Below are 72089 nucleotides of genomic sequence, written 5' to 3'. Positions count from 1 at the left end.
ATTGCATAGATCTGACCGTGTTACCTTAAAGTGTACGACGCCCACAACCGGTCTACTAAGCAAAAGACTTAGACTTTGTTTACTTCTTATGCATTTAAAGGTTTGTAAAACATCTTATAAATGCACAAGCAAACACAATGTAATAATAATAGTGATTCTATTCGTGCGAGACTGCTCGAATAATACTGAATCGGGTTAAAAGTGGATTGTAGAGTTTTACGTATACAAGCAAGATTCTATTCGCGCGAAACTTGCTCGAAACATGCTTTTCAGTATACCAAACCTAACACTTTAGGCTTTTGTGGTTTGTAAAGATTTCACATCGAACTCCGTAGAGATGAAGTCTCCAAATCTTTAAGCCGTGTGCTACTGCTGCTAACTCTATGTCGTGGGTTGGATAGTTCGACTTGTCGGGATACGTAGGCAATCACTTTGTTATTCTGCATAAATACACATCCAAGTCTCACCTTTGAAGCTTCCGTGTATACCACATAGTTTACTCTAGGCTCTGGCACGGCTAGAATCAGTGCACTAGTTAGCTTCTCCTTCAAAAGTTGGAAACTCGCCTCACACTCCGGTTAAATTTTACTCCCTTCTTGAGTTGTTTGTTCATTGGTCTCGCTATTTTTGATAATCCCTCTAAGAACCTTCGGTAGTATCCTGCCAAACCTAGGAAACTCCGAATCTCGTTCGGTGTTGTAGGAGCTTTCCATTGTTGTACCGCCTCGACCTTGGCGGGATCCACTCGGATTCCTTCTGAGGACACAATGTGGCCAAAAAGTTTACTTCTTTTAGCCAGAACTCACACTTGCTGAATTTGGCGTACAGTTTCTCGGTCCTCAACGTATCCAAAGTGATTCGCAGATGTTCCTTGAAAGCGCAGGTTTTCTCTCGGTCAACGTATATTTTGAAAGTGTATCCAACTGATCAGGATGAGATTCCCGACCTAGCTGAGTCGTTGGCACGATAACCGGAACCTGGTATCAAACAAATATTCCTCAACCCACTTCTACTGATTAATATAATGGAGGTAAGGGTCGAATCCCACAAGGATGGACACATTCGGATACTGCGGTGACATTCCTGGGTGTTTTTGGTTAGCTACCACGCTTGGGTTGAGATTTTACCTAGGCAAGAAATAAAGGTGGTACTCTACTGACTAGTAGGCGTGAAAATAACAGGCATGTGGTTGTGTTCGTGAAATTAGGGGACAAGGTGTTGTTAGAGTTTGTATACTAGAAATCACCTTTCGAGTGATTGAATACTGTTAAAACTCTCATTTTATTTTCCAAATGAATAAACAGATTATTTTTGTCATAATGTTGTTATATTTTACATTTAATGGATGTTTATTGCATATTTAAATGTATAAGTAATTTAACAAAGTCTAAGTCTTTGTTTTAGTAGACCGGTTGTGGGCGTCGTCCACTTTAAGGTAACACGGTCAGTTCTAAACAAAGAAAAAGAATGATTTCACAACCTAGATAGGCTTAGACTACCTATCGTGAAAGGTTGCAATGTCAGTCCGATTATTTCTAAGCCTTACTGAAATAAGATGACGTTGGTGTGGTATAGCACTGAATGGATCTAACAGCGAGACAGTCTTTATGCTATCTACTGAAAGACGAGGTCTCGTAAATTATTTCTCAATCAATGTACGTTAGCATTGAGCATACGGTATTGATTATGCACTACTTTGACTTACCAAATGGTGCGGATTTTTCGCAACCCAATAAGCCTGGTATATTGGGTAGTGGTGATTAATATCTAGCGGTGCTAGGATTGCTATTATGTTGAATCGTGCGCGAGGTGAGTCTCGTTTGATAACATCCTCAAGAGAAGCTTGAAATAAGGTTTTATTATTCGAAACCTAGCTAGTTGGAGTTTAATTACTCTATGAATAATAAATAAGAGTTTCTTGCTGAGTCCTCTCTTGGAATAAATAAGATATTAATTAATTAAGTCCATAGCATGCAATAATTAATTAATGGATGTTTCTATCTTAAGCGCGGGAAATAAATATAATTTATTGGAAACCCGAAGTACTTATAATTTCGGATTTGGATGGGGAGTGCAGTATTACTTCTGTAGTGGCTGCTCGTAATATTCCAATTTTAAGCTTATATTAAATTGAGTTTAATTTAATTAGTAAAAAGCTAATTGGAGGAGCCCATATCCAAAGCCTTCCATAGATCCCTGTCTGGGCCCAATATGTGACTTATTATAAATAGGAGAATAAAGGAGACAGAAAATACACTAATTATTTTCTCAAAATTTTCGGCCCCTACTCCTAGTAGTAGTCGAAATTTTCTCTCCTCCGAGGGAAAGGATTTCTGTCTTCTCTATTTAAGTCCTAGTGCGCTGGTGAGATCAGCCCACCCTGATATCAGTTCACAGTCCGGGAACCAGTCAGAAGATCCGTGGTTTTGTACTGAAAATCTTCACGAGGAGAAGGTGCTAGCCATCTTCGATTCTTTGGAGAATCATCAAGGTATAATGGTTGAACCTTAGAACAGCATGTTTTAGGTTTCTATTAATTTAAAGCATGTTATTATTTGAGTTATCAGCATGATACGTGAGATAATTACGCGAATAGAATTTTTCTAAATAATCCGCTAAATAGATCTGATTATTATGTAATTGATTTGTGAATGCGCTTCCGCTGCCAACCCCTTCAATTGGTATCAGAGCCAGTCTTTGGCTCTGATTATTTGGATTTAAATTTCGCGAAATTCATGCATGCATGCGTTTTTTTTTTCGAAGCATGTTCTTGTTTTTAGTTGTTATTTTTATGCATGATGATCTCAAGAACTATCGAAACAAAGAACTCAAATCTTGGAACCCTAGAGACGTGCGATTCGTCGGCGCTTGCGCCCAGACGAATCGCGCGACGAGCGATCCGATTAGGGTTGTCGAGCGAGTGGGAGATCGCGCAGCGATCGACCGGCGACGCACAGACGAGAGTAGACTCGTGTGCGCCGCCGGCGTGACCACTGGAATCGGCGGTCTCCGAGCACTCACAGCCAATCGAGTGGGAGCTAGGGCGCGATCATGCGGCGACGCGAATACGAGCATGGGCTCGTCCGCGTCGCCGGGAAGACCGCGACGGCTGCTCCTCAACTCAGGCGGCGATCGACTATGCCGGTGGTTTACAAGAGCCGCTGCTCGTCCGAGAGCAGCGACTGTTTTCCTCCGACAAGAAAAACCCTAACCCTAACCCTAGACCTAACCCTAGTCGAACCCAGCCCTAGCGTCGCCGGACCGGGAAGCAGCGACGCCGTTCGCGGCTGCTGCTGGCCTGAGCGAGAACGTCGGGGTGGAGGGAGATCGCCGGTGCTGCGCGGCGTCAGCCGCGCGCTAGGCGACGTCGACGGAGGGAGTCTCGCGGCGCATCAGCGCCGCAGTGGGAGAATTGGAAGCAGCCGCGCCTAGCGCGGGCTGCCGGAGATGGCTGGGCGGCGAACTCGCCGGCCTGGCGGTCGAACTCCGGCAGGTCATCATCGACGTGGATCGTGCGAACCTCGACCACGAGATAACGATGAAATATTATTTTATTGATTATTTAATTCCTAAATTAATAGAAATCGTTAAAATATTATTATTTAATTGAAATAAAATATTTTGGGAAGATTTCCCTAGATTTTAGGAATAATTTGATTATTTTCTATATCTATGAATATTTCATATCCTAGATGATATAGATGACAATAATTAAATAGTTTCCTAAATTATATTATATATCTAGAATCCTAATAAGGATAGATATGTAGGATTTCATTAAATAATAAAATATATTCTCTTCCCAATCTTAATAAGGAATTAATTTAAGTTTATTTATTCATGTCCGTAAAAGATATAAATAATTATTTATGTTAGAAAATCTTATAGAAGACATGAATATGGATTAAACTTTAGTAATTAATAAATTATCCTTTAATAAGATGTTTAAAAGATTATAAAAGATTTAATTATCCAGTAAATTAAATACCAACAGAATTTAATTAAGCCTTTAATCTGCACTAAGGCTAAGGATAATTAATGAAAAACCATAACTTAAATATCTAATCGATAATTACGAACTAAGTTTGTATATGGTCTCCATCGATTGGTCCACAACTTATGAAGCTGATTTCTAATATTATCGCCACCCATGCTGTGGGGACAATAATCCTAAGAAATAGCGAGTTCATATAGGTGGACTTCTCAAATGTAAATAGTATGAACTAGAAAGTAATTTCCAATATTATCGCCACCCATGCTGTGGGGACAATAATCCTAAGAAATTACAAGTTTCAGAAGTTCAAACAGAATTTACGAGATAGCTTGGTCTTGATATCAACACATGAGCATTGTTATGGGAATGTGTTGTAGAAACGAGATTCTGTAATGCTAAATCTGATGGTCGTGCTTAGGCAACATTTGGCGGCCATGCCGTGCTGCGGTCTCTGGACTATTCGTCGGTGTTGTGACCAGTAAAAATGTTAAAATTTTAATGCGTGCTTGAGGGTACAAAATTTTAATTTTACAGTTGTGAGAATTTGAAAATTTTTATGGTTTAATCTACTCAATTTCTTCACATAAGTTTATGACAAATAGTAAATATTCTGTTTTGTAGTGCAACTAAAATCGTCAACATGTCACTCAATCCTCTTTCTGCAATTCTTAAAGAAAACAAACTCGAGGGCCAAAATTACATAGAATGGAAACAAAATTTGGACATCGTTCTCACGGCTGATGAGTACAAATTTGTGCTCACTACTCCTCGGCCCCCAGTGCCGGTGGCTAATGCCGCGCAGGCTGCGCGAGATGCCCATAGACGGTGGCACAAGGCGAATGAGATGGCTAAGTGTTATATGTTGGCCTCCATGTCAACAGTGTCAGACATCAGCATGCCGCCATGGCAACTGCCACCGAGATTATAGAAAATCTCACGAATCTTTTTGGTACTCAGAATCGAACGGCTAAGTCTCAAGCCTTTCGGAGTATCATGTGCAAGTCTATGAAGGAAGGCTCGTCTGTGAGGGACCATGTCCTCGAGATGATGAGCCACCTCAATCAAATTGAGGTTTTGGGAGGCGTCATTGATGCCGAGTCCCAAGTTACTATTATCCTTCAGAGTTTTCCCCCTAGCTTCCAGCAGTTCAAGCTCAACTTTGAGATGAACAAAAGGAATTACACCTTTGCTGAGTTGTTGACAGAACTTCAGTCGGCGGAAGATCTCATGAACCAAGCTAAGGCTGCGATGGTTAGTTCGTCACATCGTTCCTCTGGGCCTAGGCCTGGCACAGGAAAGAAGAAAGTGACAAACCAGGTCGCACCTAAAGATGCTAAGGGAAAGAAAAAGAGGAGGTCGGGAAAGAAGCAAACCGGAAAGTGTTTCAAGTGTGGAGAGAAGGGGCATTGGAAGCCAGATTGCCCTAAAAGGAGCAAGGCTACAGGTATGCACCAAGCTCTAGTTGTTGAGTCATGTTTGGCTTCGACTTCTTCTCATACTTGGGTTATTGACACTGGAGCTACTGATCATATTTGTTTTGATCCTGACTTAATGCAGGTGACAAGATGGCTATATGATGGAGAGATCGAAGTCCAGCTAGGCGACGCTACTAAAGTGGCGGCCGTTGCAGTGGGAGACGTTTATTTGCGTTTTAGTAGTGATAGATTTTTTATTATGAAGAATGTTTTGTTGATACCTTCTTTTAGAAGAAATTTAATTTCAGTTTCTAAATTGGTTTTTGATGGATATTCGATTTCTTTTAATGACAGTTGTGTTATTAAGAAAGATGGTTCTTATATCTGTCGTGGTATCATGGAAAACAATCTGTACACGATCGTATCTACACAATATAATGATTGCAAATTAGAACTCAATAATGCATCGAAAATTTCAAAGAAAAGAAAAGAACCTTCAAGTTCAATGAACGAAACGTACTTATGGCATCTTAGACTTGGTCATGCCAACCAAAAGAGGATTCAAACACTCGTGGATCAAGACCTTCTTAAAGGGCTAGATACTGAATCGTTTTCCACGTGCGAATCCTGTTTGGAAGGCAAGATGACCAAGAGACCTTTTAGAGTGAAAGGTAATAGGGCCAAGGAAGAACTAGAACTCGTTCATACTGATGTGTGTGGACCAATGTCAACCGAGGCAAGAGGCGGCTTTCGCTATTTCATCACTTTTATTGATGATTACTCGAAAGTTGGATATGTTTATTTGATGCGTTTTAAGTCTGAAGCTTTTGACAAGTTCAAGGAGTTTAAGGCTTATGCTGAGATGCATCATGGAAAACGTATCAAGAGCCTGCGATCTGATCGCGGAGGCGAGTACCTCAGTGCCGAGTTTTTGGACTACTTATCAGTGGAGGGAATTCAATCCCAAACGACTGCGCCGGGCACACCTCAGCAGAATGGCGTAGCTGAAAGAAGGAATAGGACCTTGTTAAACATGGTCCGATCGATGATGAGTTATGCACGACTGCCCATTTCGTTTTGGGGACATGCCTTGCTTTCCGCAAGTCATATCTTAGACAATTTACCGTCAAAATCTGTACCTGCTACTCCATATGAGTTGTGGACTGGGCGTAAGCCCAATCTAGAACATCTCAAGATATGGGGGTGTCCAGCTCATGTTTTGGAAAAGGATCCAACTAAGCTGGGCTCAAGGACAGAGGTATGTTTGTTTATAGGGTACCCCAAAGGTTCGAAAGCTTATGAATTCTATAGTCTCCGAGACAAGAAAGTCATTGTGAGTACTCACGCGACATTCTTAGAGGAAGACTTTTTTATGAATCATAAACCCAGCAGTGAGGTAGCTCTTGAAGAGCTTACTTCAGTCACAAGTTCCATTAACCAAGAACAAGTACCTGTAGTACAACCAATTCCCGAACCTTCAACTTCTACACCTAATATTGTAGTGCCGCGCCGCAGTGGGAGGGTCTTTCATGAGCCCGAAAGGTACATTGGTTTGGGAGAATCTATGGATCACTCCTCGGACAATAGTGTACCAGATCCCTGGAATTTTGCAGAGGCGCAGGCGGATATCGATCATTGCGAATGGGTGAAAGCAATGGATTCGGAACTACAATCTATGATAGACAAAGACGTCTATGATTTTTCCGTCCTACCCGAAGGCTGTACTGCCATTGGGAGTGCAGTATTACTTCTGTAGTGGCTGCTCGTAATATTCCAATTTTAAGCTTATATTAAATTGAGTTTAATTTAATTAGTAAAAAGCTAATTGGAGGAGCCCATATCCAAAGCCTTCCATAGATCCCTGTCTGGGCCCAATATGTGGCTTATTATAAATAGGAGAATAAAGGAGACAGAAAATACACTAATTATTTTCTCAAAATTTTCGGCCCCTACTCCAAGTAGTAGTCGAAATTTTCTCTCCTCCGAGGGAAAGGATTTCTGTCTTCTCTATTTAAGTCCTAGTGCGCTGGTGAGATCAGCCCACCCTGATATCAGTTCACAGTCCGGAAACCAGTTAGAAGATCCGTGGTTTTGTACTGAAAATCTTCACGAGGAGAAGGCGCTAGCCATCTTCGATTCTTTGGAGAATAATCAAGGTATAATGGCTGAACCTTAGAACAACATGTTTTAGGTTTCTATTAATTTAAAGCATGTTATTATTTGTGTTATCAGCATGATACGTGAGATAATTACGCGAATAGAATTTGTCTAAATAATCCGCTAAATAGATCTGATTATTATGTAATTGATTTGTGAATGCGCTTCCGCTGCCAACCCCTTCAGGTGTCTCAGAGGTATATGAAAAGTAGACAGTTACTAAAAGAGGAAATTTAGACAACAAGGTATATCTAGTGGCTGGTTGGCTCTCTGACAGGTCTGGATGGTACAACTGAAAAGTAGGGAACGAAAGCAAAAGTAACTTAAAAGTAAAGTGGTCCAAACTAAAGTTGATTTTGACGTTTTCTTCTTCACCAAGCATTAACAGAAATCATATGAACACAAACACCATGACTAAACTCAGATTCATGACTTCAAACTCAAGATCTATTGATTTAAAATACTCAAACTTAAGATGGACAGCGGACTGCAGTTTTACCTCTACTAACTGACATGCAAGGTGGTGATTACAGTGCGATTCGAAAGACTCATGCATGAAAACTCAGACTAAAACATAACTATAAAATTCGATCAACAACCACAGATCTAGCTTACTCGAAGAAAATACATACACACATTTAAAAGTTAAAAGCGATAACTAAATCTAACTTTCCTAGGCAGAATGAAGCAAACTCAAACCAAAGAGACATTCGGAATAGAAATTTCATAGCTTAAACGTTGGATCTTCACTAAGTACTTCAAAAGGCAACCAAGATAAATGTTTGCAACAAATCCAACGAAGAAAGCAGGCAAAGATTAAACTAAAAAGCAAATAACGATTGTTTTGCCACTCCGGGCGGTGATACTGCTATACTACTCCGACAAACTGGCTGGAACGGTGGAGCGATGACTTCTCCGGCAGACTCTTGGACGTCAAGTGACCATAGCTGTGGCGAGGAACGAGAGATTGGACAATGCTGAAGGACTGATCTTCTAGAGAGAATTCTACTAAGTGTGTATGAGAACCGAACTTGCGAACTCCCAACCGAACTCCCTTTTCTCTCTCCAAGTGGCTTCTTTTATAGGGAGCTTGCCCTTGCTTTTAGGGTAGACTTCCTTCACGATTTGACTTTTCTACCCTTGTTAATGATCACCCCAGCTATCCTTCTTCTCCATCTCGAGCCTTTTCTCTGGCATGCATCTTGGTCAGTATTGCACCCTTCTAGCGCTCTTTTCACTTGCGTCACCTGAATCGTCTCCTACTGACTTGCAGATAATACATGCATTTCACGACATACTGACCAGTAACCAAGGCTTAGAATACGACTTATCATTCCTCGTGCACCTTCTCATTCTTCGAGTAGACTAGTACATCATCTATGAACACCAAACAAATTTATCCAAGTGTTGGTGAAATACTCGGTTCATCGAATCCAAGAACACTACAGGTGCATTCGTTAACCCGAACAACATTACAACGAACTCATAATGACCATATCTTGTGCGGAAAGCAGTGTTCGGTATGTCCCCCCTTCAAATCCTCAATTGGTGATATTCAGACCTCAAGTCCATCTTTGAGAACACACCGGCTCCTCGGAGTTGATCGAACAGGTCATCTATCCTCGGCAGTGGATACTTGTTCTTGAGAGTCATTTTGTTCAACTCTCTATAGTCGATACACATCCTCATCGATCCATCCTTCTTCTTGACAAAAAGCACAGGAGCACGTCAAGGTGAGATACTAGGTCTAATGAAACCCAGGTCCATAAGCTCTTGAAGTTGTACCTTGAGTTCTTCAGGCGCCATTCGATATGGTGACTTAGACACAAGTGCTGACCCTGGCTCTAGGTCGATTGTAAAACTCCAATTGTCGATCTGGCGGTGGTCCAGGCAAAGATTCTGGGAAAACATCTGGAAATTCTCGTACAACGACAACATCTTCCACTTTTCTTTCTCCCTTCTCTTCTCCTTGTAGCTAGACAAGATAAGCAGGATGCCCTTTTCTCACCATCGTACTAGCTTGAAATGCAGAGATTATAGATGTTCGCCGGTTCATCGAGATTCCATAGTATACTGTCGGTTCCTTCCCCCGGGCTTGTAAGGCTACTTGTCTCTCTTTACACCGAATAGTTGTAAAATTCGTAGCTAACCAGTCCATTCCTAAATTTATATCGATATCCTCCATTTCCATGACTTGTAAGTTTTGAGCGACTAACTTAAGTTCTCCCATAGAAATTTCTACGTTCGAGCAAGTTCGAGAAAACACGACATTCAATTTCTTAGCAGCTTGTTACAAGCAGTTCGTAAATGCGAAATATTTCTCGTCTCGTTCTATGGGTCATGCCTATACTTCTTGTCGGTGTATCATTTCAGCGCGTATCTGTCTGTAAAACTTATTTCCCACGTGTATCTTAAAAGATCAAGCTTTCGCCTTCCTTTGCAATGTCGCATCAAGAACTGAGATTATGTATTAAGAACTCAAAATTGAATCAAACAGTCTTAACTTGGATATGGACCGATTTCAAATTATAACAACACCGTTAAAACGTCTTTAAATTGGAAGAGTTCCAAAATCACTCAAGGAAACAAGAATTACAATTTCAGCTCGACTTTTATTTTGAATCTCAGCACTAACTTATAACAATTGGTTTGGGTCATCCCAACAGAGCTTGAAAGATCATAAGATAGGTCATGAATATAGGATGAAATCGAATTAAATCTCAGCTCCCACAATAGGCTACCAAATAAGATATTTCAGTTGTAAGACCAAATTTGAAAGGTCTAGATATCAATGAATGATGGTTAAAATATGTCAGGGCCAGAAATGATCAGTTGCATGAGGATTTAGAAATGTAGGCAGTTGTCACACAGCGATGATCATGGTTCAACGACATCATAATATGGAATAGTGAAATCACATCAATGAGTTCATAAGTTTGTGAAAACAACCAACATCAAGGAAACTTTTGAAAAGAATCAAGTAGATTTAATCCGTTAAGAGAAAGTACAAAATGTAGGCCTTAACTTCGTTTTGTAGAATGAAAAGTTCTAATACGGAAACGATACATGTAGTGGACTGGATCAAAAAGAATTTCACTTCCATAAGAAAGAACATCCCACATACATGGTTACAAAATGAAAACTGAATAAAAGTTCAAAGAAAAATATTCTATTGAAAACATATCTGTAAGCAACTTTAGGAATGAAGTTCAATGGTGAAGGCTCACAGGGTCACAATATTTTTCTTATGAACGACGAATCTAGGAAGATTACAACCAATCAAAGTTTCCGAAGTTATAAGGGCAAACCAAAAACTAAAGTGAGTCATGACTCGATGTAGGAAAAGAAATAATGGGCATCAATTACAAAGTATGAGTCAGTCAAGGTGTTAAATAGACAAGAGCTCATAGTGATTCGAAAGGTCCAAAAAAGAACTTCTTAGAATCCAAGTAAGTACTGTTGATTAAAATCGTTCGTTCTAGCTATTAAGGTCGCACTCCCTCGTTCATCTTTCGCAAACCGAAACATGGTAACATCGTTCTAAGAAACTGTGGATTTCCAAGTTGAGATTCTTGTGTAGTTACGACTAATAACTATTTTTGATGGTTGTATCTTCAAAGTGTTCTTGGCATGCCGTATCGTCATTTTCGAAATACATTGCAATTATCCACATCATCTTAATGTGTCATAAGAATCGTCGTATTTGTGTCGCGTCACCGCTTTGGCATGTTATGCAAGACCGTATAATTTTATTAGATCTTAGGTATGATCTCGCCATTGTAAAGATACACCATACTTTGAAATATATGTTTTCGTTGGTTCTATCACCTTGGAAAGTGATATTGCAATTGTCAACTTACCACTGAGTTCTAGTACATTCAGTCTAGCCTACCTCTTAGGCGCTCTATATTTTCAAGCATAGCTTGAAGTCTCGTACTTTAACGTATATTCGATCATTACGTAAATGTTATTAAAGCTTCACATAGCTTATACGTTTGCAACAAAGTTCGAAGAATTTCACATTTTCACTTTCATAGTGATTCTAGACGATATTGATCATGAATTATCACCACATAACACGTCATTCACATATCGCATAATTAAACATGTTTATCCACATACCCCATTTGGTGTCTCATTGCATAACACAAGCAATATATTAAATCATGTCAATAGTAACATTCAGTCAATCCATCATCTATCGAATCAAATTTCATAAATCATGCAGTTCATGTCCATCTGTATCACCAATTACAAAATTGCAACTACACACGTATTCATACTTTGCATTTCACAGTTTCATAATCATGCAATTTCAACCACATAGGCATAAAAATTTTTATCGTTCATAGAAGCAACATGTATGTTCTTCAGGTAAATTTCGCAGTTCGAACATGTAATAACAAATTTCAACATCAAGTAATACGAATTCACATCCGTACTTCAATATCCGTAGCATTTAACGCCATCAAGTTTCATTTTAAACAAAAGCAATTACAATTTCACATAGTGTTTCCCGGTTCGTATCTTCACAACATTTTCCAAAAGCCATAGTATTTACTTCACATTTCCAATAGGCAAAACTTCCATTTTCACAAGGATAAAATTTTCCGATCGCAAATTCTAGAAATTCAATAATTCATTTCAGAAGTCACCAAAATATATTCTTACCTCTTCTTTCGTGGTTGGGCGTGACGATTTGTGGTGTTGAGCCTTCGACGTTTAACACTTTAGTCTATCGATACAAGGGTAGAATATAAATCAAAAAGAGTCTTGTGTCCAGAGCGGAAAGAACTGAGGCTCTGATACCAAACTGTCACGACCGCCCTTTAGGGTTAATAAATACAGGCGATCGAGATTAAAAGAACTTAAAAACGGACGAAGAAAAGGTCTAGGGTTTCATTTAAAGAGTGTGACAAGCAATTAATATTTAAAAAGAATAACTACGGTTTGACATTATCCAAAACATCTCAAGTCTCAATTTCCAAAATATAAATAGATTCAAGGTCAAACCAACAACGAAATATATGACATTATACCGAAAACCAGTTATAAAAAATATATATTTATCATGCCATCAATAAGTAACCATCGGGGTTTAACTTTAGAAAGGTCCGAGGCACTCAAAATTCATTTCCACTTTTAAAGAGTCGGCTGATCTGTCATTTTTCCATAGACGTTTACCACATCTACTCATACATGACATGGACTATGTCCACAATCCAAGTCACTAGACCGGCCAACCCGTACGCTGACACAGGGTCTACCATAGGTGTACACTAATCTTAGTAGGGTTTGTGGCCCTACAAGGATCCGAATTCGATGTAAATATTAATGGCATTTAGCCATTTCAGATAGGCACGTTAAAACAAAAACGGCATGACAAACATTTTCTCATTTCATTCCCATCGATAAATAGTTAGGACATTGTCCTTATTTAAAAGAAAGCCCACCTTGATTGCTTAATTCTCGATTAAATTTTTTCCCTTACGATCTCGGCTCGTTTGCAAGGATTCACCTTTAGAAATTAAAATCACCCATAGATCAACACAAGGAATCAAGCAATAAATAAGATGCATGCATCCTATGTCTCCAATTATTTTCTCGATTAAGGTTACAAGTTCTTATAGGTATTTCGATTATTTCCAGCCGCTCACGTTCCAACAATTTATATCAAAACAAACACAAACCAATTAAATTAAGTGGACTAAAGAAAGAAATGCATACTCCTCTTTCAAAAGTAAAACACGTACACTCCCAATCCCATTTGTAAACAAGTAGAGTAATAAAATAATACTTGAGGAACAAAATATACTCCCCACAAAATATACACGTACTGTATACTCCCTCTGTAACATATACCTCCTTCCAATTCCACTATTAAAGTAAAAAAAAATTCAATAAATAAAAGAGTATAACAAAAGAATTCAAATACTCCCTTTTCTTCCCAAAACAAATGAACAGATCGAACAAAAAGGAGTTCCAAAACCCATCAGACTCATCCCCTTTCTGAAACACATTTGAACAGGAACTAGAACTCCCGAAACAACCCTGATTAACCCCGCAGGCATGTTCTAAATTTCTGAATTAAAGTTTGATCTTTTAATGGGTTTGCTTCAATTACTTGATTTATTAGATGGGTTTCAGATTGTGGGAAAAAGACAGTGACAAATGTAGTAGTATGGCATTAGAATTTGTTGGAAGAGTTGTATATCTTCAACGAATAAATCGGCTTAGGAAAAAAGATCGAAGCTTCTGTTTTTCTCCCTTCCAAATTTGGTTCCCAGTTTTCGTGGTGAAAAAAAAAAGGATTTGGAAGAGAATTGAGGCCTTTGCACCGCCGGAGAAGCCTCTGCCGTCTTCTTCCTCAATTGGGAGTGGTTTGAGAGTTTTCAACTATGGAGAGATTGTGTTTTGGTGTGAAAGTGTCGGTGAGAAAGTAGAGTATATAAAACCGTTTCTAGGGTGAGCAATTGAGGCAATTGATTCTCAATCAATTAGAATTAAGTGATAATTGGAGGTTTATTTTCGGAGCAGATTGAAGAGTGGAAGGACGGTTAGTAGCGTGAGGAAGTGAAAAAAAAGTACTCCCTCCGTCCCAAGGTATTAGACCAACTTTCCTTTTTGGGATGTCCCAACATATTATACTCATTTCCTTTTTTAGCAAAAAGTATCTATCTTATTTTATTCCCCACCTACTTTTTTCTCTCTTCTCTCCCCTACTTTTTCCCTCTCTCATACTTTACTCTCTCCACTTTAACTATTTAAATATCAATTCCTTAAATCATGTATCCAAAAGAAGTGAGTCTAATACTCCGGGATGGAGGGAGTAATTGATTTCACAATTAATTTGACTTTGACTGATTTTGAATTGAATTTTATTTTGGAAATATTGGGGGTAAAATCACGGTAAAAGGTAGAAGATATCAGCGCTCAAGATCCTTTATATTCTTAGAATTATTTAGTGTAGGAGTTATTCTATTTTGGTCTCAATATCCTTTAGTATTTTAATTAAATTGTGTAGCCCACAATTTATACTTCACAAGATTGGATTTGTTTTATTTATTTAATTTATCGGAATCAATACGAAAATGAGTCCAATAAATATTCCTCAAGGAAATGATTTAATTAAAATCACACTGTGATTTTCCAACACAATTTCGAGCTCATAAACAAGCTATCACTTATTCCAAAACAAATAAATGCGCCCCGCATCAATTATTCAAACAACCACGTCACAAAGTCAACGAAGTTGACTCAGTCAACACACATTCAGAACTCCAACTCAAATTAGGTCACAGAAACCAAATAACAATTCATAATAAATTCACAGACTTCACAACATTAAAGCATTAAATGCATAAGTTTTAGGGTTCGAAAATTAGGGTTCAAAAAGTGGGGCGTTACAAGCATCCTCCTCCAGGTCCACCAGCAAACGGCCGAGGTCAGTAGCCTTATCCGACGGCGCATCTGATGAGGTGGCTACCCAGCTTGCCAGAACTAACTTGGGTAGCCTCGACGCTGGCCCGAACAGTTCCTGCCGGCCGCAAGGAAGGAAGAAGGCAATGGCCAACCCTTGCAAAACAGAAATAAACTATACAAAATATTACACTCTAAATTAGTATTATCAACTATTTTATAATATCAACTTAAACAATCCAGCAACAACACCAAAAACTTGATGCACTATTTATTAGCACTAAAAATATCTGCAAGCATACATGGTAGATCTGGTATAGCTAAAGGTCAGTACCGGAATATCGAACACAAATAATAAGATTGCAACTGACTACCATATACTAAGCATCATATACTATCTAGAGACACGAGATTTTTTGTTTGGATTTATAAACTACACAGAAATAAGTAAACAAATAACATAAAGCATAAAACCATATAATACAAAGTAGGCGAATGAATGTAGAATTTTAGGATCCAAAAACACAATCACGAGTTATTCTCCAATCGACTTCCTTGAATGACGGTCTTCAAAGTTATTAAGTCGGTCACAGTACTAGATTAAACCCCTCACGAGGTGAGAAAACCGTAGAATAGTTGTTAAGATCAAAGTCTCCTTTAAATTACTAACATGTATTCAAGAGGTAGCTAATCAATTGAACATAGAAAGCACAAGGATAAATGAAATAATTGCAAGTGCTAACAAGGAAAATCAATTGAATATATTCACCAAAAATTCAACAAAAGATATTCTACTCATAGACAAGTAAGAACTACAATTAAAGTACGAGACATGAAAGAATTTGATAGAACCCAAAGTTGAGTTTTCAATCTTCAGTATTCTCTTGCCTAGATCTGCAGAGCTCCGCTCCAATGGGAGATGGAGGAATATATGTGTGGAATATGGGATGGAAGAATATGTAGAGAAGGATTGGAGGCTCTGAGATGAATTCTATGAATTAGGTTATGGTATTTATAGGCTGGAAAAAAGTTTAGAATGGTAAAGAGTATCCTTCAAGTAATTGAAAATATATTATTTTCGAATCCTTCAATTATAAGGAAAGATTTGGGCAATAATTTATTCATTCCTTGAATTTCCGCTTAATTTTCGCCAGCTTTGACTGTATGTGCAATGTTCGTAAAATAGTCATAACTTTCTCCACAGAACTCGATCAAGTCATGCGAGGTATCCACGCGAAGATCTTTCGAAGACGAAGAGAATGATATTAATTAATTAGTGATTGGACTTCCACATAGCTGGGAAAATCGGCTTGAACTGAGGTTGCTTTACCTTAGCCCTTTCGCACATTTTTCTGTCTTATTCTATCATTTATAAACATACACGTCAAAAATACCAAATGTATAACATATGCAATTTAAGAACATAATCTAGTTCTTAAAAACCCGCAAAATTCGTGTTTGTCAATGGCTTGAAATTAACCGCCGACGAGTATCCCCTCCAGTGAATTGGGGTGAGATTGCCGGCCAGCACATAGTGAGTAACCTACCAAGTAACGTGAGAGTGATGGAAAGGAAGACCGCCATGCTTGTCGCCGCTCTCTCTCCAATTAATATACTCAACCGCCACTTTTTTCTCACTCCAATTAAATTTTCAACTATTTTTCTCATTCAATTTAATACTTACACCCACTCTTTTTCATTTCAGTTAAACACATAACCAACAACTCCTAAAATCCCGTGGTGACTAAGAAATGTATCATCTTATCTAGGACAGAGGAGTAGTATCTTTTATCTATAACAGATTATTAAAATTTTGTACTCCATCGCTGATATCAAATCTTATTTATAAACTTCAAACGATAAAATCCAAAATTTTAATAAAAAATTAGATATACTACTAAATTATGATATCTTATTTGATTCTTAAATCAAATATATACCGATTATATGATTATCATCTTGAATTTTGTAAATTATAGATCACACGATTGTGCAATTGTTAACCATTTGAAAAACAAGTAGGCGACACACGTAGATCATGGAGCGGATTCTGTCACCAAATATAGATAGATAGATATATTGGAATAATTACAAACATATGACAAATCATATTCTTAGCTCTCGGCCTTAAAAAAAAACAAAGAAAGAAAGAAAAGAAACTGAGGTTGGCAAAGATGATAATTTAAATACATATGATAGGGAAGTGCATCCCAGATGCAAGAAATTGCAGCAGAAGCCATAGTGATATAAAAGTTTTAAAGATAGTTAACAAGGGAGGTATAAGTTGCACCAGCACGCCAACCAATTGGAATGACATTTTTAGCAACAAGAGTCTGGAGTGAATGTTGAGAAATGAGGCGAATAGAAAGCGGAGGATGGAGCTCGAATCCCGGGTCGAGCTTCCATACTGCTCCCCATGAATGCTTCATTTCTAGCCATTCGCTACTCGATGCTTGCTTTAGATCCACCCGTCCAAGGTCTCCGTCCCCTTCTTCATACTCGACCACTACCGCCATGTAGTTTGGGTTCGACCCTGAGTCCACCTTGAACGCTACTTTTTTCCCCGAATAGTCACACGGAACCCTACCAGTACCACAATCACAATCAGTTGAGAACTAAGAACCATATCAGTTCGTTGATTTTTTACTGCCAGTTAACTTCACAAAACATATCAGTTGATGACTTTTAATATTACAAAACCCTACTTATATTCATAAATAACCAAACTGATATTGAGTCATGACCTGATATATTTTGTGATACCAACTGATGTTAATGAATCAACGAATTGATATTGGTCTCGGTTCTGAAGTAATCTAATTGCCTACCTAGCATAACGGATTTGTAACATGCCAGCATCACGAAGTTTGTCTTGTTGGCTGGGGACCGCCATGGCGCCAAATGCAGTTCCACTAAGGTCGAAATGTGCAGCATCAGATAGACAAGCTCCTCCCGGGCAAAAGTCCGTTATCACCACCCGCACCATTTTACGCGAACATAATGGGTGCTTCCTACATTTAATCTGATATCCATACCAAATAGTATTAATTATACAGTAACCATAACAAAAAGTACTCCCTCCGTTTCTTCATAGTTGAGTCATTTTACCATTTCGGGTAGTTTCTTCATAGTTGAGTCGTTTCCTTATATGGTAACTTTTTCCTCTTTCATACTTTACTCTCTCTTACTTTATTCTCTCTACTTTATTCACTTTATACTTTATTCTCTCTACCTTTCCTCTCTCTTACTTTTTTTATCTATTTATTTAACACACCCAACATTCATTTCTAAAACTCCGTGCCGAAAAGTTCCGCCTCAACTATGAAGAAACGAAGGGAGTATATATTTATGTTTCAAGTTATTATGTACCATGTAGCAAGCTCCACATTCCTTGCCAGACTTGTAGAGGGATGGCCCAATTCCAGTCACCATGGAAGCAAATGGAGCTTCCGAAACAAGGCTCTCGTAACCACATGATCCTCCTGCAATCAATTCAATCATCGTATTCAAATTCATTCACACACCATTTTCTACGATATATACGTACCGTCACTTCCTGCCCCGTTTGGGCTTCCATACCACGTCGCCGCCGCAGAGGACCAGTGCAAAAGTTTCTGAGACGAGTTGCGTTTCGAGCTTTCGCATATTTTGCACATGAAAAACAATACAATTATACTAATATATGTTACTAGCTTAGATAATTCACCACCTAAACTCGCTGCCATTTCACGGATATATTTGGAAGTGTAAGATTTATTTATTTTAGTGTATGTATGAGTGGATCGATGATGATATTTATAGCTGAATATATAGCACCAACTTTTGCATTAGAAAAAGTTAAGGCTATAAATTATGCATACGTACATCACATTTTGTCACAGATCAATGGCCGTTTCCAATTGACATCTTTGTTTTGTATTTTCTTCCACATATTCATTATGAGGATCGACCTAAGTTGACGATAAATAACAATGAAACCTAAGGTAGAATATAACTTTAATACATTGAATACAAAAAATTCTGTGTATATAAATAAATTTAGTTTTGTAATCATGCTGTATTCTGATGGTATTGAAATATATACGGGCAACTTTATCTACAAAATATCATGGTATTAATTTCTCAAGTTGTTGATATTTACAATAATATTCAGAAATATTTTTCTAAATCTCAAGCAGTTACAAATTGTGCTATTTTAATCCTTTATGACGTATATTTAAAATATATACTGATGTAAGCCTCTTCATGTCTATATACAAAACAATTATTGAATCATGAATTACGGGGCTATATCAGCTTCTAAATAATACTCCCTCCGTCCATGAAAATTCGTCCCGGTTTGACCGGGCACGGGTTTTAAGAAATGTAATAGAAAGTGAGTTGAAAAGGTTAGTGGGTTGTGGGTCCTACTTTTAAAGTATTAGTTTTATAATAAAATGTGAGTAGGAATGAGTTAGTGGAATATGGGGTCCACTACCAAAAATGGTAAAAGTGAAGTGGGACAAATTTTGGGGGACGGACGGAAATGGAAAACTGGGACAAATTTTCGTGGACGGAGGGAGTAATATATTAACCCTCCCTTTGTCTCATTAGTGACACTTTTCTATTTTGGCTCTGTCTAAAACTCTTTATATTTTTTTTAGTTTAAATAAATATTATTATTTAATTATTATATTGGAGTTAATTAATTATTCTTTTATTAAGTGATCTCGCATTATATTTAAAATATAAAATCAATTTCGGAATTATGAACTAAAATGAAAAGCACTTGATACAATATTAATCAAGAGATTATGTAATTTGTCGGCAGGAATAGCCCTTTTTATAATCTTCCAAAGCTTTCCTCTCAAAATAAATTAAAAGATGAGAGATTCCAACAAAACTGCTGTTGATGGTGGTTAATTGGTCGTTGAAATTCCTTTTTCCACATTGTTCATTTAACGGCCCAAATTCAATCTATGATAACAGAGAAAACACATGACGTATATTTGCATTATTTAATCGTTTATGATTTTGGTGTATTGTGTGTTTTGAAAATTGTTTTAGATATCAATTATAATTAACATACTGATGGGATTTTTTGGCTTTGCTTAACTAACATCGATCAGTCAATTGGATACAATTAATATATCTTTGTGACGGGGAAATCCCACCGGCCGAATCTTGCCTTTATAATTTATTTTCTTTAATAGATATTTAAGTAATATATATAATGATTTTTTGGCACTTACTAAATGAAAACAAATTAGTTTACTATTAAAGGTATACGAAATCCTAACCACCATAATCACAAGCTTTAGTCAAGCCAGTTTTGCACATTATCATCAAAGTCCACATTATTTTTCTTCGAGGATTATGAAATAAAATTACCTTTCTTGAGATAAGAAAATTAATTTCTCTTATTTAAGAGACTATACCCACAACCCTCTATGTTTCAACCATCACTTCTTTTAACTATTCATCTCCTTTTAACTATTCATGAAACTCCACCACTTTATTTCTTCAATTTAAAAATGCAATTAATTAAAACACATTTTATTTAAATACTTAATTACAAAACCAAAATTTACATAATTGAAAATAAAAAATTTAAAAATTAAACAATAAAAGTTTTTTAAAAATCATTTTAAAAATTATTGCGGCGGCGCCTAAGGACAAACCCATATCATGCTCTAGATTCTCAATAAAGAGCATATTTGACCTGGATGCCAATCCAACCCGCAGATCGGCATGGATAATCTGATAAAATTATAGGATTGAGGCTATTATTTTGCAACCCGAGTATAAAACGGGCTCTATGGGCCAGCCCGAATGGGTTGATGGGTTGACTAGGTAGGGTTGCGAGATAGTCTGACGTGTTGCACTTTCCAATTAAAATAATACTCCCTCTGTCTCTGAAAAGTAAAAACATTTGGTTTGTCACAAGTTTTAATACTCACTCCGTCCCTATAAATATGAAACATTTACTTTTCGGCACGAGATTTTATGCATGTGTTGTCTGTGAGTTAAAGAAGAGAGAGTAAAGTAAAAAAGAGAAAAGTAGAGATAAAGTTATTTGTATTTTAGGAAATGTTTCATTTTTAATGGGACAACCTAAATGGAAAAAACGTTTCATTTTTAATGGGACAGGTGTAGTATATAATTGGTAAAGTAATAGAGAGTGATAAAGGGTAGAGTAAGTAGAGTTAGTCGAGAGTGGTTCCACACTATTATCAGTGTAGTGTAATGGTGTAAGTTGTAAATAAAATAATATATAAAGGTAATGTGTTGTCTTGCTCGTGCCTCGTCCAGCGGAGACGAGACCGAGCCACACAAGAGGGATTCACCTGAAATTAACCAAAACCAATATGACTGACGTGTAAATAATTAGAGTAATAGTCCCTAAATAGGAAGTTAGAATTGAGATGGAGCCAATATGAAAATTGTTCTTATACCTATATTTGAAAACGTATATTGGTAAAAGAAATATGAACTTTCACAAAAATTTGGTATTTACCATAATCTTTAGTTGTCTTAAAAATCATCAACTTTTCAAATTTCCCACACTAAAATTTCCGGCATAAATTTTGCCTATGTGAATTTCACTTTTCTATTTGCTATAATTTGACCGAGAATCTTTTGATATTTTGAACTGCGCTATATGTAATATTTATTTTAATATCAAGACTAAAAATCATAATATTAAATGGAAAATGTGATAAATTAGTTATATTATACACCATTACTGTCACGACCGCACTTTGCTAAGGATAGCAAAGCCGGGAAACCGTGACTAGGGATGGGGAATAAGAAGAAGGGAACAGAAAGGGGATAAACAATGACTAATATTCACTTAGAAATAAACGGGAAAACAACTCAAACAAACTCTTAATCACCAAAACTTGAATGAAAATCTTACTTTTCAATAAATAATTATCAGAGTAGAGAAGAACAATCGAGATTAACTAGAATCTTAGTACGCAGCGGAATGAACACGGTCACATGTATGGAGACATGCACCGCCGAGAGCCTCTACTTAAAATAAAAGGAAAATTATAACTCTGCTCAGTATTCTCTACCGTCACTGCTCAACCTGCACATTTAGAAATATATGCAGGGCTGAGTATAAAAATACTCAGTGAACACATTGCCGAAATATACATACATAAAATGAAAATATTGTCATGCCATCACAGTAACACTCGAGAGTTTTCTCTTAAAAGGCCCGAGCTTACTAAATTCTTTGTGAGCTAAAGTTTGACTGATCAGTCTAAGTTCTTTATATACTTTTGCCATATCTGAACACCAAGCACCGTGGAGATGGTGTTCTCCCACGGTCACCTACATCTTTCTCCAGCCGGGGAGGTGGCCACCTCCCAACGGCCTCCACTATATCATCTTTGTGCCGTGGAAGGTGGCCACCTTCCAACGGTCACCTGTGTACACTAATCCGAGTAGGGACACCACCCTCACTTAAACCCGAATTCGATTCTTACGTTCCAACCAAACAGATAGACTTCATACACATAAAACAAATTATTTATGGCAAGACAATAACATTTGCTTAAATAACAACATAAGTTCACATTTTCATCCACATTAGTATGTAGGATAAAAAAGTTCACCTCGTGCGTTTTAACTCGAGTTTCTATACTCTGACCTTGACTTGCTCGTAGATATAGCCTATATACGCGAGTTCTGATGAGCTTTTCCTTTCCTTTCCTCTCAATTTCTTTTTTTCATTATTTTCTCATCTATTCAACTGAAGTTTCCTCTACGTTTTTCTTTTATCTTTTTCTCTCCCCCCTCTTCTCTTCCTTTTTTTTTTTTTTTTATGCTTTCATGTGTATGTATATAATTGACCATACTCATACGTGGGCTAACTAAACTACTTACATATGGTTTCAAATAAACACTAGGTGCAAGACATGCACTGTTTTATCACTACACGTGTCCTCTCATTTTCAAAAAAATGCACTTATTATTTTAAAGTATAAATTAAGTATAAATAAAGCCAATTTATAAATTCACATCTATCTACTTGGTACACATATTATATACATGTAGTTTAATGAAATTGTACACGCATTTCACTCATCTTTCTTTTCTTTCTTTTTTTTTTCCTTTTTGATTTACATTCTCAAAAGAAAATGAAACAGTACAGATATCAAAAGTAGTACTCCTATTTTTATTGTTGGAAAAATCGACGCCACGCATTTACATGCGTATATATGTGTAGCCATTTAAAACTTGGCTCTCATGACTTTCATTTAATTATAAAGTCTATAAATAACTATATTTATATGCTTTACTAATACTAATCTGACATGTGTGTATATATATACTCCCTTAATTTAAGCCCACTATGCTCTGTTTCTTGCATTTAAATTATTTTCATAAAATTTGACGAGTAAAATTTTAATGCATAAATTAAGATTCCTTTTGATCGATTGTGCACATTCTATTCTTTCAATCGGCTACCCATTCAATATCCTTTCAAGGTCAAAAATAAAATAGGAAAAGTCGGGGTTTTACATTCCACCCACCTTAAAAAAATTTCGTCCCGAAATTTGATGTGCTCCTTAAATGAGTAACTCAGGTAGCACAAAGAGATAATGTTATTGTTCTCGCTTCTTCGATGATTTTAGGAGCTCCAATAAATCGTGGCCTTAACGTACCTTCGAACAAGTACCTTATCTCCAATTTTATTTTTCAATCAGATCGGCACTCATCACTTAAGATTTGGTGTCTATTTGAGCTTCTTTAATCCTAACACGTATTCGCTTTACGACATTAATATTTTGTTTATCGCGTTTGGAGTTAACACGTATTCACTTAATATTTTTTTCTCTCTCTCAAGAAGCATGGATACTATAATGGCCTCGTCACCTCCACTCAAGATGAGAAAAAACAAGAAAGGCTGCAAGGGTCTTCTTAACCATAATCTTAGAGTTAGAAAATTCTGATTAGGAGGTTCCCGTAAATGGTACCAAAATAATCCAGAGGATTAGTCAATTTGAAAAGTTCCAATTATCACTGGATGATAACTTCAATATGGTAGGGTTCAGAATAATTAGACACGATGGAATTTGAATACAAGCAAAATGCCCTAAGTTGCAATGACTGCAATGACTTTTGGTTTAAAACATTGTGATATGAGATCATGCCAATAAAATTTCAAGGTTTATGGATAATCCAAGGATACGTACTCATAGCGAGGAGGGGGGGGGGGGTTCATAACAACTAGTTAATAAAGAAAATAAACTGAAAGACTTAAATGTGGAGATACTTTAAAATCGAAAGATGGGGACAATAATTGCAGGGTGACTCAGAAAAAAAAAAAAGAGACTTTCATTCATAAGAAAGAACTTATCAACAACCAGGTGTGAAAAATATGAATGGTTAATGAAAGGTGTAGGAAGAGTATATTCTTCTTGTAAGAGTATAATTGCCTAAGCGGCATAAGATTATAAAAAAAGTATATAATTCAAGTACTCTTCGATATGAGAATTGGTGATAGGAGTATCCTGGAGTTGATAAATTGCTTTCACTCTTGACTAATTAGCCAAGGGGACTGTAGTCAATCAAGGATGCCCAAAATATGAGGATAAGTTAAATTTAAGTAAACTGAAGGTGAGTCACAACTATACATATGATAAAGGGAAATTGTTGTGACTACTTACAAAATGAATTGTTTCAAGATCTTAATCAAACAAATAATTGTTCAAAGACAAGATGATATCCTGGAATAATTTTGAGCAAGGTGCGAACAGGTGATCAAAAGGGCTTTAGGGAGAAAGCTAGTAATACCCTCACCTTCGAAAGGAAATCATGTGTGCTGGACTACGACGTACTTAGGAACAAAATCATAAACGAGACACCCGATAACCCTTACACCACCCACCTTGGAAGCACCAAGATGTACCAATAACATAAAAGAAAATATGGTGGAATGGTACGAAAAGAAGCATCTTTGCATTCATGGAAAAGATGTAACAATAACTTATTGTTAAGAAATGTAAAGAAAAGTGGATTGAATAAGTTTATGAGTCCAACTTATATATATTAGTTTTATAATAAAATGTGAGTGAAATTGATTGGTGGAATGTGGGGTCTACTTACCATTTATGGTAAAAGTAAAATGTGACTTTAATTGTGGGACGGACCGAAATGAAAAAATATGACACTTATTGTGGAATGGTGGTAGTAACATTTCAGGATAATTTTGCTGGCAGCAACTGATGCAAAGATCGTTTAGGATAAAAAGAAACACTGCAAGATCTAATTAGTTCTTATAGAAAAAGTGGATGGGCGGAGCTGATGGGGTTTGGTGCCCCTTGCACATATAAATCAGACGTAGGATTTATTTGACCTATTATGCGATTAATCAATTCACATATTAAACAAATAATTGCATACTAGAACCCAAATAATTCATGCTTAAAGAAAGTAAATCATAAACATGAATACTAGGGTTTAGAGTTACCGATTTTGATTCTCCAAAGAATCATCGATTGCTCGCGCCTTCTCCACGATGATCTTCAATACTAGACTAGGGATCTTCTGACTGGTTCTCGAACTGTATCTCGATATCAGCGTGGACTGATCTTATCAAAATACTAGGACTCGAAAAGAAGACAAAACTTTCTCATGGCAGAAAATAATTTAGAAAAATCGCCCCCTTCAGTAGAGAGAGGGATGTGATTTTCATGTAGAGAAAAATAATAATAATGATTATGTTCCTCCTTTATTCTCCTATTTATATTAAGTTCATATTGGGCCCATTCAGGGATCTATGGAAGGTTTTGGATATGAGCTCACCTTAATTAGCTTTTTTACTAATTAAATTGAACCCACAATTTAATACAAGCTTATGTTGGAATATTACGTGCAGCCACTACAAAAGTAATATTGACCTCCCATCCAAATCCGAAATTACAAGTAATCCGGATTTCCATTTTGTTTATTATTTATTTCATGCGCTTAAAATACAAATGTCTATTAATTAATTAATATTTTCTATAGACTTAATTAATTAACATCTTATTAATTCCAATAGTGGGCTTAGCAAGAAACACTTATTTATTATTCATGGAATAATTTGTTCAAGCTCCTCTTGAAGACATTATCAAACGAGACCCACCTCGCGCGCGATTCAACATAATAGCAATCCTAGCAACGCTATATATTAATCACCACTATCCAATATATCAGGATTATTGGGTTGCGAAAAACCTGCACCATTTGATAAGTCAAAGTAGTGCATAATCAATAACATATGTTCAATGCTAACGTATGTAGATTAAGAAATAGTTATTTATCAAAACCTAGTCTTCAGTGGATAGCATAAAGACACATCAGTGCTATACCACACCAACGTCATCTTATTTCTGAAAGGCTTAGAAATAATCGGACTGACATCTTCTAAATGCACAAGCAAACAAAACGTAATAATATACTGATCCTATTCGTGCGATACTGCTCGAATAATACTGAATCGGGTTAAAAGTGGATTGTAGAGTTTTTCGTATAAAAACAAGATTCTATTCGCGCGAACTTGCTCGAAACATGCTTTTCAGTATATTAAACCTAATAAACTACCACTTATACTCAAAACATGCTTTCGAGTATACCCACTGCCAAAAACTCTCCCACTTATAATATCGAACCATCATTTCACATTATGTTTTAGAAATGTTGCCACAAAGGCATTTTCTGTGAAAAATCTGCTTGGTTGTTCTCTGATCATCTCTTTTCCACCATAATGTCTTGCTGTGTACTTGATCTTTAATTAATTTCATCTCTACGTGATTGCTTAACTTTATTAGCTCATGTGTCCCTTGAGTTAGCCTTCACTAGAGTAATCATAACAAAAAATAATACTCATAGGCATACTCAAACTTACGATTAAAGCTATTAGGAGGATACTCTTAAGGTAAACATATATTCAGAGGATGACTTACTTGATCACTGATTAGTCATAAAACTAAGTTAGTATAACCCCAAGGACATTACATGAATGACTGGTAAACTAGAATATAGCGATTAGTCTTTCTCAAGCACTATGGTATACTCTTTACCTCAATCAAAGTCCTGTGCCATGGTTAATATGATATACGCTTTTCATGTATAGGCACGACTAATATCAAACTTAGTACACATTATAGCATACATGAGACAACTATCTCCGAAACCAGTCTCATAATTCTTGATCTCACTAAGCGTCAAACGACACTTGACTAGAGACAAGACTTCCATCTTGAAAGGTATAAACCTTTTCATGGAATTTCTAATGCTAAAATTTTCCAAGCAATGTATAGATATAGGATTCCCAGGAGAATCTCAACATTATTTCTAGCAATCTTAAAAGGACTTAGATGCTAAGAATGTAATTAGTTTCTCTTCAATCCTTTGTCTTAAACTGGGTAGACAAACAGTTTCCTACGCCATATGTCAATCTTAGATGTTTGCAACTTTTGTAGATTTCATCATCGTAGAGTACCAATCATACCATATATAATGCTCTTTCAACTTGTGCTTACAGCACTGTTAAGGACACAAGTAAAATTACAAATACTTACAATTTTGGTAAAACACATATACTGTGATTTAGATGCTTGCCTAAGACCACGAAGGTCTTTATAAGCTTCCAATCATGCGTTTCTTGCCCTTAATTACATAACCATTAGGATGTTCTAGTAGATGATTGATATGCTCGGATTTTGCACTATTTTAGGACTCTTATTTGGTTTGTTTTTAGTGTCTAAACCATGATTCATGTCTATATTTCGTATATTTTATCTATTATGTTATTTTGCCATATTTTGTGAGAATTGTGCATATTTGAGCCAAAAAGATAGAAAAAAGTCGAAGATGGAATTCTGGAGCGTTCAAGACGCCCAGCGGCCCGCTACGTGTATCGCAGCGACCGCTGGCCCACAGCGACCGCAATGATTGAAGCGGTCCGCTCCGGAAAAGTTGTGCTGAAAAGTCTGAAGATGCCCAGTGACTGCTGGGGCATGTGCAGCGACCGCTCGAGTGAATCTCGTAGCCACTGGACTAATTTGCAGCGACCGTTGCAGGATGTGCAGCGACCGCTACCCAAATCCGCAGAGGCTTAGGACAATCCACAGCGACCGCTGGCCAAGGCGCAGCGATCCGCTGCGAGAAGGCGGTGCACGAGTTTAATTGGATTTTCTCCAGATTTTACCAAGATTAGCCAATCTTTTCCTATCCTCAATAGGATTCGACTTACTCCCTATATATACTCCCTTAAACCTCTTCATTCAACAACAACTATTTATATTCTTTGCTTCACAATTCTAGAGCAAAAATATTTGAGAGTTCATCACTGTGCAAGAGGTTGAAGACGAAGTCAAGTGAAGATCAAGGCTACAGGATTCTACCTTTGGGTTTTATCACTTTAGTTCTTATGTTTACATTGTTTTCCCTTCAAACTATGTTTTTAGAATATTCTATCATGTGTAACAAAATTCATAGGATTCTAGGGATGTGTTAGTAACATACTTTTGGTTTATACAATTTCGTTTTCTGTTTAATATCCGTTTTGTTTATACTTCGTTTCTTCCTTAAGTTGTTCCGTAATACTACATGTTTGAGTGACACATTCGATGTTAATCCCCTATAACTTGCTACATAATCGTGAGAGGAGGTTGGCGAGTTAGATCCACTTAATAGACACTACAATTAGCTTCCCTTAAAATGGCACTGTTAATTAAGAGTGAGGACTTTTCAAGGGTCTTAGGAGTTTTAGGAGTTACGAATCTAGGATTGACACCCCTAGTGTTAGTAATCTACACTTGTACCGCATGGGCAGAACTTATGTGACTCGTCCTATCGAAGTATAGACTGTGCTAGGGTATTGTAGAGGGAATTTATATAACCATAGCTGTGAACGCACATCCCTGGAATTCTCTTATCTCATTTATTCGATCTCTAGTTTGTGCTGCATCCATTCGCTTTCTATTTTTAACTTAATTGATTTCGCAAAATTCTCTGGTTCTCCAAATAGTAAAAGAAGCTTAGTAGAAGATAGTCAATTGGTGATCTTATTCCACGTGTTCGACAACCCGGGACTGACCTTTAGCTATACTAGATCTACACTGTATACTTGCATGTATATTTAGTGCTAATAAATAGTGCATCAATGATTTCCTCAAGATTTCTATTTATAGAAGGCTGTCTTGACAATCATAATACATACATTCTAATTTATGTAAGTTCTAATAGATACTTGCTCCCACTGACTCACACAGCCTGAAGGTAGTATTCCAAGTCTGGTAAAACATGATGTCTATCTTAGATTGTAATATGGAATCTATCACATTTTCTAAGATGATTATCCAAATGAACCAATGCTACATTGTAGTTAAATGGATTATGTTCAAGTTAATCTAAGACTGAGTCTTACGACACTCTTAGACCCATGAACTTGTTGTGTTCCACAGGAACGCTCCCACCACGACATGGTTACAATCTTAGGTACTGAAGTTGATTTTATTAGTGTAAAAGTTTCTAATGGTATGACTTCTTGGTAATGTGGAAAATCTGATATCTCTCTCTTTATCTTTAGAGTTATCACGTTGTTAGGCTTGTAGTTCATCTCTTGATCTTCATATGATTCACTTGGATTTTACATGATTTTAGAGGGTAGTTTTACTTGCTTTTGATCATATATTGTGTACTTTGAGACATGGTTATAGCTACTTCTCTATTATGTTGGTATTTTGACCATTTTTGTGAAGAATGTGAAGAAAATGTACAAAATATGTGGATGTGCATTTGCTCAAAGTTCGAGACAGATTTTCTGGATATTTGGAAGTCCTATTCGCATGTAATGCATACCATTCTATTCGTCTTCGAAAGAGCTTCGCGTGGATATCTTAAACGTCTCAATCGGAGTTCGGTAGAAAAAGTTATGGCCGTTTTACCAAGACTGCGCAGAGTAGTGATATAGCTGGCGACCTGCCAGGTTCGCATGCAAACTAACCTGGCGACCCGCCAGCTTCGTCCGACAGTTCATTTCGGCCCAAAGTCAACCCTAGGTATATATATGCCTAGGAAACGCCTCCAAACACAACTTACACGCCTCCTACCCCAAAAATACAACTTTTTCACCTAGAAAGAAGAGAAGAACGAGCAGAGGACGAATATTCATCGCAAGATTGAAGACAAGGCCTCCAATCCGCCCAATCTGATTCTAGGAGTTTCTAATTTTAGTTTTATTTTTGTTCAAACAATGTTTTTGAATATTTCTTTGAATATTTCTTTGACTTTTGTGTTGAACATGAGTAGCTAAATCCTTCATAGAGTTCTACGGGGGAGATACAATGATTCTTATGTTTAATTGATTTTCGTTTTCTATGCCTTGGCTCATGTGGTTATTTTGAGTTCTCTTGTGCTTATACATTTATTTGACTGATCACCTTATAAATGCATGTGGATTTTACTACATTACTAGGGAGATGAGTAGTTTAATTTGAAAGAAGAGAAGTTGACGTCTTTGCCAATATAATCGACAGATTTGAGCCTTTGAATGAAGCTAAGTATCTTAGGAGCTTTTAGGAGTTGTTACCTTAGTTCTAGGAAGAACACTTCGGTTCTAGGTAGCAATCTACAAATTATATACTTTGAGAAAAAATATAGTTTTACCTTGGTGATAGCTTAATAACCCTTGAGACCCTTTGTTGGCATAGTTAGGAAGTTAGTTGAGCATAGGATAGTTGTTATCGATCCCGTAGGATTCTACTCTTCTCATCCTTGATCTGCATCCGCTTTCTTATTTGCTTTCAGTTCTCTAGTTGATTTTAATTGTTTTTACCTTGCTTTTAAGTAGATTTAGAAAAACCAAAACTTTCCGATTCATTTAGATAGTAGTTGAGGTTGGTTCGTGATAATTAGGTTGACACTCATTGTCTCTGTGGATACGATACTCTTTGCTTACTATTTGCTACATTAGCCCCGTACACTTGCGGGTATACTTTTGTTAAAAATAAGTTGAGTCAAGTTTTTGGCGCTGTTACCGGGGACAATTTTGTGTTACTATAGCCTAATATCGTGATAAAAATTAAGAATACTAATTTAGATTTTACTTGCTTTATTTTTCTTTTCTTTTTGAGTTATTCTCACTTTTGTGTTTTTCTTTTCAGGTTATATGCTCACTCGCTCTAAGGGGCAACCATTAGAGTTTTGAGTCTATGGTTTTAGCTTTTTCTTTCATGTGTAACTAAATTCATAGGATTTTAGGGATGTGTTAGTAACTCTTCTTGGTTTATACAAATTCCGTTTTCTATTTAATATCCGTTTTGTTTATACTTCGTTTCTTCCTTAAGTTGTTCGGTAATACTGCATGCTTGAGTGACACATTCGATGCTGATTTAATATAACTTGCTACATAATCATGAGAGGAGGTTGCCGAGTTAGATCCACTTAATAGAACTACAATTAGCTTCCCTTAAAACGGCACTGTTAATTGAAAGTGAGGATTTTTCAAGGGTCTTAGGAGCTTTTAGGAGTTACGAATCTAGGATTGACAACCCTAGTGTTAGTAATCTACGCTTTTACCTCATGGGCATAACTTGTGTGACTCGTTCTATCGAAGTATAAACTGTGCTAGGGTATTGTAGTAGGAATTTGTATAACCATGATTGTGAACGCACATCCCTAGAATTCTCTTATCTCTCATATTTTATCTTTGTGATTTAATTGCATTTAGTTGATTGCTTGCTTTTAATTGTTTTTATTTTCAAACATCTAAAATTCTCTTGATTCTCTAGATAGTATTTAACGCTTAGTACATAATAGCCAGTTGCAATTATATTCCCTGTGTTCGACAACCCGATACTGATCTTTAGCTATACTAGATCTACCATGTATACTTGCAGGTATTTTTAGTGCTAATAAATAGTGCATCAATCGGGTACCCGCTACCCAAAGATAACGGGTAACGGAGCGGGATCGGGTAGTGTGTTTTAGAGTTTTGCGGGTAGCGGGTATACCCATTACCCGCGCGGGTATACCCGTTAGTCCCGATAATACCCGTTATTATTAGTATTAGCTATATACCATTTTTAAATACTCCCTCCATTCCATATTAATAGAGTCGTTTCAAATAGTTAAAGTGGAGAAAAAAAAAAGTAAATAGTTAAATAATAATACTCCCTCCATTCCATATTAATAGAGTCATTTTGCCATTTTGGTACGTTCCATAGTAATGGAGTCATTTCCTTTTTTAGTAAAAGTCAACACATTTTTTCACACCTAATTTATTCTCTCTTACTTTATTCTCTCTTCATCTTTTTACCTTTTTTCATTATCCACTTTACTCTCACTTTACTTAACTCACCTAACACAATTTTTCTTAATTTCCGTGCCGAAAAGAAACGCATCCATTACTATGGAACGGAGGGAGTAGTTAGAATAGAGAACAAATAAAGTTAGAGAAATAATAATGTGTAGAAGAGTAATTGTATTATTATTTTTCCAAAATGAGTGAAGAAAATTAAATGCCTCTATTAAGGCAGAACAGTGGGAGTACTTTATAATCTAAGAGTTCTTTTGAAACATTTTTATATTCCAATGAACATACAATAGAAAACTCACCGGAACTAGCAATAGAGTGTCCCTTCACGTTTATTGTCAATCTATTCAAAGTTTACCATCGATATTAATAAAGTAAATTAAGGAACATTGATGGTTATTATGGTTTTCGAATTTTTTATTAGGATTTCGGGTCGGGTACGGGTACCCGCAATGTCGGGTACGAGATACCCGTCACGGGTATCGGGTAATCCCGGTATGTCGCGGGGCGGGTATTGGGACAATAAATTTTGCTAAAATCGGGTACGGGTACCCAACTTGTCGGGTGCGTGTACCCACCCGCGGGTAACCCGTTTCGCCACCCCTATGGATAATAAATATCCAAATTCATTTAGGATTTATTAAGTTCATACTATCTAAATCCACTTAGGATTGTTCTAGATTTTATTTTATCATTATTTCGATAAAATAAAATCCTACAATTCAAGATTACATTGATTTAGGATTATCATTATTTAAATCGTACTAGGATATTACTAGATAGAAACAGTTCCATCATAATCCATAAGATAAAAATAAAATCCTATCAAAGAAGATTTATACAAATCTTAATTCTATTTAGAATAGACATCCAGAATATATCAAACGTTACTTAGGATTTCTTAGATAAATAAATTTATCTAAATCCAATTAAATAAGGATTTTATTAAATATCATTAACATCCTAATCTATCTAGGATATAAATGCAAAAGATAAGGATAACTTGGATTAATACTTATTTTAATCCATCTAAGATTTTTCTTAATAGAATTAAATATATTTAAATCTATAGGATAAAATTAATTAATATAAATGTTTATCCTAATTCATTTAGGATATATCTTGGAATAAATCCATATAAATCCATAGAATAAGATAATATTATATTATTATTATTCAAATGTATCCAAGATTTATCTAGGAACAAATCCATATAAATATATAAGATAAGAATAAAATATCATATTATTACTATCCAAATCCATCTAGAATTTATCTATGAATAAAATTCAAATAAACTCATAGGATAAAAATAAAATAATATTATCATTATCTAAATTCAACTAGAATTTGTCTAGGAATAAATCCATACAAATCCATAGGATATAGATAAAAATTAGATTGTCATTTACCAAATATAACTAGAATTCATCTAGGAATTAAATTCATATAAATCCATAAACAAGGAAAAAATCTAATTAATTCATGATTTAATTCATAATTTAATTCATAATTAAATCTCATAAATCCATAAAATATATTCAAATTTAATTTCTAAATTAATTTTGAATACTTTTAAAAATTAATTCCAAGGATTAGAAAATCTGAATCTGAATTTGGGAAAAATCCTGACCGAATCCCACTCGGATGGACATCTTGTACAGTTTACGATTCATATATCACGAAGACACAAAATCTCCAAAATTCATGAACCTAGCCAACAACTTTAGTGCGACTACAATGAAACAAATACTTGATGGAGACATTTATAATGATTTGCAATCATTACGTGGTACACACAAATTTGATCAATTGATTAACGCAATCATTGACGAAAAACTCGTCACACACATACAGAGATGTCAATGGGCCGGGCCGACCCAGCCCAGCCCGGCCTGGTGTGGGTCGGCCTAGGCCCGGCACACCAATGTAACGAAGCGGGTCTAGACTGGGCTCATTAGTTGAAATGGGCTCGAATTGGGTTGTTTTGTAAATCCAGGACCGGCCCAGGCCCAGGACCATTTGAAGCCCGGCCCAGGCCCAGGACCAGCCCAGGCCCGAGCCAGACCCGGTAGATGCTAACTTATGTACTTTGTTTTATACTTTACTATATTTTTAATTCTTTCAATAGTCTTATTTATGCATAACTTAAGTAAAATACAAATAATATATTCATATCTCTTAGTATTAATTTATTGTTAGACACATGGTTATATTATATTTGAATATTTTGAAGATACGTTATCAGTATAACTTAACTTAAATTAAAACTTATACTAATAAATTTGAATTTTCATAATTAAAGAGATTAGTTATTGACTTTTTTTTCAAAAATAGAGGATCCTACAATTGATTGTGTTATAATAATTTTGATTTGCATAATTGTAGAGATTATTTGTTAATAATTTATCTCTACCAAATATAATCCATAAATATAGGAGTAATTGATTAGTATTCCATGTCTATGCAAAATGTAATATGTATATATAATATATTCCCTTGCGTGTGTATAAACATATATATATAGACTATGAAGTTTGGATATTATTTTCATACATATCCATTTTATTAATATAGTAATAGATGCATGATTATTTTATATTTGTATATTTTCAAAATAATTCTAAATTTTATTAATGACATTACTAAAAAAATAATTAATTAATTCAATTACTCAACCTAAATCATTTGATTTCCATTATTACATTTAATTTGCATAAATATAGATATTATTTGTTAATTGATTTATCTCAATTGAAAATAGTTCTATAATTATAGTATACTATAATTCCTAATTTTGTGGGATTGAATAACATATGCGTGTATGTGAAATACACAAATCAATTATTACATATTCCTATATAAAACTCATGTCTACAAAATCTTACCTTATTTAGTGGTAATATATATAAAGATTAATCAATAGTTATAGCACAGTAAAAATTTTGAACTTGGCCCAGCCCAGAACCTGCCTAGCCCGGCCCACATATCTACTGGGCCCAGGCCTGAGCCTGGGCCCATTATGTATACCAAAACCCAGGCCCGGCTCGGCCCGGCACCGACATGGGCCTGAGCCGGGCCAGGCTGAAATGTTGTTGGGCCTCACCGGGCCTGGGCCGGCCCAGCCCACTTGACACCTCTACACACATAACACAAACAAATAACTACACATAGTAATCATTATGTCATGATATTTTCAAAAAAAAGGTGAACCCAAGTGCGGTACTTCCGAGACGTCCCAACGCCGAGGCTGAATTCACAACCATGAGCAGCTCTAGCGCGAGGTCCAACTGTTCGTGCCGGCCGAGTACTCCCTCGTCATTGCTTCTCATTCTTCGTCGTTCGTTCAAACAAAATTTACCATTCACGCAACGAATATAATCATGCATTCAAGCAATTCACATAACATGAAATTAATCCACATAATCAGAGCCAAACATTGGCTCTGATACCAATTGTTGGGGTTTGGTGTCCCTTGCACAGCGGAAGACTTGTACAAAACAAATAAATCAGACGTAAGATCTATTTGACCGATTATGCGATTAATCAATTCACATGTTAAACAAATAATTGCATACTAGAACGCAAATAATTCATGCTTAAAGAAAGTAAATCCTAAACATGAATACTACGGTTTAGAGTTACCGATTTTGATTCTCCAAAGAATCGTCGATTGCACGCGCCTTCTCCACGATGATCTTCAATACTAGACCAGGGATCTTCTGACTTGATTCCGGACTATATCTCGATATCAGGGTGGACTGATCTATCAAAATACTAGGACTCGAATAAAGAAAACAGAACTTTCTCACGGAGGAAAATAATTTAGAAAAATCGTCCCCTTCAGTAGAGAGAGAGGGACGTGATTTTCATGTAAAGAAAAATAATAATAATGATATTGTCTCTCCTTTATTCTTCTATTTATATTAAGTTCATATTAGGCCCAGTCAGGGATCTATGGAAGGTTTTGGATATGGGCACACCCCAATTAGCTTTTTACTAATTAAATTGAACTCACAATTTAATACAAGCTTGTATTGGAATATTACAAGCAGCTACTACAGAAGTAATATTGACCTCCCAATCCAAATCCGAAATTACAAGCAATCCGGATTTCCATTTTGTTTATTATTTATTTTCCGCACTTACGATATAAATGTCCATTAATTAATTAATGTCTGCTATGGATTTAATTAATTAACATCTTATTAATTCCAAGAGTTGACTTAGCAAGAAACACTTATCTATTATTCATGGAATAATTAAATTCTAACTGGTCAGTTTTCGAATAATAAAACCTTGTTCAAGCTCCTCCCGAGGACATTATCAAACGAGACTCACCTTGCACGCGATTCAACATAATGGCAATCCTAACACCGCTAGATATTAATCATCACTACCCAATATATCAAGATTATTGGAAAAACCCGCACCATTTGATAAGTCAAAGTAGTGCATAATCAATTGCTAACGCATGTAGATTAAGAAATACTCCTTCCGTCCGAGAATAAGAGTCCCGTTTTTCCATTTTAGTCTGTCCGCGAATAAGAGTCCCGTTTCACTTTTACCATAAATGGTAATAGAGTCCCACCTTCCACTAACTCATTTCACTCATATTTCATTTAAAACTAATATATACAACCGAGACCCTTATTCCACTAATTTTTTTCCACCCAATTTTCTTAACATTTCTTAAAACCCGTGCCACCAATAAATGAGATTCCTAATGGCGGACGGAAGGAGTAGTTATTTATCAAGACCTAGTTTTTCAGTAGATAGCATAAAGACACGTCTTGGTGTTAGATCCATTCAGTGCTATTCCACACCAACGTTATCTTATTTCAGAAAGGCTTAGAAATAATCAGACTGACACTGCAACCTTTCATGATAGGTAGTCTAAGCCTATATGGTTTGTGAAATTCTTCTTTTTCTTTTGCAAAGCATTGCATAGAACCGACTGTGTTACCTTAAAGTGGACGACGCCCACAATCAGTCTACTAAGCAATTGACTTAGACTTGGTTTGCTTCTTATACATTCAAATGTTTATAAAACATCTTCTAAATGCACAAGCAAACACAATATAATAATATACTGATCCTATTCATGCGATACTGTTCGAATAATACTGAATCGGGAATCGGGTTAAAAGTAGATTGTAGAATTTTTCGTATACAAGCAAGATTCTATTCGCACGAACTTGCTCGAAACATGCTTTTCAGTATACTAAACCTAACAGAAACATCCTATACTCTTAAATTTAATTAAATTAAAATAATTCATCATTAACAAAATACTAAGAGCTTAATCATTTGGGCTCCTCGATCCTCTGGGATAGATCAGTTCAACAACTAATTGGGCCAACATAAAAAGAAAAATTATCATTTGTTCATCACGTCAATATATTGAGTTCGATCCTAAAACTCATCTGTAACAAAATCTTGTTAAAGTAATTAAAAAGACTATAAATTTAAAAATAATATTGAGTAGTGGAATTAATTCAAATAGAAGCATCTAATTTAGTATTCAACTTTTCATAGTCCAATTATTGACGAATCCAATCTTAAATACCAAATTAGGACCATTAGATTTTGTTTTTTATGGATTAGATGGGCTGATGTTATGTTATTTTTCGCATTCATCATATACAGAATTTACTTCAACTGAAAGATAATTATGTCATAACACATTATGAAGTAATAAACTAATGGAACGAAGTAATAGCATGACTGAATGAAGTAATAAGTTCATTACTGCTGCTTGATGATTAACACAGTTAACATTGTATTTCAATAAAATGTCATATTTACTTCATTACTAACATTCATTTGGTTCATTATTTATTGAATATAATTCATTACTACCAGTGGTCTACCACTTAACGTTTAACACAGTTAATTTGTTGTATCATTAATGTATTTCAATAACATGTCAAAATTACTTCATAACATACGCTCATTTAGTTCATTATTTAGTGAATATAGTTTCATTACTATATTCATGATTAATTAATGGTAATAGTCCTTCGTCATATCAATACATGTAAAGGTCCCGTCATGATAGTTTTAAACCTGAGGCCTTTGATCTTAGACATTACTTTACTATTAGGTCAACACACAAACACAAGTTAATGAAAATATTCCAAATTATCCTATTTCTTCCAGCTTAGATTATATACATATTAGTTGTTGTCTGCGAGCAGAAACTGGACTCTCAAACATTGAGATGTTAGTTTGTAGGTTATCCTCCAGGGTCTAGAGGTTGTAACATGAAACTTTTTTCTATGATCCCCAAAATCTCCTCCGCCAGCTTCCCCAGCCGGCACCCCCTCAGATCGTGCGCCGCCTCCCGCACATCCACCAGCTGCCGCACCTTGAGCTTGTGTTCCGAACGCATCAGCATCGCCTCGTCGCTGTGGTTCCAGAGCCCCACGAGGATGACGTCGGGGTTTAGGAGTAAGCGCCGGGGCAGCGGTGGGCGTGGTAGAGCTAGAAGATGAGACAGTTGTGCCTCACGTAGAGCTGGAGTGTGGCAGCGTAGGCGGAGTCGGAGACCCACTGGACGCCCAGGCCCGCCACAAGAGAGGCGTTGCGACATGGTTGGCCATGGAAGTAGGTACACCTCAGTTGCTGCTCTTCGAGAAGCTTCAGTTGTGGGAGTTGGGTTGTTTATATCATCCAATGAAGGAGAAGCAACTACAGGTGTGGGGTGGTTAAATCCTCCATGGAAAACGATGGAATTCATAAGCAAAATTGTAAATTAATCCTAACCACAAGATTATAAATATGAAGGGTCCTAATTTGGTCGACATTAATCACAACTCTTCCTAATAATCTAATAAGAATTTCATGTGAGATATATGTAAATTATTTTGTTGAATTATAAATACGTTCTCAAATTCTCTCATATTAAGAAATTAACTTAATAAATAAAAATCTAAGATCCATAAAGTCAAGTAAAATCCTATTAAAGAAAAAATGGGGTTGTTACATATGTTGATTTGTATTGTTGTATGAATTCAGTGGCGGATCCAGGTGGGGGCAGGTGGGGGCGGTTGCCCCCACCATGCGACTAATTTTCTCTTATCCCGGATGTATATTTTCCACATCCGCCCCCACCGTTGCCTCCGACGTCGGCCTGTTGACCGAAAAAAATAACCATTATCGCCTTATTCATTTACTAAATTAGAATCATCTTGGTATTTAATCTTTCTTGTGTCAATTAGGTCATCGACTTACTTGCACAAGAGATGGAAAATCGTTTCTCTGAGGCATCCGCATCCACATACTTGCTAAGTTGTATGGCATGCCTCGATCCAAAAAATGATTTCGCTGCTTTTAATGTTAATAAGCTTATTTATCTTGCTACTCTTTACCCAAAGGACTTCACATCGACTGAACATACTCAATTGTTTAAACAACTTGAAACTTTTGTTGATGTTGTGAGAAGAGATGCACGATTGAATGGTATTGAAGATTTGGGTACCCTATCTCAGAAGATTGTTGAACCAAGAAAGATAAAGTTTTTTCGTTGGTTATCGTCTGATTGAGTTGGTATTGATTTTACCCGTAGTGACTGCATCTGTTGAAAGAGTATTTTCAGCAATGAAATTTGTCAAGACTGACTTGCGGAATAGGATGGGAGATGAGTGGTTGAATGACAGTTTGGTAGTATACAATGAAAGATCCATTTTTGCTAGTGTTTCTAATGAAAGAATCTTGAAACGTTTTCAAGATATGGATACCCGTAGAAATCAGTTGTCTTGGTTAACAGATGCTAGAGTTACTTGAATTGTAATAGACTTTCATCTTGCTAAAAAAACATATTGAAGTATTATATTTAATATTTTACTATTTTATTATTTTATTCCGCCCCCACTATTTTTTAATCCTAGATCCGCCACTGTATGCATTCCCACATGGACCAACTGATTGATGTTTAGAAGAGGGAAAATCGAATTTGAGATCTCTTCTTTTTATAATAACTTGTTGGGCACCATAAAAAATAATGAATTTAAAGGGTAGGATGCCAAAAATTAGAGAACATGCAAGTCGTGCTTCTTTACATTTCTAATCAAAACTTCTGTATTTATTTATTTTTTTTTAATAAAAAATAAGTAATCCAGACATATTATCACGTGGTATATCAACGCATCATAATTGTATAAATATTCTATATTTTTCATTTTTGCTCTTTTCTGTCATGCTAGACGCATCATATGTCACTCAATTTTTGCTCTTTTCTGTGATGCTAGACGCATCATATTCGAATCACTCAATTTTTTAGGACACATAAGTTAAACTACTAAAAATATATAATAGCCCGTCAATGCACGTGAAACCAATTGGTCACACATCAAATATCCATAATGAATTAAAGACTTTTCACTCACATGAGACAGGACCACAAGACAAACTATCTTAAACAACTGACTCTCATCCTTACATTCTCAAACTTGACTCTGATGCAGTTTGAAACAAATTAGTACACCATTGAACAGAGGAGGAAGAAGCCATGGCTGGAGGCTTCGCGGTTGCAAGTGAAGCCCGATACACCGGAAAAGTCACTATCTTCGTCGTCTTATCTTGTATGATGGCTGCCATGGGTGGAGTTATCTTTGGCTACGATATTGGAATTTCAGGTTTTCTATGACTATACAATTGCCTATTACATAGAAGATCCTTACTTACGCCTTTAATTATGATAAAAATGATTGTAAACATTTAGGTGGAGTGACATCTATGAGGCCATTCTTGAAGAAATTTTTTCCTGAAGTGTTTAGGAGGATGGAGGAGGACACCAAGATTAGCAACTACTGCAAATTCGACAGCCAATTGCTAACATTATTCACATCCTCCATGTATTTGGCAGGCCTCATTGCATCATTTTTCGCGTCGTCCACTACCAAAGCCTACGGCCGCAAACCCTCCATCATCATTGGCGGTGCTGCATTTCTCGCTGGAGCAGCGCTTAATGGCACAGCTCTCAACATATACATGCTCATTTTCGGCCGAGTCCTTCTTGGAGTTGGTGTTGGTTTTGCCAACCAGGTACTTAAACATATATATACATGACGGACCAATTCAAAACATGGATGATTGAATACCATTACAGTATAATAGTAGAAATAGATCACTCACCCCCATAAAAGGCCTTATAAGGAGAAAGATTATCCAAGTATATATAAATGAGACAGGATCATCGGTGTTTTTTGACAACTTTCAGGCAGTTCCACTATATCTATCAGAAATGGCGCCACCAAAATACAGAGGAGCCTTCAACAATGGGTTTCAGCTGAGTGTCGGCATTGGCGCCTTAACCGCAAACCTCATAAACTACGGCACTGTGAAGATCAAGCAAGGCTATGGCTGGCGAATTTCTTTATCCATGGCGGCCGTTCCAGCTTCCATTCTAACCTTAGGCGCTCTCTTCCTTCCCGAAACACCAAACAGTCTAATCCAGCGCGGCCAAAACCAACAACAGGCGAAGCAGATGCTGCAGAGGATCCGCGTAACAAGCGATGTGGATGCTGAGCTGCACGATCTCATCAGTGCCATTGAAAATTCTAATACTCTGCAAAATCCTTACAATCAGATCCTGCAGAGAAACTACAGACCGCAGTTGATAATGGCGATCGCCATCCCCTTCTTCCAGCAGGTGACCGGGATCAACGTCATCGCCTTCTACGCTCCCATAGTGTTCCGTACGATCGGATTCGGGGAGAGCGCGTCCCTCATGTCGGCCGTAATGACGGGAGTCGTAGGCATCGCCACCACGCTCGTGTCGATGGTGCTGGTGGACAGAGTGGGGCGGCGGCCGCTCCTCGTCGCGGGCGGATTGGTGATGTTCGCGGCGCAGGTGGCCGTTGGAGGGATAATGGCGGGAAAGCTAGGGGATCACGGCGGGCTGAGCAAAGGGTATGGCGATGTGGTGCTGGTGCTGATAGGGGTGTACGTGGCGGGGTTCGGGGTGTCGTGGGGCCCGCTGGGGTGGCTGATACCGAGCGAGATATTCCCGCTGGAGATAAGGGCGGCGGGGCAGAGTGTGACGGTGGCGGTCAACTTTCTGTTCACGTTCTTGGTGGGGCAGACGTTTCTGGCGATGCTGTGCCATTTGAAGGCGGGGATATTTTTCTTCTTTGGGGGGTGGGTGGCGGTCATGACGGCGTTCGTCTATGTTTTGTTGCCGGAGACGAAAAATGTGCCGATTGAACAGATGGACAAGGTGTGGAGGCATCATTGGTTTTGGAACAAGATTGTTGGGAGCGACAAACAGAGTATGGATGCATTGTGATACAAGCTTATACTCACTTCCTTCCAAAATAAAAGACACGTTTTGACTCGATACAAATTTTAAGTAATTATTTGATCTTATAAAAAATATTGGTGACAAAGTTAGTGGAGTATGGGATTCACTTATCAAAATATAAAATGTTCATGTCTTTTATTTGCAGATGTCTCAAAATAACAAAACGTGTCAAATTTTCGTTGATCTCTCATGCGTAGAGAATTTGAGGCATGAGCTCTCATTAATTTTTATGAATAATTGTGTCTGAATATAAGAATTTTAACTCCTTCCGTTCCTTCATAGTTGAGACACTTCTTTTTGGCACATTTAAGAAATGAATGTTTAATGTGTTAAGTGGTAGGTAAGTAAGAGAATGAATAAAGTAGAGAGAATAAAATAATAGAGAGAACAAAGTAGGAATGAAAAAATGAGTTCATTATTAGCATATATGAAAATGAACTTTTCGAAATGGAAAAATGACTCAACTAAATTCTCGGTTTGTGGATAAACTAATTTTTTTACTTTAACTTATAAAATATACTCTCTCCATCTCATAAAAATATGTGCAAACAATGACTTCTATAACGGTAAGTCGCGACATATTCGTCGACGACATAGTACCGTGAGACATTTGATCACAACAGGTGTGATTACAATTGACTATGTGAAGTCAATAGATAATCTAGCGGATCCGCTAACCAAATGGTTAAACCGTGATCAAATGAATAAACTGCTAGAGGGAATGGGTTTGAAATCCACAAACTAAAAAATTGCCCCATCCATGATGACTGGAGATCCCAAGAACTTGGTTCAATGGAAAAACTAAGCTATGTGAGTTCGTGTGAAACACTCATCTATATCTATTCCCCAAAGAGCAATAGAGTGTTGAAAAAACTTGCCTTGTGGTGAGGCTAAGTCTATGACTTTTAATAATTCCTAAGGATCTTGAGGATATTGAGTTTTCAAGGAGACCGAGTAGGGCAAGATATTCGATTAGGAATCACCTATATGAGTGTGAAATGTGTGTTAGAGTTTGTATGCTAGAAATCACGTTTCGAGTGATTGAATACTGTAAAACTCTTATTTTATTTTCCAAGGAATAAAACAGATTATTTTTATCATAATGTTGTTATGTTTTACATTTAATGGATGTTAATTGCATGTTTAAATATATAAGTTAACTTAACAAAGTCTAAGTAACACGGTCAGTCCTAAACAAAGAAAAAGAAGAATTTCGCGACCTAGATGGAATTAGACTATCTATCGTGAAAGGCTGCAATGTCAGTCCGCATATTTCTAAGCCTTACTGAAATAAGATGACATTGGTGTGGTAAGGCACTGAACGGATCTAACAGCAAGACGTGTCTTTGTGCTATCTACTGAAAGACGAGGTCTTGATAAATATTTGTTTCTTAATCAATATAGGTTAGCATTGAGCATACGGTATTGATTATGCATTACTTTGACTTATCAAATGGTGCGGGTTTTTCGTAACCCAACAATCTTGATATATTGGGTAGTGGTGATTAATATCTAGCGGTGCTAGGATTGCTATTATATTGAATCGTGCGCGAGGTGAGTCTCGTTTGATAATGTCCTCAAGAGAAGCGCGAAACAAGGTTTTATTATTCGGAACCTAGCTAGTTGGAGTTTGATCACTCTATGAATAATAAATAAGCGTTTCATGCTAAGTCCACTCTTGGAATTAATAAGAAGTGAATTAATTAAGTCCATAGCAGACATTAATTAATTAATGGACATTTTTATCTTAAGCGCGGGAAATGAAAGTTAAAACGGAAACCCGAATTACTTATAATTTCGGATTTGGATGGGGAGAGTTCAATATTACTTCTGTAGTGGCTGCTCGTAATATTCCAATTAATGCTTATATTAAATTGTGGGTTCAATTTAATTAGTAAAAAGTAAATTGGGTGAGCCCATATCCAAAACCTTCCATAGATCCATGTCTGGGCCCAAAAGGAACTTAATATAAATAGGAGAATAAAGGAGATAGAAATCACAATTTTATTTTGCAAAATTTTTGTCCCCCCCATTGTAGTTGGACGATTTTTCCTTTCCTCCGTGGAGTAGAATTTCCGTCTTCTTTATTTAAGTCCTAGTATTCCAGTGAGATCATCCCACACTGATATTGGAGTACAGTTCGGGAACCAGAGAGAAGATCTGTGGTCTAGTATTCAAAGCGGCACGTGGAGAAGTCGCTAGCCATCATCAATTCTTTGGAAAATTAATAAGGTACTATTTATGCTCCGTAGAAAAGCATGTTTTAGGTTTCTATATACTTAAAGCATGATCAATTCAAGTTATGAGCATGATACATGTGAGAATTACGTGAATAGATTTTGTCTAAATAATCTGCTAAATAGATATGATTATTATGTGATTTATTTGTTCGATTAATTATTAAATTATGGATAGCACGCTTCCGCTGCCAGTTCCTTCAGTGTGGTCGCTTCATATAACACACTTATGAATCCAAAGTGGTGTCCAAGGCCACAATGGACACAAAACGTGAAAACGGATAAGGTTGAGGTGTTAAAGTGTTAACATCATTGTCTGGTGCACGCCGTGGAGGAATAGTTCAAAGCATCGCGCTACTAGGCCGACTGTGTATCCGATGGTGTTGACTATGGATGGTTCAAAGCCAACAACCACATATCCTTATGCTTAGATACCTCTCGAGGGTTGAGCTTGTGTCTGCATACATATGCATTTGGCTATTTCCACTCATGTGGGGGATTGTTGGAATCATGGTTCGGTCAATGCAAATGGACCGGGTCGTACAAGTGATGAATTATTTAATTTTAAGATAATTAAATAATTTATAATTGATCTACGCTTCGAGTAGATGGTTGTGGTATATTCACTTTCTCTAAACCGATTCCCCGTGAGTGAGAAATAATATATTAAAGTATATCACGATATATGGAGATATGTAATTAATTAATTAATTAATTAATTAATCTTATTTGGGACACGTAGATAAAACAATGTGCAAAATGAGCATACGAAGAAAGCTTCGTAAAAGGCGTGCACATTGATCGGTTCGTCTAGATACATTTCTGGAATGAACAACTACGTGAGAGGTGTCTAGATACATCCGTCCAGGTTCATGCTCCATGATTGACGTTTGTATCGTCTATAACATTTGTAACCGCCGACCGTTACAAATTAGCCTTAATGGCATGTTTGACTCCACATCCTCCCATGACCTATAAATAGTGGTGCATACTCTTGCATTCTACACACCAAGCATTCTCTGCATTCATAAGCTCCATCTCCCTTTTGTGCATTATTCTTCTGTCGAAGCTCTACCATCACCTCCATCCAGTTTGTCGGAGCTCTGTTGATAGCGGTGATGCTTCATCAGAGACGAAGCCGTTTTATCTTTGGGGATGACACGCCAATCCGAGAGCACTGCCGGGGCATATCTCGTCTTGCAGAAAGAGGACTCCTCGACTCGGCTTACTTTTGCATTTACGGTTTATTGTTTCGAAATCTTCATTGTTATTTAGTTTCTTTTTACTTTTTATTTATTCCTTCTTTTGGGTTGTATTACGTCCGGCTAGTATTTATCTCTTGTAATCCAAAAACCAACAAATTTGTCAAAATATGATAGTCGTATAATAAATCATAACAGATTAAAGTTTAGGGCGTCCACAATGGGGCGGAGGATGCGACGCCCTAAGCCCCGCCATATGCACCGCCACATCATCATTTTATCTTCCGCCCCTTCCACCTGCAATTGGGCGGACTATAGCCCGCTCTAAGCCCCGCCTTAAGCATTTTATTTATTTTTTGTATATTTAAACACTACAAAAAATGGAGAAAACAACTTCATTCCATTGAAAGTTCAAATTTTACATTACGAAATAAAAAAAAACTATAAATTCTCAATAGCTGTTACGCTTGATGCACTTTTTATTAGCACTAAATAAACCTGCAAGTATACAGAGTATATATAGTATAGCTAAAGGTCAGTACCGGATATCGAACACGGGGAATATAGTCTCATCTCCTTCAACTTCATGGGAAGGCATGGTCATGCTGTCAGCGTTAGGAACCTGCGACTCTGGGGACTGACTTTCAGGCGGCGGACCGCCGCAAAGTGGTGCAGCGGCCGCCGGCAGCTGCTCTGCATCGATGTCCGTATCGGCCTCGGATGGCTGTGAAGTTCCCGGCGGACCGCCGTGAAGATGTGCAGCAGGCCGCTGAGGATGATCAACGGCGGGTGAGGGGTCAGTTTGTTCCTTCTCTTTTTCTTTACTCCCTATTGCAGTGGCCAGATTCCCCACATTGTATTCCAATTCCCCCACTTGTGCGACAAGACTTGCGAATCCTTGCTCTAAAAGGTCGGTGTTTCTTTCCAAATTCATCAACCTCTGATTGGTCACCTTCCTATTTTCTTGTACCTCGATGATGCAAATTTCTAACCGTTCCTCCCAATTGGTGCGGGGCAGTTCCTCCTTTTCTTCTTCAATGATTGGTTTTTCTTCAAAACATGAAAGTATCGCCTCAGTGATCTTCTTGCTAATGTTTTCAAGTCCTTCATTGATCTCTTTGCATTTCTTTTCCATGGACTTCATCGTGTTTTCCATTCTAATTCCTTGTTGTAAACTCTCCTCTCTATGTCTTTCAAGTTCTTGTACTATGAATTCAAGTCCACGGCACCTTTGCTCGGATTCATCATTGGTGGTGTATGCCCATGTCGGTTGTCTCCAATATTGAAACGCATCCATTGTTGCGCTCCTTCCTCTCCTCAAGTACCTCAAAAAAATCAAAAGAAAAATAAAATTAAATAATATTACACTCTAAATTAGTATAATCAACCTTTCTACAATATCAGCTTAAAGCAAAAATATTCCCCGGCAACGGCGCCAAAAACTTGATGCACTTTTTATTAGCACTAAATAAACGTGCAAGTATACAGAGTCATATAGTATAGCTAAAGGTTAGTACCGGATATCGAACACGGGGAATATAGTTGCAACTGGCTATTATGTACTAAGCGCCAAATACTATCTAGAGAAACAAGAGAAGTTTTGGGTTTTTAAAGTAAAAACAATTAAAAGCAATCAAACAATTAAATGCAATTGAATCACAAAGATAAAATATGAGAGATAAGAGAATTCCATGGATGTGCGTTCACAGTTATGGTTATACAAATTCCAACTACAATACCCTAGAACAGTTAATACTTTGAAAGGATGAGTCACCTAGCTTATGCTCATGCGATACAAACGTTGATTAAAACATTAGAGTTGTCAATCCTAACACGTAACTCAAAAAAGCTCCTAAGACCCTTGAAAAGTCCTCACTCTCAATTAACAGTGCCGTTTTAAGGGAAGCTAACTGTAGTGTCTACTAAGTGAATCTAACCCGCTAGAACTCTGTCACAGTTATGAAGCAAGTTATATTAAATCATACACGATTGTGTCACTCAATCATGCAGCATCAAAACTACTTAGGGAAGAAACAAAGTAAAAACAAAACGGATATTAGATAGAAAAAGGAATTGTATAAACCAATAAAAGTTACTAACACATCCAAAGAATCCTATGAATTTAATTAGACATAATTGAATAAGCTAAAACCATAGATTGAAATGAAAACAATTGGAACATAAAACTAAAGCAAATAAAACCCGTAGCTTGAATCCTTGTCGTTCTTGATGTTCTTGCTTCTTTATCCAAACCCTTGCATAATGATGAACTCTCAAATTTATGCTATGGAAGTAATTGGCAAAAAGATGATGAAAGATTAGGGTTGGAGGAGGAGCTATGAAAGCTCCCCTTTTGGGGGCTAAGGAAGGGTTGAACTTATGAATGAGGTTATGGGGTATATATAGGCTTTAGAAGGATTTAAATTTGGTAATAAGTGTTCTCCAAGCATTAGGAAATATGTAATTTTCGTTCCCCATAGTAGAAGGAAAAGATTTGGCTTCACAAGGTAATATCTTATTTCCTTCTTCAAATTCCCGCATAGACTGCAGCTGGCAGCTTTGCGCGACTTTGGTAGAACGGCCATAACTCTCTCCACATAACTCTGATCGAGTTAATTCTTGAACCATCTTGAAGCTCTTTTCAAGACGAAGATAATGTTGTGTAGAACGTTCAGATCGAACTTCAGGATCGCCGGAAAACGGAGTTTGAAGACAGCTGTCGCGCGCCGCGTTTCTGTGGCGGGCCGCCGCGCGCAGTCCAGTAGCTTCTGACTCCTTGTGGCAGTCGCCACGCACTTCCCGGCGGTCGTCGGGCGTGTCTTTGTCTCCGCTAAGTGCCGGCGGTCGCCGGATAAACTCCAGATTCTCTACTTCGCGATTTAACTCCCTTTTTTGGCTCAAATATGCACATTTCTCACAAAACATGTCAAAATACCAAAATAGATAAAATATGCAAATATGGACATGTAATGCAACTTTGACCTTAACACGGACCAAATAATGGCCTTAAAACGGTGCAAAATCCGAGCGTATCAACGCTTCCAAACCTCTTCAATCATGTCGTTATTGAGCGCTGCATGGTTTTGTTGGCTGCGTATTGAGGTCTGTCTCTCTGAAACCTCATTGAAGCCCATCGGTAATCCTCGAGCGACAGGTGGGGTCGTCGTGTTGGAGCTAGATCCACCTTCATCATCGACCCAATCGGTGATATATCCAGCTTCTTGTTCGACTATCATGTTATGCATGATGATGCACGCATACTTGACATCGGCGATGACTTCCTTGAACCAGAAACGCGCCGGAACATAAAACTAAAGCAAATAAAACCCGTAGGTTGAATCCTTGTCGTTCTTGATGTTCTTGCTTCTTTCTCCAACCCCTTGCATAATGAAGAACTCTCAAATTTATGCTATGGAAGTAATTGGCAAAAAGATGATGAAAGATTAGGGTTGGAGGAGGAGCTATGAAAGCTCCCCTTTTGGGGGCTGAGGAAGGGTTGAACTTATGAATGAGGTTATGGGGTATATATAGGCTTTAGAAGGATTTAAATTTGGTAATAAGTGTTCTCCAAGCATTAGGAAATATGTAATTTTCGTTCCCAATAGTAAAAGGAAAAGATTTGGCTTCACAAGGTAATATCTTATTTCCTTCTTCAAATTCCCGCATAGACTGCAGCTGGCAGCTTTGCGCGACTTTGGTAGAACGGCCATAACTCTCTCCACATAACTCTGATCGAGTTAATTCTTGAACCATCTTGAAGCTCTTTTCAAGACGAAGATAATGTTGTGTAGAACGTTCAGATCGAACTTCAGGATCGCCGGAAAACGGAGTTTGAAGACAGCTGTCGCGCGCCGCATTTCTGTGGCGGGCCGCCGCGCGCAGTCCAGTAGCTTCTGACTCCTTGTGGCAGTCGCCACGCACTTCCCGGCGGTCGTCGGGCGTGTCTTTGTCTCCGCTAAGTGCCGGCGGTCGCCGGATAAGCTCCAGATTCCCTACTTCGCGTTTTAACTCCCTTTTTTGGCTCAAATATGCACATTTCTCACAAAACATGTCAAAATACCAAAATAGATAAAATATGCAAATATGGACATGTAATGCAACTTTGACCTTAACACGGACCAAATAATGGCCTTAAAACGGTGCAAAATCCGAGCGTATCAACGCTTCCAAACCTCTTCAATCATGTCGTTATTGAGCGCTGCATGGTTTTGTTGGCTGCGCATTGAGGTCTGTCTCTCTGAAACCTCACTGAAGCCCATCGGTAATCCTCGAGCGACAGGTGGGGTCGTCGTGTTGGAGCTAGATCCACCTTCATCATCGACCCAATCGGTGATATATCCAGCTTCTTGTTCGACTATCATGTTATGCATGATGATGCACGCATACTTGACATCGGCGATGACTTCCTTGAACCAGAAACGCGCCGGAACATAAAACTAAAGCAAATAAAACCCGTAGGTTGAATCCTTGTCGTTCTTGATGTTCTTGCTTCTTTCTCCAACCCCTTGCATAATGAAGAACTCTCAAATTTATGCTATGGAAGTAATTGGCAAAAAGATGATGAAAGATTAGGGTTGGAGGAGGAGCTATGAAAGCTCCCCTTTTGGGGGCTGAGGAAGGGTTGAACTTATGAATGAGGTTATGGGGTATACATAGGCTTTAGAAGGATTTAAATTTGGTAATAAGTGTTTTCCAAGCATTAGGAAATATGTAATTTTCGTTCCCAATAGTAAAAGGAAAAGATTTGGCTTCACAAGGTAATATCTTATTTCCTTCTTCAAATTCCCGCATAGACTGCAGCTGGCAGCTTTGCGCGACTTTGGTAGAATGGCCATAACTCTCTCCACATAACTCTGATTGAGTTAATTCGTGAACCATCTAGAAGCTCTTTTCAAGACGAAGAGAATGGTGTATAGAACGTTCAGATCGAACTTCAGGATCGCCGGAAAACGGAGTTTGAAGACAGCTGTCGCGCGCCGCGTTTCTGTGGCGGGCTGCCGCGCGCAGTCCAGTAGCTTCTGACTCCTTGTGGCAGTCGCCACGCACTTCCCGGCGGTCGCCGGGCGTGTCTTTGTCTCCGCTAAGTGCCAGCGGTCGCCGGAGAAGCTCCAGATTCCCTACTTCGCGTTTTAACTCCCTTTTTTGGCTCAAATATGCACATTTCTCACAAAACATGTCAAAATACCAAAATAGATAAAATATGCAAATATGGACATGTAATGCAACTTTGACCTTAACACGGACCAAATAATGGCCTTAAAACCGTGCAAAATCCGAGCGTATCAACGCTTCCAAACCTCTTCAATCATGTCGTTATTGAGCGCTGCATGGTTTTGTTGGCTGCGCATTGAGGTCTGTCTCTCTGAAACCTCACTGAAGCCCATCGGTAATCCTCGAGCAACAGGTGGGGTCGTCGTGTTGGAGCTAGATCCACCTTCATCATCGACCCAATCGGTGATATATCCAGCTTCTTGTTCGACTATCATGTTATGCATGATGATGCACGCATACTTGACATCGACGATGACTTCCTTGAACCAGAAATACGCCGGACCTTTCACTATTGCCCACCACGATTGGAGCACACCAAAAGCCCGCTCCACATCCTTCCGCGCAAACTCATGCTTTGCCCGCAAACAACACTCTCAGGTCACCCATTGGGCAGCTGATCGTCTTCAAAAAAACAGGTCACCTTGGGTATATGCCATCGGACAAGTAGTACCCCATATGATATTGGCGTTCGTTGGCAGTGAACTCGATGGTCGGGCCATGACCCCTGCATTGATCGACGAAGAGGGTGGACGAGTTGAGGACGTTGATGTCGTTATTCGTCCCGGCTACACCGAAATATGCATGCCAAATCCAGAGCGGATGGTCAGCGACGGCTTCAAGGATCATCGCCGGGTGGCTGCCCTTGTAGCCACTAGTAAATTGGCCTCTCCACGCCGTCGGACAATTCTTCCACTTCCATTGCATACAGTCGATGCTCCCTAGCATTCTAGGGAAGCCGTGCACCCTCTCGTGCATCCTCATCAGGCTCTGGCAATCCTCAGCAGTCGAGGGTCGCAAATATGTGTCGCCAAAAGCCTTCACATCTCCCCTACAAAAATTCTTCAGACAATCGCGGCCAGTTGTCTCCCCGACGTGAAGGTACTCGTCGAACATATCCGTTGTTGTGCCGTAGGCCAACTACTGGATCACAACCATGCACTTCTGCAACGGCGTAAGTCCAGTTCTGCCGATGTCGTCTATACGATACTGGAAGTATTCATCACGTCCCTCCTGTTAGAGTTTGTATACTAGAAATCACCTTTCGAGTGATTGAATACTGTTAAAACTCTCATTTTATTTTCCAAATGAATAAACAGATTATTTTTGTCATAATGTTGTTATATTTTACATTTAATGGATGTTTATTGCATATTTAAATGTATAAGTAATTTAACAAAGTCTAAGTCTTTGTTTTAGTAGACCGGTTGTGGGCGTCGTCCACTTTAAGGTAACACGGTCAGTTCTAAACAAAGAAAAAGAATGATTTCACAACCTAGATAGGCTTAGACTACCTATCGTGAAAGGTTGCAATGTCAGTCCGATTATTTCTAAGCCTTACTGAAATAAGATGACGTTGGTGTGGTATAGCACTGAATGGATCTAACAGCGAGACAGTCTTTATGCTATCTACTGAAAGACGAGGTCTCGTAAATTATTTCTCAATCAATGTACGTTAGCATTGAGCATACGGTATTGATTATGCACTACTTTGACTTACCAAATGGTGCGGGTTTTTCGCAACCCAATAAGCCTGGTATATTGGGTAGTGGTGATTAATATCTAGCGGTGCTAGGATTGCTATTATGTTGAATCGTGCGCGATGTGAGTCTCGTTTGATAACATCCTCAAGAGAAGCTTGAAATAAGGTTTTATTATTCGGAACCTAGCTAGTTGGAGTGTAATTACTCTATGAATAATAAATAAGAGTTTCTTGCTGAGTCCTTTCTTGGAATAAATAAGATATTAATTAATTAAGTCCAAAGCAGGCAATAATTAATTAATGGATGTTTCTATCTTAAGCGCGGAAAATAAATATAATTTATTGGAAACCCGAAGTACTTATAATTTCGGATTTGGATGGGGAATGCAGTATTACTTCTGTAGTGGCTGCTCGTAATATTCCAATTTTAAGCTTATATTAAATTGGGTTTAATTTAATTAGTAAAAAGCTAATTGGAGGAGCCCATATCCAAAGCCTTCCATAGATCTCTGTCTGGGCCCAATATGTGACTTATTATAAATAGGAGAATAAAGGAGACAGAAAATACACTAATTATTTTCTCAAAATTTTCAGCCCCTACTCCTAGTAGTAGTCGAAATTTTCTCTCCTCCGAGGGAAAGGATTTCTGTCTTCTCTATTTAAGTCCTAGTGCGCTGGTGAGATCAGTCCACCCTGATATCAGTTCACAGTCCGGGAACCAGTCAGAAGATCCGTGGTTTTGTACTGAAAATCTTCACGAGGAGAAGGCGCTAGCCATCTTCGATTCTTTGGAGAATCATCAAGGTATAATGGCTGAACCTTAGAACAGCATGTTTTAGGTTTCTATTAATTTAAAGCATGTTATTATTTGAGTTATCAGCATGATACGTGAGATAATTACGCGAATAGAATTTGTCTAAATAATCCGCTAAATAGATCTGATTATTATGTAATTGATTTGTGAATGCGCTTCCACTGCCAACCCCTTCACCTCCAACGTCCGGACAATGCGGAGAAAAAGATCTCGTCACATTCTAAAAAGGCGGTGAAAAACCGTCGGGCCCCACCGTGGTTGCTCGGCAAAATAGTCTGCGAACAGACGTTGGTGAGCTACGTCGTGTTCGCGGGGGACAAACGTCCGACGTCGAATCGGCCGAGGGATCCTCGCCGCCGCCGCTGCACGCTCGCGCTCCATTTGTGCCAAGCATTTCGTCGTGACATCATTAACGCAATTGAACAAGGCCCGAGTCAAGGCCTGTGTAATGCCTTCCGATGTATACTCCATTCGTCATTGTCGGGATTCATTTTTGTAGTGAGAAAATTGGAAAGTGAGGGATGAAGAGAGATGAGAGAAAAAAAATGGGAGATGGGAAATTGGAAGATGGAAAATGGTATGGGAATTGGTATTTAAATAAAAAAAAATTGAAAAAAAAAACCGAAAACGCGTTCTATCGTCCGTCGCATCGTCCGCGTCTCCCACAGTGGCGGCGGAGGACGCGCATCGTCCGCAGAAGATGGATCGGGCGCGGACGATGGAAAAGCCATCGTCCGCGATGCAACAGTGGCGGACGATGCGACGGACGATCCGTCACATCGTCCGCCCCATTGTGGATGGCCTTATATATTTAGATGCAAATTTTTGTATTTGTGAAACCAAAATTGGACGTAAGTTTGTGTATTATTTTAACTGCAATTTTTTTAAGGTTTATGCATACAGCATACTATATACCCAAGATGACTCCATGTTGGTAGGAATACGCTATAATCCTTAGACCTAAGGTCACTAATAATTTTATTAGTCGAATAGTTTGCTTTGATCGTGTAAATGCTTCATCTTCCAAAGGGGAATTGATATTAGGTATATCACGAGACAAGTGGAAATGGAAGGCGTGCCAAGATTGAAATTCATCTCTCAATTACTTTTTTGATCAACACTCAATTTTTATCTATGTTATATGACATTAAGTCACTAGTTAGTGTTATAAAATATAGGGCAATGGGTCATAGCATCCTTTTAAAATGATAATTGTACATTTAGTGATAACTAATAATCTCAGTTGTTAGATTTCCAAATCTGACGTCTATATGACAAATAATATAATGTCATTGTCAATACATACGAATACGAATGGACTATCAAAATTAAAACATACGAATCTCAACTTTCTTCATAAAAATATCAATCAGGATTAAAGTATACGAATGTCAACTCGCTTGTAAAAATGTTAATTAATCTGAATTAAATGAAACATTATGTTAACATTATTTATTATTTGTTAACATCAGATCTGAAAATTTAACAGCAAAGATTTAGTTGGTAGTTATTATTAGTAGTATGCAGTTATCACTTTTCATATAATTACACCTCATCGGTCTTACATGAGATCAGGAGATTGAGGTATTTAAATAGACTGTGGCAAATTTTATGCTTAATCAAGTGGGTCGTAAATAAAGGATATCTTCCCATAAAAGTTTGTTTGTAGAATTCACTTAAACGTCTTTTATATTTCAGTTTCACTGCTCAATACCGATTGGGAGAATTGTGCAACCTTTGATTAAATCATCATTGATAATGAAAGATTTGATCATATCAAGGAGACGAATTAAAAGAACAAGCAAGTGAATTCTTACAAGTAATTTGATTATGAGTTAGATATTTGGTAAATTAAATTTCTTGGTAAAGAATTAATTAATATAATTTAATACTATAATTTTAATTCTCTTCCTCATCTTTCCTATTTTGATAAATATATAACGATATTGGGTTTGAATGTAATAAATTAAATTTTAAATTTAAAAAGTGAATTCGGTTTGTTATAGTTCAAAACCAAAAAATGAGTACTACTACTTGTTACAATTTTGAGATATCAATAAAGCTATTTTCTTAACATATTTTGGATTTTAATTAAGATAAAAATCATAGCTTTCTTTAAGGTATTTCCACGCTATTCGTCTAACTTCGAGTATGAATTCCTACTGTTGACATGTAAACTATATATAAGAAGAGGTGGGTATTGTACGGAATATTAATTATAAGAAGAAATTGTAATTCAAAAAGAAAATTTGTACGGAATATTGTATTGTGAAAGTAAGTTATAAAAAATATATATTTAAAAAAGAAAAGAAAAAATTGCATCCTCTTTGTAGATACCAAATAAAGAAACTATTGCACACCACATGAATGGATGAAGTTTAATTTTGAAATAAATTTGAAAGTGTGTAATTCGGCTATTACATAATTTTCCGAAGATATCATAGAAAATTCGACCACATACTTATTCAACTCTAATAATTCATTAACGTGATTATGATAGATTGTAATGTGCAACATCCACGACGTGTGCTAAAGTCCAAATGCATCTTATTCTATATTAATATGCTTTGTGCTCTAATTAAGTGAGACTGTGAGAGGCTAATGCAAATGTCATGTGATTGTCTGATTGATATTAAAACACATAGAGACTACAGTAGCAGCAATTAACAATTTATCGTTTGTCTCCTGTCATAATCGCCTTGCCTCCTCCTTTGAAAATTACAGTATTAAATTAATAGTAGTACTTCATCCTACTATTCTTCCACATGGATACTTACCAATATTATAGTAGAATTATGATAGACACACTTTTATTTTTAGTTTATCTAAATCGAGATAATACATTTTTATTTGAATAATTTTTTTTTTTCAATTAATATATTTAATCATTTTTTTTCTCTAATTAAATAACAACTCACTTTCTCTCTCCATCTTATACTTACACTCGTTGTTTCTCTCCCAATTAATCTCATTAACTAACAATTGCTAAAATCTCGTGCTGACTAAAAAATGTATCATCTTAGCCGGAATGGAGGAAATACAATATTTCCATTTCATAATAAATATTTATTTGGGTATTCATATTTGAAATTATTGTCGTTTAATCAAATTGATATAGATCCCTGTGTAATACTTTATTTGTCACTGAAAAGTATGAACTATTTCATCCATCCCCGATTTATAGTGCTATTTTGCTATTTTTGGCTATCAGTAATTTAAAGTCTCATTTAATTTATTCCATTTTAGGTAAGTGGACCCACCATTGAACTAAAATATTACATTCACATTCTATTATAAAACCAACATATAAAAGATAAAAGTAGGGTCCACATTCCACTAACTCATTTTCTTATTTTTTTTCATAAAATCAATAATTTCTTAAAACCGGTGTCGAGTCAAATGGGACTATAAATTGCGGACGGAGGGAGTATTTCCTTAGTAGTCCGTCCCTGAAAAATATGAACTTTCTAATTTTAAAATAGTAAAATAACATATTATTCATACATCATTTTATTTACAACTCATGCCATTAAATTACACAATAATGATGCAGAGTCCACTTTCCACTAACACTACTTACACTACCCTCTATATTCAACTCCTACTTTATCATATACTATAAATTAATGCCCGTGCCGAAACAAATGTTTATCCCTTTGTAACACCCCGCCTTTTTATTCCCTAAGACTTTTGGAAAACTGACCTATTAATATAAATTAGTTTCGCGCCTAGCTTTTTGAGTGGTGATTGAAAATAGTTCCATTACAATATTTAATATTCTTAAAGTCCGTTTTTGAAGACCGAGCTTCAAATAAAAGTTTGTACACGTTCTACATCGAGTTCAACAGTAGAGTAAAAAAAAAATAAGAATACTCTCCATGTCCTTCGGATCTTGCTTAATAGTCACGCCTTGAACCCCGATACCTACACGAAAGGATAAGAAGCATGTTAAATCAAGACGAGACGATCGACGAAATCACATCATATCAAGCACGCTTATCAAACGACGGCCGTACTTATTAGCCGTCATTTTAGATGAAAAGACATAAGATTCTTGCTAAATATGGTAATGTGAATGATGGATGAGACACCTTACCCCAAATGGTAAAAAGTCCCTACCCTTTGGACAATTCATTTTCCTCGTTGAATCAAGCTTATAACCATGTATTTCCATGCACCTATTTCCTCTGTAAATACTACACCCACTACAATCTTAGACACTTTTGTTCCACCACAAAAAAATCTTCAAATTAAATTATCTCAAGGTGATGATTCAAAGTAGAGCTTGAAGAGGATCCAAATCTCAACACCACCTTTCTTTCCTCTTTTCTCCAAGGTAATCTTTTCTCTCCAAAACTTCTTTTACTTCATAACCGTTGTCACACCACATTCAAAGCATGAGCATTTAGAGTTTAACATGTCCAACACCATCGCCTTAATCTATGCCGCGAACTTGGGAATCACGCACACACGGAAATAACGTAGAGCTTTTAATAACCATGGAAATAACGTAGAGCTCGAGATAGTAGAACTTAGGTTTTTAGTGAACTTAGGAAAACACCGGGCTGCCCGAATGGTGCCGCTGCTACTGTCTGCGGCAGCCACGCACACACGCACACCTTGCTGCCTTCTCGGTAGGCATACACGCACACACGCTGCTGCTACTGCTGTCACGAGGCAGCCACGCTGCTGTCACTCGGAGGCAGCCACCGCTGCTGTCCCTCGGCAGTCTCCTTCTGCCGAACCCATGCCGCCACTGCCCAACGCCGGCAAGTCGACGGCGGCTGGTCTCGCACACGCCGGCAAGCCCAAGAGCACCCCGACACTAGCTTTTCGCCAAGAATGAAGGAGGATATGAGTTTGTGTGTGTGTTAAAGTATGGAGTGTTTTGTGATTAGAGAAACGTACCTGAAAATGAACGTGGATGGCGGATGATAGTGGTGGCTGACGGGCGGCGTGACGGAGGCTGCCGGAGTGCAGCCGAGTCCCCCGTTCGGCCGAGAGAGAGGAGGGAGGAAGTCGCACCAGCGGCCCGCGTCCTCGCCGGTGACGCCATGGCCGGCAGAACATCGGCGGACAGAGAGGAACGAGAGAGAGAATTCGGTGAGAGATGGACAGTGAGGTTGAAGGAGAAATGAGAAAGAAAGAAGGCGCCTGTTTCAAATCGATTTTCTTTAGCAAATGTGGAGTTTAGAGCATCAATTAATTTAAGTTGGACTCTCCTTTAGGGCAGGCTAATTAAAATAAGTTGGGCTCCTAGCGTGGGCCGATTTTAAATAAGAAATGAGAAGTTTGCCCCCTCATTAATAATAATTTTGGACTCTAAGTGAGGATTTAACCTTTTATTTTTTTATTATTTTTTTTCTCTCTTAATTTAATTAGAGAGCCATAAGTTTTGATGGAATGAAGTTATCTTGATCGAACCTCGAACATATGATGCATATCCCATATAGGATCATTGCATTTCATGTACTTTATGAATGTTCTAAAAGACTAATTGAATCAATATCCCCTTTCAAGAAGGTTTTGTTCGTGGAGTTTGTTTCCGAGGTCGAGCTTGTAGAGTTTTACTTGGAAACTTGGAAGCTTTGAGGTGGGCTTTATATCCAACACATTAAGTGTGGATAAAATTATCAAATATATGAAATGATTTTTGCTTGATAAAATCGCACTTACCTTTTTTTAAAAATGTTATCGTGCCATAAATTGTTTATTTTATGATGCCTATCTGTTTGGCGATGCCAAATGAATGAATGAATGAATCGAATTCCGCTCCAATAGGACCAAGATCCTATTCGAGTTAGTGTACACAAAGGAATGGACCGTGAGTCATCGTAAGGGTTGGCCGGTCAATGTGATCGTGGAAGGTGGCCACCTTCCCGACACACAATGAACCATCAGATATGGCGGATTGCTGGAATGAACTTAGTCTGATCAGACGAACTTTATGAAAATGAACTTAGTAAGCTCGGGCCTTTAAGAAAAACCCCCGTGTGTTACTGTGATGGCATGATAATGATAACTTTTCTTATATATGTGTAACTTTCGGCAATGTGTTCACTGAGTACCCCGTACTCAGCCCTGCATGTATTTCTAAATGTGCAGATTGAGCAGTGATGAAATGGTGGCTGAGTGGAGTTGGTGGTCGTCTCATCTCATTTGTAGGATTCTCGTGGCATATGTCTTCACACATATGGTCATGTCTTTACAACTCCTTCCGCTGTGTGCACTATTGTAGTATTATGTACTAGACGGATCGTAAGAATAATGATTTGTAACGAGTGACCGTGTCAAACACTCTTTTGAATTTCATCATCTTTCGTTGCCTTGTGAACCTCCTTTGTCTTATCAAGAAGTATGTGTTTGTCTTATCGTTATTTCTTTTATCCCCTTTCTATCCCCTCTTCTAATTTCCCTCCCCTAGTCATGATTCACCGAGCAATGCTATCCTTAGCATGGCGCGGTCGTGACACCCTTTTAGGACGCATTGGTATTTGAGTGCACATTAATTTTCGTATGCAACAAACATTTATATGTAACAAAAGCGTGACTAAATAGTACTCCGTCCGTTCCTCTATAAGTGACTAATATCTTTTGAACACGGGGTATAAAAAATTATACTACTCCCTCCGTCCCACGTTACTTGAGGCGTTTCTTTTTGGCACGAGATTTAAGAAAGTTGTGTTTAGTGAGTTAAATAAAATAGATGTGAGAATAAAGTAAGAGAAAGAAGAGAGAGTAAAGTAAAAGAAAGAATAAAGTAATTCAGATTAGATGTTTTGTTTTTAGTCAAAAAAAGAAATGACTCAAGTAACTTGGAATAACTTAGAACATCCACAATGGCTTTAGGCCAGCCACAGGCTAGCCACTCTCTCTCCCTGCCACATCATCAGCACTAAAATTCCACCTGTCACATCATCATTTTAAGCAAATAGGCTAGCCTAAGGCTAGCCGCAATAAAAATAATTCAAAAACAACTATATTTACGGAATTAAATTTACAATAAATTACGGAATTAAATTTACGAGACATATACGGAAAAAATCATTCATTTCATTTAAATAAGAAAAAGGTACATAGATAAAAAAAAGTACATAATAAAAAAAAATCGGGCTTCCACACATGAGCCCCGCCTCTCTCTACTCCTCATCGTCATCGTCGTCGTTGCCGCTGCCACCCGGGACCTCCACATCGGTGGCATCTGAGCCCCCATCTGTGCCCTCGCGGCACCCAAATCAACCCGCATGCTCTCGAGCATCGAGTGAAGAAACCTCTTCTCCCTTGGGTCAGTTGCGGCCCTCCAATCTTAGAAGACCTTGTACATCTGTTCCCGCGTTTTTTGACGTGAAAATAAGGTGTACGCAGGTGGGGGGGTGCCGACTGGACCTCCTAGGGCGATAGGAGGGAGGATCCCCTCGCTGCTCGTTGCGCCCGCTTTTGGCCAACCGGGCGAGTGCGGCGAGCAAACGATGGAGGGGACGGAAACTCCTCAGCATCCGGGGGGAGGTCGTGGGAACCGCCGCTGCTGCCGCTGTAATCGCCGGAATAGTTCAGCTTATGCTTCTTCGGCCACCCAGCGTCGACCCCTGCCCGGAACTTCTCAGAGTCCTTCAGCACCAGATAGAGCAGTTCCAGTAGGTGAACTCCTTATATTTCCCCGGCACGGGGAACAGACTCTCTGCTATCCTCCGGCAGTCCTCCTCGGTCTGCCCACTACTCCTCATGAGGTGGGCGTTGGCGTACAACCCCGAAAATCGGCCGACCGCGGCCCCGATGCGTTCCCATCCCTTCTGGCACTTCTCCCCGGTGTAGTCCTTTACGTGCGGATAGTTCCTCTTGTAGGCTTCTCTAATCTTAGCCCACATGTTGACGATCCGCTGGTTGTTCGTAACCAGCGGATCGTCGCAAACCCACAACCACGCGTTGGCCAGGGCAACATACTCCTCTTCCGTCCACTTCCTCCGTGTGGTGGTGTCGTCAACAGCCGGCTGCGACCACTCGCTGACCACCTTGCTCTTCCCCCTGCTCTTCTTCTTCTTCGGCGCGGCCCGACCCCCCTTACTACCCCGCTGGAACGGCAGTGTCCGCCTCCCCGATATCGATCCCCAGCTCATGTAATGAGAAACGGTCATCCCCAGTGAACTGCGTCTCCAGTGGGGTCGATGTGTGAGACGAAGCCGTCAAAAAGTCAAGTGTGGGACGATAGACCGTGTCCCCCCCGGTGACCCCTGCACCCCGGGCTGCATCCCCCCTGCCATACCGGCATCATCCCCATCATCTGTTGTATCATCTGCGACGTCATCTGCGTCATACCTCCCCACCCCGGCATTGCCTGCCCGCCGCTGGCCAGCCTGCCATCAATCCCATTAACTGTTGCCAAGGGTACATGTTGTACCCCCCACCCATCTGGCCGCCGCCCATCTGCCCGCCGCCCACCGGCCCACCGCCCATCTACCCCCATCCAAACCCCACGGGTACCGTGGGAGTCTGAGACCCGCTCGTCGCCGGACTGGACTCGTTGTTGTTGTCCATCGCTCGATGTTGCTCTTGTACAGAAAGTTAAAGAGAGAAAACTCGTTAAAACAATCGGTGCAAATAAAAATGAAATTAAAATCACGAATATATAGTGTTTCAAAAAATTTCAAAAAATAAAAAATAGCGCTGGTCGATCGCTCGCCGATCGCCAGCCTGAAATGGCGGCCAGCGTCGATAAATCGGCTAGCGCTCGCCAGTTTTTCGCCGAAAAACCGCTGGCCGATTACAATGTTTCGGATAGCCGACCGGCTAGCGACGCGAATCGGCTAGCCGGTGCGCTAGCCGCGATTGTGGATGTTCTTAAAAAGGAATATGACTCAAGTAACTTAGGACGGAGAAAATACTATTAATTAAGTTAAGTGAATAAATAAAACATGGGAGAGAATAAAATAAAAGAGTAAAAAAAGAAGAAAAAAGAAAAGGGAAATCAATCCGTTGCAATGGGACGAAGGGAATAGTAACAAGTTTTATAACATCAGTGATGTAAATTCACATGACTACTGGACGTGTGTGGAATGCATGGTCCTTTCATTGTACGAAGCTCACATGCATGAGAGTTATATGCATCCTTAACTAAGGCATTTAATGTAAGAATGGTGTCTAACAAACTACTATTAGCTCTGCAAAACCTGGATCTGGCTACAACCAAACATCCCACAGTAAAATACTCCTATTTACAAACACTAAATTGACATTGCTTATGAATGTTTAGAGAGGGAACTCCTCATTTTTTTCACTAAAGAATCTGTGCAGGTGTGTTGCGGGAACTATCTCCACACAGCTTCGCTTGATTCTGTGAAAATTGCACTGTGATGTCCAATTAAGCACTGAATAGCTTCAATAGCATGAAAGTCTACTGCCATTCCATCATCAAGGGGAATCGAGGATGATGCATCTTCAGCTTCATCATCTGCTGCATGCATACAAAACAAATTCGTTATGCAAAACTCCTTATCAATCGTTTGTGTTGCAATGCTCACGGACTGTAAGTAAGACGGACTTTACTTCTCTCGTGACTTCTATACCGAATAACTGCGAATTACTAGTATTATAGTAGCAATAGACCTCCCAATTACAGAAGCACAAATTAAGATCCTATGATCCTATCATAGAAAACTGATAGTATATTGTAAATCTCATAGAACATTGAGTGTATATTACCGAAGAAGATAAATGCAATGCACCCTTTACAAAAAAAAAAAACTGGACCACAAGTTTGGGGCATCCTTGACCCCCTTACCCCCCTTAAATCGAGTTCCAGAGAAGTGACTACTACTTTTACAGACTTATGTTCACTAAAAATTGAGAGTACAATGCTAAGGTAACTTCACATTTACAAACTTTGTTATATGTAGTAGATGCATAAGCTGAAAATGTTACCTGAAAGCATCTCCCACACACTATTGCTGGAGGCAGAATCCATGTTTGTCTTAGAAGCGCACTTTTCTGGTTGGTTCCATATCTGTTTATAATGCTCTGGTCTCTGGCCGCTGTGCCACATAATGATTGGAGCCAGTTCCACTGCAAGGCTTCGAGTATCCATCTGTATGATGATTTAGCATAATTACAAAAAAAAAAATCAAACAGCAAACAAACTCAATGAAGTGTTTTCAATTAAACTAGTTACATTAAGTGGATTATGCGACTTTCAGATATAACCAAGTAAAACGAAACTCCCCCTGTCCACCAATAGTGTGCAAACATTAAAAGGTTTCCACCAAAATTGAATTGTCATTTTTTGGTAAACAAAAGTCACTACTCTTCCTTATTTACAAAAGAACCTCAGCACTACCTACCATAAATCACCCGAGTGACTTAACTATTTATTCGCGATGCGACTTTTCCTATGATACAAAAACATATACCAAATATTTTATTAAAACTCACACCCCTCCCGCAGCCCAAAAATGATTGGGGTTGTGTATGTTGCTAAAATATATTTATCATAAAGCTTAACCCACAGAGCTTAAGTGAAGAAAGAGTAGGTAATAAGGTAAAGGTAATGAGAGATAAAATTTATGAAATTGCTTTCTTTCTTTTCTTTCTTTTCTATGATTGAGGAGCTTACTCTGAGGAGCACAAAATGAATAAACACTGATTTTAGAATAGACCTAATACCATAAAATGATTAAAGACTAGTATTAATTTGCAATAGCATAAGTGAGAAAAGAACGTAGCACCAATACAGACTGAAGCAACTGCTAATTGCACCTCTAGGCAAGCAAAGGTTCAAGTTAATGGATGCAATGCAGAGAATGCTGCCAAAAAACAGAGACAAGAGACAGAAGAGATATAGATGCAGATTACCTTGTTAAGAAGAGATTTTTGGCTAACACGATGTAAGAGTGCAGTAATTAGTTCTAGGGTCATATAATTAACAGTGGCCAGTTTCTTGAGAGTATTTCTCATTAGATGTATGCTGAAGCGGGCATTTATGATATCATTATACAGTTCAAAGGGGATCAACGGCTCAGGGAGACTTGCAATATAGCACTTCATAAGTTCTGCAGTATTAACTGGGTTTATCCCCTCAGGTAGTGATGCATTTGGATCTGCATAAAAGAAAACAGTGAACTTGGACAGATAAGTTGTTGTTTGTGAAGAATATACAAGGCCCGAAAAAATGAATTCTTACTAGAATACCTTGATTGTACAAGGATACTAACTGCCGCAGGACTTTTTTGTTACCCTGTGCCTTGAACAACTCCTGGGAGCTCAGTCCTAGTCAATGAAAGTAAAGATTGCCTCTCATAATTATTAGTAATAAGGTTAGTCTTATTTCGTCTCCTAACTTGCAGCGATTTCAAAAATATGTCCCTAACTTACGTTTTCTCTTCAAAAAACCCCAAACTTTAAGCATGATATATGTCTCACTTGACATAATCCGGAGACAGAACAATGAGTCAACTCGCTGAACTCTTATGATTAACCCATTGAACAATAATCCACTGAGGTAACTCGCCATTCCTTCACTAGATTATGTTAGTGGGCCATACATCAAACGTTTTGCAAAGTTAGGAGTTTTTTATGAGAAAATATGAGATGGGGCCATTTTCTAGAAAGCGCTGAAAATTGGGGACATGAAACATGATTACCTCTTAATAATACAAAAATGTTGACAGTTCATCAACCAACACAAAAAGTCACCTGACAATATGAGGAAGTCTGCACATTTCATCAATATGCAAGGAATTGGGGCACTAGACTCTTGGTGCTGGACAGTAAGCTCAAGGGGGGTCCCAAATACTAATGAGCAAAAAAGGCAAGTAAATATCTGTGAATAAACTAGTTCAATGTATCATACTACTATACTAGAAGTCTTGTATTCCATATAGATATAATAGTCACATTGAAGTAAAAAGAAATACAAAAGAATCAACTTCTTGATATTTTTGGTCATAATCCAGTAATGCATCATATACTCATAATCATTACTACGAGACACAAGCCAACTTTTTCTTGCACATCAGGCCACTTAAGTGATGAGCACAAAATGAAGAAACCCACCATCAGTACTTGCAACTCCCTGCAAAAGTTGTAAGGCATAAATAAATTAACACAGTACACGTTTAAAAGTACCAACAACAATAACAGAATTTTTGTGGGCTGGTTCTAGTTACACCCAAAAATCCTATTTTAGACACCTTAATATCTAAACAACTAGTCATGAATCGTTGTTAATAAATTAGGGTATGCACAGACATTTCGGGGTATGTACAGAAGTATGAGAAAAATAATGTTCTAGTACCTTTTGCCATCGTTCAAAATCAGTCAGCAGATTCTTGCTCTTTTCAGCAGTCTTCTTTGCCACCTGTTAACAAAATGATATCATCACTATGAGAAGCATGATAAGAATTATTTCTGATTTACTTAATGCCCATCAACAATAATTTAACACATTCTATCAAACACAGATGAAATGATTCCACAGAATTGCTGCACTAAGAGGTGTTCCTCTATCCCTTTTTTAAAAGAAACTATTAGTATCTATCATATTATCTTTAACTTGATAATTTTGCCCCCCTTCTTTATATACAGAACTATACTCTAGATCACTTAGAAGTGAATTTGCTGTTAGCCCCTTATATCAGCATTCACATTTCTGGAAATTAGATTGGTCTAGAATTACTGATGGACAGAGTTCCTCTGGCACGGAACCTTATTTAACATCAACTGGATAATAAGAACAAAAAAGCAACCACATCCAGCATTGCCAACCTAGCAGTCAAGACCAAGGATTAGTTTGTCTAATGTTCTGACTGAGGCATGCAAGCCCTAAACAGCAATGTACCAAGCTGAGACTTTAAAGAAACAAGTTAGTAATTAGAAACATCGAACTATATTTCCAGACTAGAAGCAAGAACGCAAAGGAAGCAAGTGAAATTAAATTTGGTTATGCTGGAACATAAAATGCACTGGAATGATGAACACATACTATATAGTAACAGACTAACAGTAAGATAGGGTAACTAAAAAAACAACTAGGTTTAATATCGATAAATTGTATTGTTATTACCTCTTCCACTTTTGTTTTTCCAACAGCCATCTTATCTTTCGTTTCTGATATCCCCTTCCTCAAAATCATGCTTGTTGTGGCCGCAGCTGAAATAAGACGTTCCTGCATGGATTGCCTGGTTGATGGCTGCTGCAGGACAGCCCAACGGCTTTTGACTGCAGACCCAACCTTTCCAGCCACATCAGAAACATTCTCCTTTGCATCCTTGGCGACTTCCTCAACAAATGCCCCAGCAGAGTGTCCTGCTCCTTTAAGCTTGACCCCTATTTATCAACATTGGACATGTCTATAACAAGGATGTACACCAAGAAAATACAGAATCAATTAAGAATACCTGAGGATTGAATGAAATCACTAGCCTTCTCTTGCCACAGAGGCGACGTAGGTGATGATGGCATTTGGTGTATCCAAAATTCACCAGAAAATAAAACCTATCTGTTCGGTTCACGAAAATGATAGTACCATGAAAAAGAGGCTCGATCATTCTAAATCAGAGAGATTAAAACACAACCAAACTAGCCCAAATTCATTACTGTTGATGGTAATTTTTTTTTTTAATGAAATTAATAGAAAATATGTAAACGCCAAATAATTAAAATCTCCGTTAGCTGCAATTTTGTCGTGAAAAACTGTATTCAGCAACAAATGAATCAAAAATCAAGTTAAAACTAAGTGATCCAATCATAAGAGAACTAATCATGAAATCAATCCCAGAAACAAAGGCATGATCAAACCTCAAAATCATCGACTCTAATTTACCATATCAAACTTAAAATTTGAAGACCGGTAACAGACATATTATCAGTTTCGTAGTTACAATATACGCTTGCGAAACATATAACTATCAAAGATCAGCCTAGAAGAACAATAAATTAGGGTTTTGCTCACCTCTACTTTAATTATTAAGTAGTGTTTGTTTGAGCAACAACAAGTAACGAAAGCTTCAGCAATCCGATTAAATTTTGAAAGATGTCAACGGAGGAAACAAGAGGCAAGTGAGAGTTTATAGTATTTTACTAGTTTTTGTGATTGGTTTGAAATAGTGAAGCATTCAACGAGAATGTGCGGCTCCCGTCCCTTTCTCCTGCCTATAAAATTGATAGTTAAAAAAGTGATACTACAAAAGTAACTGGAGGAGAGTGTTAACAATCAATAAACTATGTGTATTTTCTACTTAGTATACAATCGTCATCTGACTTTATTACTAACTAGTATCATATGTGTATTTTCTACTTAGTATACAATCGTCATCTGACTTTATTACTAACTAGTATCACCACTGCGATGTAACGATCCATTTTCTTTTATTTAAATTTATTTTATATTATAAAATAATTTTATAAATTCATAAAAATATTATTATATAAAATCTGAAATCATAAATATATAAAATAAAAAAAATTATTAAAAAATATAAAATCAAACAACAAAAAAAAAATAACACATATACGGAATGAGAAATTAAAAAAGTTCTAAATTCATATAATCAAATAAGTTTATAAACTAAAAATTGCACACAAATCACATACTCCCTCCGTCCACAAACAATAGATCTATTGTTGTTTGGCACGAGTTTTAATGTAAATTTGGTAAAGTAAGAGAGAGGAGGAGAAAAAGTAGGTAAAGTAAAAGAGATAGGAAGAAAAAGTGAGTAAAGTATGAGAGAGGGAAGAAAAAGTGGGAAAAGTATGAGAGATAAACTTTCCATTTTTAGAAAGTGGTCTATTTTTTGTGGACGTCCCAAAATGGTAAAAGTGATCTATTTTTTGTGGACGGAGGGGGTATCATTTAAATCACTTTTAGATCTATACTACAAAAGATCAATCACGAACACATGTCAATAAAAATAATGTATAAATATATATTAGAAGATAGCCAAATCGATCAAAATCATCAACAAAAATACAGCAAAATAGCATGGAATATACAACCGATATGCATGCATTTAGCCGGAAAAAAAAAAACTGGTTGCATACCCTAAGGCCATGTTTGGTTGCCAGGATTATGTCTGGGAAAGTAATCTGATTCCTTAAATTTTAAATTCTTGTGTTTGTTTCAGTTTTTAATCAAACTGAGAAAGTAATCAGAATCCGAGAACAAGGAAAGTTAGTACAATTTTCCAGGATTCTGAATCCTAGCTTTTTTAAGTTATTCTTTTTCCCAATTTTAGGATTCTTACATATATAATGCAATATAGTATAATTATTATTATTATTATTATTATTTAGAATGTTTTAAAAATAATTTAAAATATAAATCATACTACCTAATTTTAGAAAATAAATAACTATGATTAAAATTATCATAATTATAACTTATTTTATAATAATTCATAATAATAATTAATAATTTATAAAAATAATTAAAATATAATTATATAATATAAATCGTATGATAAATAATTATTATTATTTTTATAAATTAATAATTAATCAATAAAGTTATAGTGTAACTTTCATTTATTAAATTTATTCACTTATAACATCCTTAAATATTATAATTATAATACTAATTATTATTATTATTATTATTATTATAAATGAGTATAATATTTTAAACTATAATTATATGTATTATTTTATATTATGATAGATAATCCATATTTAAACTATCCATTGTAATAATAAATATAATAATATAATTATTATTATTTGTAATTAATAGTTTATTAAGAATTATATATTATTATTCTTTTTTATAAATAAATAATAATAAGTATATTTTTAGTTTAATGTTTAAATTAAATATAAATTTAAAATCTTGATATTTTCCAAACACGGGAAAGTAAAGTTATTAGGAATCATATTTCCGGGATTCATTTTCCCAGGAATCATTTTCCTTGCCCACTTTACTTTCCCGTCAACCAAACATGGCCTAATAGTATTCCTGCATCGCCTACTTCCCGTGTAGCTGCTACCACCCATACCACCTCCAGGAAAAACAAATGAATAAGAGCTGCCACATGAAAAAATTAAGCTCGACACTTCAAAACATAAATCACTTCCACCATAAAGACCTGCAAAGAGAACAACATAAACAACACGAAGAAGAATTTGAAAAGGCCGTGTTCATGCACGGCTGCAGCAAAGAGGGCCACCCAGTCTGCTACAAAGTACGAAATTACCAGCTGATCCACTAACACAATCCAAAATTCCGAATTTCAGTAAGCAATTCACTATCGATATCCCGAGCTTCTCAAAGCCTCAATGTTCAAGAAGAACAACGCATAAGCAACATAATCCAATCAAAATCACCCCACTCGAAAAACAGAGCAATTCCTCAAACAGTACCCCAAGGAATGGCATAATAATATCAAACCCCCACCATCAAATCCAGTAACGAAATCCTAAATCCCTAGGGTTTCATCACTCTACTAACCCCCAAAATTATCCCCAAAATAATCAAATTAAATATTGTCCGTAGCTATCAATGACTAAATAAATAGAATTTGTTGTGCAACATTACCACTAACTATACCACTAATTCACTAACTATGGAAATTAAATAACCAACTAACACTAATCACACGTTTTATATATTTAGAATTCATTTAATATCTATTTTAAATGGTCATTTCCTAAATACCCCTAAAATTCCTCTTATTTCCCTAAACAACCCTAAAACTCCCCTTTTATATATTGTATAGATTGGGGAGTGATATATTGCTAATTTAATATTCAATTATTAACTATAATTAAATAATAATTATTAAATATTCAAATCAATAGTCTAGATCATCAATTCAGAAATGTCAATACGATCAACAAAAAATGTGAGTATTAAGGTCAATTTACATAAAATTAGTCGTAACTAACTTTTGAAAAATATTTGATAACTTTAAAACGCATATAACTTTCTCGATTTTAATTATTTTTTCGCATAACATATATCAAATTAAAGATAATTTCATAAGGATTCTAACGAGATCTCTCTTGCATATGTTCAGACGTCAAAATTTGAAAAAAAATTCAAAAATTTGTAAATTTTTCGTACGACACAAATGTCAACATAGTATATAAAATATATCAATATAATACATGTAGAATGCCAATATAAGCAATGCGTTAACAATCTCAAAGCATTGTGTTTTGACATTTTCAATGCATTGTATTGATATTTTCGAAACACTATATTGACATTTTCATCCAAAACCCTAATTTGGTATTTTTTTTTATCTTTTTCGATTTAATTAATACAAACGAAAATTAAACGTGACTAATTGTAAACCATAAGTTTTCTAAAATCATATGGTCTTAAATTAGTTGTAGTTAGGAATTAAATGATGAGTTAGCGATCACTCCCCAATTATAGTTTTGGGGATATGATCAATTGCTAATTCATCCCTTAATTGCTAACTACAACTAATTTAAAACCATAGGAATTCAGAGATCTAATAGTTTATAGATTGACATATGTAATTTCTAATGACAGTTTTATGTCAATATAATACATATAAAATGTCAATGCTAAATCATGTTGACATATTCAATGAATCTTTGTGATATATTTAATACACCATATTGACATTTTGATCTAAACCCTAATTTTGGTAGTTTTATAATTTTTTTAAATTTAAATAATAATAAAACGAATATCTTATGGTTTTTAAATTAGATATAGTTAGCAATTAAATAATGAGTTAACAATTGATCACTCCCCGATACTAAGATATTAATTATTTTATATGTACTAATCATGTCAATTTTTATTAGTATATTTTAGCATACCTGAATATTATTGTATATATACTCCTTTAGTCCCACAATAGGAGTCACTCTTATTATGAGCACGAGATTTAAGAGAATGTAAAGAATAATGTATTGAAAAAATTAGTGGATAATAAGACCCATTTTTTAATACTGTTTTTATAATAAATGTGAGTAAAGTAAGTTAGTGGAATGTGGGACCTGCTTACTATTTGTGGTAAAAATGAAGTGTGACTCTTATTGTGGGACGGACCAAAATGACAAAGTGTGACTTTTATTGTGGGATGGAAGGAGTATAAATTTTGATATACTCCCTCACTTCGTCCTATAAAAATATGTGCAAGTGATATGACACGACAATTAAGACAAATTTGGTAAAGTAGTGTCAGTGGATAATAAAACCCACATTATTAGTAGTGTTTAATGGTAGTATAAGTTGTAAATAAGTTGATGTATAAGGGTAATAAATTGGGATAATTTTCCAAAAATAGAATGCACATATTTCTGTGGGACGGACGAAAATGGAAAGTGTACATATTTTTATGGGATAGAAGGGAGAGAGTATACCACTACAGATGTCAATACAACACACAACCCGCTCAAATAACCCGTTAAATTTAGAAGGTTTTGGTTGAAAATTTTCAACCTGCTAAATTACAAATCGATTAGCCCGAAACTCAATTGGCAGGTCTGATGGATTGGACTTTAGGTACAACCATTGTCTATTATTTCTTCATG

General features: G+C 37.2%; 3 protein-coding genes and 2 long non-coding RNA genes across 8 annotated transcripts; 2 read left to right on the top strand and 3 right to left on the bottom strand.

The window, feature by feature from the left end:
* Positions 1–17033: 17033 nt before the first annotated feature.
* Positions 17034–18769, bottom strand: LOC125204199 (expansin-B18-like). The gene is made up of 4 exons (XM_048102772.2): positions 18533–18769; positions 18355–18467; positions 17814–18007; positions 17034–17568 (listed from the first exon to the last, which is right to left on the bottom strand). Exons 1-4 carry the CDS (start codon positions 18708–18710, stop codon positions 17241–17243), a joined length of 813 nt encoding a protein of 270 aa, XP_047958729.1. The 5' UTR covers positions 18711–18769; the 3' UTR covers positions 17034–17240.
* A 3097-nt stretch (positions 18770–21866) lies between these two features.
* Positions 21867–23172, bottom strand: LOC148923134 (uncharacterized). The gene is made up of 2 exons (XR_016132506.1): positions 22590–23172; positions 21867–22057 (listed from the first exon to the last, which is right to left on the bottom strand). It is a non-coding gene; the product is annotated as an uncharacterized LOC148923134 (long non-coding RNA).
* A 17521-nt stretch (positions 23173–40693) lies between these two features.
* Positions 40694–42775, top strand: LOC125204689 (Major facilitator superfamily protein). 2 transcript variants are annotated; one of them, XM_089060069.1, is made up of 3 exons: positions 40694–40923; positions 41154–41332; positions 41508–42775. In XM_089060069.1, exons 1-3 carry the CDS (start codon positions 40797–40799, stop codon positions 42573–42575), a joined length of 1374 nt encoding a protein of 457 aa, XP_088916195.1. In that variant the 5' UTR covers positions 40694–40796; the 3' UTR covers positions 42576–42775. The 2 variants fall into 2 exon arrangements, with proteins under 2 accessions (XP_088916195.1, XP_047959353.2); XM_048103396.2 differs by having other exon boundaries at positions 40697–40923; positions 41010–41332.
* A 15023-nt stretch (positions 42776–57798) lies between these two features.
* LOC148923133 (uncharacterized) lies at positions 57799–59963 on the top strand. The gene is made up of 2 exons (XR_016132854.1): positions 57799–57930; positions 59700–59963. It is a non-coding gene; the product is annotated as an uncharacterized LOC148923133 (long non-coding RNA).
* Positions 59964–62570: 2607 nt separating this feature from the next.
* Positions 62571–67747, bottom strand: LOC125207229 (small G protein family protein / RhoGAP family protein). 3 transcript variants are annotated; one of them, XM_048106479.2, is made up of 10 exons: positions 67534–67746; positions 66980–67080; positions 66646–66908; positions 65878–65940; positions 65637–65655; positions 65277–65375; positions 64773–64850; positions 64437–64681; positions 63510–63672; positions 62571–63042 (listed from the first exon to the last, which is right to left on the bottom strand). In XM_048106479.2, exons 2-10 carry the CDS (start codon positions 67041–67043, stop codon positions 62897–62899), a joined length of 1140 nt encoding a protein of 379 aa, XP_047962436.1. In that variant the 5' UTR covers positions 67044–67080; positions 67534–67746; the 3' UTR covers positions 62571–62896. The 3 variants fall into 3 exon arrangements, with proteins under 3 accessions (XP_047962436.1, XP_088917438.1, XP_088917439.1); XM_089061312.1 differs by having other exon boundaries at positions 62571–63039; positions 67534–67745; XM_089061313.1 differs by lacking the exon at positions 65277–65375 and having other exon boundaries at positions 67534–67747.
* Between the last annotated feature and the right edge of the window lie 4342 nt (positions 67748–72089).

Source organism: Salvia hispanica, chromosome 6, assembly GCF_029641045.1.
Source record: "Salvia hispanica isolate PSC_SH4W2 chromosome 6, Shi_PSC_v1, whole genome shotgun sequence".
Lineage (NCBI taxonomy): Eukaryota > Viridiplantae > Streptophyta > Magnoliopsida > Lamiales > Lamiaceae > Salvia > Salvia hispanica.
This window is presented reverse-complemented; position numbering and strand designations above follow the sequence as displayed.

What these genes read in the sequence shown, in the direction of transcription:
- LOC125204689 (XM_048103396.2), top strand. Translation starts at nt 40,797, where the DNA reads ATGGCTGGAGGCTTCGCGGTTGCAAGTGAAGCCCGATACACCGGAAAA. An exon ending in CTACGATATTGGAATTTCAG is followed by an intron (nt 40,924 to 41,009) that starts GTTTTCTATGAC and finishes GTAAACATTTAG; the next exon opens with GTGGAGTGACATCTATGAGG. An exon ending in GTGTTGGTTTTGCCAACCAG is followed by an intron (nt 41,333 to 41,507) that starts GTACTTAAACAT and finishes GACAACTTTCAG; the next exon opens with GCAGTTCCACTATATCTATC.
- LOC125207229 (XM_048106479.2), bottom strand. Translation starts at nt 67,043, where the DNA reads ATGCCATCATCACCTACGTCGCCTCTGTGGCAAGAGAAGGCTAGTGAT. An exon ending in AGACTTCCTCATATTGTCAG is followed by an intron (nt 64,851 to 65,276) that starts GTGACTTTTTGT and finishes TTCATTGACTAG; the next exon opens with GACTGAGCTCCCAGGAGTTG. An exon ending in AGTATCCTTGTACAATCAAG is followed by an intron (nt 64,682 to 64,772) that starts GTATTCTAGTAA and finishes TCTTTTATGCAG; the next exon opens with ATCCAAATGCATCACTACCT.
- LOC125204199 (XM_048102772.2), bottom strand. Translation starts at nt 18,710, where the DNA reads ATGGCAGCGAGTTTAGGTGGTGAATTATCTAAGCTAGTAACATATATT. An exon ending in AAACGGGGCAGGAAGTGACG is followed by an intron (nt 18,468 to 18,532) that starts GTACGTATATAT and finishes AATTGATTGCAG; the next exon opens with GAGGATCATGTGGTTACGAG. An exon ending in TTACAAATCCGTTATGCTAG is followed by an intron (nt 17,569 to 17,813) that starts GTAGGCAATTAG and finishes TGGTACTGGTAG; the next exon opens with GGTTCCGTGTGACTATTCGG.